At 48.6% G+C, this 71,907-nt stretch overlaps 1 long non-coding RNA gene across 1 annotated transcript; it reads right to left on the minus strand.

The window, feature by feature from the left end:
- Positions 1-34,483: 34,483 nt before the first annotated feature.
- On the minus strand, positions 34,484-41,175 carry LOC113881270. Its single transcript, XR_003507985.1, has 2 exons — positions 40,837-41,175; positions 34,484-34,650 (listed from the first exon to the last, which is right to left on the minus strand). It is a non-coding gene; the product is annotated as an uncharacterized LOC113881270 (long non-coding RNA).
- Positions 41,176-71,907: the final 30,732 nt, after the last annotated feature.

Raw genomic sequence — 71,907 nt, forward strand, 5'->3', positions numbered from 1 at the left:
AGAACAGTGTGGAGATTCCTTAAAAAACTGGAAATAGAACTGCCTTATGATCCAGCAATCCCACTGCTGGGCATACACACTGAGGAAACCAGAAGGGAAAGAGACACGTGTACCCCAATGTTCATCGCAGCACTGTTTATAATAGCCAGGACATGGAAGCAACCTAGATGTCCATCAGCAGATGAATGGATAAGAAAGCAGTGGTACATATACACAATGGAGTATTACTCAGCCATTAAAAAGAATACATTTGAATCAGTTCTAATGAGGTGGATGAAACTGGAGCCTATTATACAGAGTGAAGTAAGCCAGAAGGAAAAACACCAATACAGTATACTAACGCATATATATGGAATTTAGAAAGATGGTAACAATAACCCTGTGTACGAGACAGCAAAAGAGACACTGATGTATAGAACAGTCTTATGGACTCTGTGGGAGAGGGAGAGGGTGGGAAGATTTGGGAGAATGGCATTGAAACATGTAAAATATCATGTATGAAACAAGATGCCAGTCCAGGTTTGATGCACGATACTGGATGCTTGGGGCTCGTGCACTGGGACGACCCAGAGGGATGGTATGGGGAGGGAGGAGGGAGGAGGGTTTGGGATGGGGAACACATGTATACCTGTGGCGGATTCATTTTGATATTTGGCAAAACTAATACAATTATGTAAAGTTTAAAAATAAAATAAAATTAAAAAACAACAACAACAACAACAAAAAACGATGAGCATAGTCTGCCTCTCAGAGTTACAGTGGAGATGAAATGGCATCATGTATATAAAATTCATCACATAGTGCTTGGTGTATAATATATGTTCAGTAAATGAGAAGTGTTATTATGAATCAGTGCTTAGTGTAAGAGGCTATGATAGATAAAATCCTGGTAATGAAGATCCCAGAAGACCAGCATCTCTCTGCAGCCCTCATTGGTTTTTCAAGTGATGAATTGTACTTTTAAATATTTAAGCAGCCTTGGCTTCTCTGCATTAAAAGTTAATAAGTTCCTATTGAGCTCCTGTCAGCTGATTTTTACATCCCGTTGCTGACCCACTCAAAGTGTGGTGTCTTCTCAATTCGGTAAAGGGGCCGTGGGTGGCTTCCAAGGTGCTGCCAGAACACACCCTGACAGCCACAGTGACAGAGGAGCTGTGACTGGAGTCTCATTCCAGAGCAGGAAGGGCTTCCACACTTTGCCCACCAGGCTCCTCACTTCAGTTTTCCAGGAAATCAGCGCTTTTCATGGTAACTTGCTTCTGATCAGAGTTAATGTGGGAACTCAATATCTGGAAGGCAGGCCCTGGAGGGTGCATTAACCCTCCCCATGCTGGGAGCTCCCACAGCAGCCTTTGCGGCAGTAGGAAGGTGAGAGCAGGAGGGCAGGAACCAGGAAGAAGTGCACTGAGGTGAAACCTCCAAGTAGGTCCATTTACTCCCATTTGCTCCAGGTTATCTTTAAATGAGACAAAAATATCCCCTAATCATCTTTATCTCAGTTCAGTGCTTCTAGAGAAGAGACACTTGACATTTAAAGTGGTAGGAAAAGGGAAAAAAGTACATGTATAAGAGAAATGTATTATTCAGTGGAAAGCGCAGAATGGAGAAATGTTAGGGAACTCATATTAGGAGCCTCCTTAATGTCTTGAAATAAGGAACCAGCTTTGGAGAGAAGCCTCTCCTGCTGGGAAGTGTTTACAGGATTCCTGATACACATCCCTGTTGCAGTGAGGAGGAGACAGGCGGTTTGCTTCTGTGTCTTCATGTCTGGCATTCCCCCATTAAGCACCAAGACTGCCACATTTCCTTATAAGCCTTTTTGCCACTTCCGCCCAGCTCTCCTTTTGTCATCCATCTCCTGCCTACAAAACAGATCATTTTAGGCTGAAGAAATGTGCCCCCACCCCACTCTTCCTTTCTTCTCCATCTGTGTGTCAATTTTCCACAAATAGTGAGAATCTTATAATGAATGAATGATGCACAGAGGTGCCAGGCTGGGGTTGAGCAAAGTGCTCAGAGCATCATGTTATCCTGAGGTCGCATGCTGGGGGGATGTCAGCGCTGAGGCCAAGGAGAAAGGTCTTTGGTCCTGACCCCGAGAAAGACAAGATGCTGCATCTTGGAATGCTTTATCTCAGAGCAGGTGGCAAACCACACTAACAGCACGCGTATCAGCTGACCAGGAGCAGATAGCTCTTGGTTGGTGGAGACATATCATTTCTGGTCTGTGTCAGAAGAATAGGTCTGTGTTCTTAGAAACACAGTGTCAGGCAGTTTTAAATGTGTTGTTCTCTGCATCATAATTCTTTTCTAGGCAGAATGCCCTAGAAGTGGATCTACCAAATCAAAAACTTTGGATACACCTTGCCAGAATGCCTGGGTTTAAACCTTGACTCTGCCATTTGTAGCCTTTTAAGCATGGGAAAAAGTACTTTACTTCCCTGGGCTTCAGTTTCCTCATCTTTAAAGTGGGGATAATAATGGTATCCACCTCCTAGGATTGTCATGAGAATTAAAGCTTTCCTACTATTGTTTCTTAAATTGTTTTTATTGTTGTAATTAGAATGCCTTGAAAAAAACTTGTGCTTATTTATGTGCCCACAAGCATATTATAAGAGCATCTCCTGACTGCTTCAGAAATATAAAGAAATCAGGAGAGCTAACTTCTTGTCTGGATCTGTTTGTGACTCAATGTATGATCTTGAATGAGTTTTTTCCTTCACTCTTAGTCTGTTTTCTCACCTGTTAAAAGAGACTGTGGTCTTAGGTGACCCCTGAAGTTCCTCTCAGGCCAGAGAATTTATGAATGGCAATATCTAGAAAATAACACACTCCTTTAAACAGGAGAAACATCTCCTTAACCATCTGAATGACTCTTTCAAATAGCTCAGCAAAACTTGTTTCATGGACAAACCAAAAATTGACTTCATACCTGATTTATGATAAGTTCTGAGGTATTTACACTTGCAACATCTGTCCATTTGTGCATTTAATTAGCATTGGTTGGAAAGTATTATGTGCTAGGTAGTATGATAGGTTTGGGGATACACAAATTCATTCATTTATTATTTTACTCATTTGTTCATCCAGCTAATAGATATCTTGTACTTGCTCTGTGTCAAGCAGTACTCCAGTGACCAAAACACACAATCATGAAAAAATACAGGCAAGGGTCTCATCTTGCTGGGACACTCCAGAAGTGGGGGTAGCTAATAAATGAGTCAACAATAGCAGATTGATTTCAGACGTGATGATGTGCATGAGGAAATAAGTGCAAGAAGAGGGCCCGGGACTGTGGGCGAGTGGGGCTATATAAAAACTCAGTAGGATGAAGTGACACTTGGGTAGGGGCCTAGATGGTGGGAAGGACCTAGCCATGTGGAATTTGCAGCAGAGAACACCAGGCAGATATCAGTAAATGCATAGGCGTGGAGGTGGGTTTTTAAAACATTTTTATGCAGGATAATAAATTGGCTAGCTCTGTAATGGGAGATGGTATTGGAGAGTAATTTAAAGAGTGTATTATTGAGCATAGCCTTCTGGGGTAGAATCTCAGCCTGAGTGTTGACGAACCGTGTTGTTCCATTTACTTCTGGCCTATAGTATTTCTGTGGAAAAGTCTGCTGTTTTTGGCATCCTTATTCCTGTGTATGGTGTCTTTTTTCTTTGGCTGCTCTTTAGATGTTTATCACTGATTTTAAATAATTTGATCACAATGTGACTTGGAATAGTTTTCTTCATGCTTTTTGTGCTTCACTTTGTTGAGATTCTTGAATTTGTGCATTTGTGGATTTTTTTAAATCCAGTTTGGAAAAAATTGCTCAATATTTATTCAGATGTATTTTTCACAATCATCCCTTTTGGGGGACTCTACTGAGGCTGTTTGGGCTTCTCTGGTGGCTTAGTGGTAAAGAATCCACCTGCCAATTCAGGAGACACGATTTCAATCCCTGGATTAAGAAGATTCTCTGGAGAAGGAAATGGGAACTCACTCCAGTATTCTTGCCTGGGAAATCTCATATACAGAGGAGCCTGGTGGGCTACAATCCTTGGGGTTATAAAATAGTTGGACTGATGTAGCAACTAAACCACCACCACGAGTTTTATTTGGGCATTGAAAAATATCTTGTATGGAATAAGTTAAATATTTTTGATCTTTTTTCTTGGTTGCAGTCAAATTGCTTGAAAATACTTTGATTTTGTGAGACTTGATTTATTTATTTATTTAGTCTTTTTTTTTTTTTGCCCAGGAACAGATCAACCTTCAACCCAGGGCTAATTTACCTCAACTACTAGGTAATATCCTCTGAATACTCAGCCTCATTCCTCTGCGTTTCATGAAGTTCTATGGCTTCGGTTGGCTAGAAGTACTCCAGGTGAATTGTTCTACCGGTTGCTTTCCATTGTTTTTCTTCACCATAGTCTTGGATAGTTTTACTCACATGCTTGTGCTGATCAGCTAAAACCTCAAGGGGACCCTCTGAAGTTCTCTGTCTCTCTCTCTGTAGCTCTCTCCTCTCTTTCCTATAAATACTAGCCCTCTCAACCTATAGAGTCCTCAACTGTCTCCTCTGCCCAGGGAGACTTCCGGGCTCTGCTTGAGCCCCCTTTCCTATGCTGGGCCTGAAAACACTGTCCAGACAGGCAGGGAAACTGTAGTGCTCACCTCCTTTGTTTTCCTTATTTCAAGGATCACTTTCCTGTGCTGCCTATTCTCCATATCTGTAACCTGTCGTATCATATATTTTACCTGAATTACAAGTTATTTAAGATACGCAGGTAAGTTTAGCCCCTGTTACTCCATTGTAACGCGAAGTGGAAGTCTTCTGGATTTACCTTGAAAGTAGCAGCAATCATTTTGAGAGTTAAAATTTACTGAGACAAGCCTTTGACTGTGTGGATCACCACAAACTGTGGAAAATTCTTAAAGAGATGGGAATACCAGACCACCAGACCTGCCTCTTGAGAAATCTGTATGCAGGTCAGGAAGCAACAATTAGAACTGGACATGGAACAACAGACTGGTTCCAAATAGGGAAAGGAGTATGTCAAGGCTGTATATTGTCACCCTGCTTATTTAACTTATATGCAGAATACATCATGAGAAATGCTAGGCTGGATGAAGCACAAGCTGGAATCAAGATTGTCGGGAGAAATAGCAATAACCTCAGATATGCAGATAACACCACTGTTATGGCAGAAAGTGAAGAGGAACCGAAAAGCCTCTTGATGAAAGTGAAAGAGAAGAGTGAAAAAGTTGGCTTAAAGCTCAACATTCAGAAAACTAAGATCATGGCATCTGGTCCCATCACTTCATGGGAAATAGGTGGGGAAACAGTGGAAACAGTGACTGACTTTATTTTTGGGGGCTCCAAAATCACTGCAGATGGTGACTGCAGCCTTGAAATTAAAAGACACTTACTCCTTGGAAGAAAAGTTATGACCAACCTAGACAGCATATTAAAGCAGAGACATTACTTTGCCAACAAAGGTCCATCTAGTCAAGGCTATGGTTTTTCCAGTAGGCATGTATGAATGTGATAGTTGGACTATAAAGAAAGCTGAGCACTGAAGAATTGATGCTTTTGAACTGTGGTCTTGAGAGTGCCTTGGACTGAAAGGAGATCCAACCAGTCCATCCTAAAGGAGATCAGTCCTGGATGTTCATTAGAAGGACTGATGTTGAAGCTGAAACTCCAATACTTTGGCCACCTCATGCAAAGAGCTGACTCATTTGAAAAGACCCAGGTGCTGGGAAAGATTGAAGGTGGGAGGAGAAGGGAACGACAGAGGACGAGATGGTTGGATGGCATCACTGACTCAATGGACATGAGTTTGGGTAAACTCTGGGAGTTGGTGATGGACAGGGAGGCCTGGTGTGCTGCAGTCCATGGGGTCGCAAAGAGTTAAACACGACTGAGTGACTGAACTGAACTAACCATGGACAGAAATGTCTCACATTTTTTATTTCTTCACCATAATTCCAGGAGGCATTCAGTGGTTCTCTGCTGCATATTTCTGCCTGAGGACACTCCTGATTTTCTTCCACTATTCAGCAGTACCCTTGTTCTTCCTGTTTGCCCCTTTCCCAGTCTCTGTGTTCTTAGAGGGACTTGTAACTGACCACAACACTAAGTGTATAACCCGGAAGTGACTATCATCCCAGTGACCATAGTGACTAGTATAGAAGTAGGCACATGGATCATATCTGGCCAGTAAGAATTTGTCCCTAGGGCTTGGCAAATGGATGATGGGCAGGGAAAGGACTCCCTTTGTCCTGGGATCACTGGCTGGGTTTATATAAGCCTGGAGCTATCTTTGACATACGTGCTGCTCCCTCCACCCACACCCACTATATAGAATTTAGAAGAGGCCCATCTGCAGTGGGTGAGGATGAGCTGGATATCTGTCCTTCGTAGCTGAAGATTCCTGGCTAAAATGGATAACTGTGTAATGTGCTTATTTCATAGACCAAACATTAGGGAAACTCACGTTTAGAGAGTTTAAGAAGCCAGTCCATCATGACTCAGGAAATGGTAAAGCTGGGATTCTTACCTAGGTCTGTGTGACTTAAGAGCTCTGCCCTTTATGACTCTCTTTACTGCTTCTCAGTGTGTGTTGGAGGGTGTTGATACTGAGAAAGACAGGATCAAATGTCAAAGGCAGAGTGGAGGGTAAACAAGAAAAAATCAGCCCGAAATAGGAATACCAGGGTGTGGCTGGACTGTTCTCAAGGGAGATGATGAGGCCAGAGGAGGAGTGAGGAGCCCTGAAGTCTCTTTTCTCTGCCTGGAGCATAGTATCCTGGCTTGTGGGAGCGGATGGGAGAAATCTGGGCAGGAATTCCAGGGAGTTTGCTAAGGGCAGTCAGTGTCAGAGCCAGTGAGCTGCGGAGGTGGGGTCTTTCTAAGGCCTTCGTGCCTTGGGCTGGGTGACCGTTGGGTAACCATGGTTGTGCCTTCTTTGGTTTGTGTCTGATTTTTGCCTCACTGCCTGTGCAACAGAATCAATTAATTGAAGCACTTTCCCTGTTTTATTCCCTCAGGCTCTGTAATTGCAGAGTTTTCTAAGCTGAAGACATACCATTTACAAAGTTATGGAGACTTTTCATCACTGCTAACACCTCAGGCAATTGGTTCTCAGTTTCCCCATCTCTGTCTTGGAAATTGTGGTCCTTCTCGTCTTCCTTTAAGTTTTAGAAACTTTTTCCTTTGTTTTTATCTGTATCTGTGCCGGAGTTAAAATTATCTTTCCTCGAGTTAAAATTTATTGTGGTCTTTGGCCAATTGTTTCCTCTCTCTGGGCCTCTGTGTTCTCATCTATAAGATGGTCACAGCTGGAAGCCAGTTATTCTTTAAGGGACCAACCTGGTCATTGGTTCTGATCACCGAGTTGAAGGCGTATGAACCCTAAATAGTCCCAAAGGTCCTGCCTCTGCCCTATGGTCACATCCATGATCTCTTGCTGCTGCCCCCAACTCCGTCCATAGTGCCAGTCTCTGCCTGGGCCAAGGGGCTCCTTGGAGCTGGGTCATCCTGCCTCCAATGCTCTGCTCACAACTGGAGCTTCTTCTTCTTGACATATGTGGGCTCCCAGTGGGACAGTCCATCAGCCCCATCTAATGGCACTTTTTAGAACACAGTGCCCAACAGGGGGATGACATGTTTCTTCCCAAACCCTTCCCAACACGCTAACTGTTCTCAGCATTTTTAGCCACTTGACTTGCTTCAGTGGCAAGCCTGTTTCCTATTCTTTCCCCCAAATGTAGGTCTCATTTCGGGGAACTAATTGCCTTTCTTACCATGGGCCTCAGTCAGAGTAAACTGATTATAGACTTAAGAGAACTCCAAAGAGTTCACCAGGGCTGAGAGAGAGTATCCAAGGAAGGAAACTCTTGGAAGGGGGTCCCCTTTGTAAAGTTGGGCCCCCCTTTGCAAAGCTGGGCTTCCAGACATCAATGGAGAATATCTGCTTGCAGCCCCTGGATGGCAGAGAAGTCCACTGGGTTGTTCACCACAGTTTACAAACAAGAAAGAAGAGCCCTATGGGGTTCGGGTGAGCAGAGGTTGCTGGGCAGGCACTAGAGGGTATCCTATGTGTCTTGAGATCCTGGGAACTGGATTGCATGGTGTCTGTGTTGAGGAGATAGAAACTCGTCCTCACGATAATAGACACATATTCTGGATCTGGATTTGTGTTTTCTGCCCATAATTCCTCTTCTGTCATCATCATCTATGAACTTCAGAATGCCTTATCCATCACCATGCTTTCCTCATGGCACCACTTTTGATCAGGGAACTCACGACCCAGCAAGGAAAACACAACCATCAGCTCATGTCCACACACTTGAAAGTGGCTCAGTTCAGTTTAGTCACTCAGTTGTGTCCGACTCTGCAACCCCATGGATGGCAGCATGCCAGGCTTTCCTGTCCATCACCAACTCCTGGCGCTTGCTCAAACTCATGTCCATCGAGTTGGTGATGCCATCCAACCATCTCATCTGCTGTCATCCCCTTTTCCTCTGGCCTTCAATCTTTGCCAGCATCATGGTCTTTTCCAGTGACTCAGTTCTTTGCATCAGGTGGCCAAAGTATTGGAGTTTCAGCTTCAGCATCAGCCCTTCCAATGAATATTCAGGACTGATTTCCTTTAGGATTGACTGGTTTGATCTCCTTACAGTCCAAGGAACTCTCAAGGGTCTTCTCCAACTCCACAGTTCAAAAGCATCAATTCTTCAGCGCTCAGCCTTCTTTATAGTCCAACTCTCACATCTATATGACTACTGGAAAAATCATAGCTTTGACTAGATGGAACTTTGTTGGCAAAGTAATGTCTCTGCTTTTTAACATGCTGTCTAGGTTTGTCATAGCTTTTCTTCCAAGGAGCAAGTGTCTTTTAATATCATGGCTGCAGCCACCATCTGCAGTGATTTTTAAGCCCAAGAAAATAAAGTCTGTCACTGTTTCCACTGTTTCCCCATCTATTTGCCATGAAGTGATGGGACCAGATTCAGTGATCTTAGTTTTCTGACTGTTGAGTTTCCAGCCAAGTTTTTCACTCCCCTCTTTCACTTTCATCAAGAGGCTCTTTAGTTATTCTTTGCTTTCTGCCATAACGGTGGTGTCATCTGCATATCTGAGGTTATTGATATTTCTCCTGGCTATCTTGATTCCAGCTTGTGCTTTGTCCAGCCTGGCATTTCTCATGATGTGCTCGGAAGTGGCTGGCCTATTTGAAAGGTGGAATGGCTACTGAAGGCTCCGTTGTGGAGCCAATCAGGAGAAAATGCCCTGGAAAGGTGGGTTCTCTTAAAGGTGCAGAGTATGCTTTGAATCCAGGACCATTATCAGATGTTGGCTTCCTTGCAGCCAGGACACCTGGGTTCAGGGGACAATGGGTGGAGGTGGGGGTGGCTTCTATCACCACTTCACCTAGTAAGTCACTCACAGAGATTTTGCTCCCTGTCCTGGAAACTCTGAGCTCTTCTGGTTTGAGGAGCTTAGTCTTCAAGTGAGACAAAGGGGGACAAAGAACAACATGGTTCTGCTGAATCAGAAGATGAAACTTTAGGGACTTCTGTGGTAGCCCAGTGGTTAAGAGTTCGTCTTCCAATGCAGGGGGTGTGAGTTCAATCCCTGGTCAGGGAGCTAAGATCTCATATGCATCTCAGCCAAAAAACTGAAACCTAAAACATAATCAGTGTTGAAACAAGTTCAATTAAAGACTTTAAAGTGGTCCACGTCAAAAAATATCTTTAAAAAAAAAAGAAGATGAGATTGCACCTGGCCATTTTGGACTCCTATGCACTTAACCAATAGGCCAAGAGAAGCTTAATCTAACTATCTGGGATGCTTTATTTATTCTAGTTACCAAGAGGGACTTGGGTGGCTACTACATAATGGAGGCAAAGAGGACTGTGTCTGAACCCAAGGGATTCTGTGGATTACCTCTTAGTACTTCCATGCTCCATAGTGAAGCTTAATGGAAAATCAAAAAGGCTGAGATAAATGAAGACTCAGATCCTTCAGAGATTAATGTTTGGAACACACTACCAGGTAAGGAGTTCTGATCACCAGAGATTTTGACTGAAGGCAATGGAAGCATGAAGTGAAGTGAAGTGAAAGTCGCTCAGTCATGTCTGACTCTTTGTGATCCCATGGACTATATATAGTCCATGGAATTCTCCAGGCCAGGATACTGGAGTGGGTAGCCTTTCCCTTCTCCAGGGGGTCTTCCCAACCCAGGGATCAAACCCAGGTCTCCCGCATTGCAGGCAGATTCTTTATCATCTGAGTCACAAGGGAATCCTCCTTGTTCGTTTTATTTCTGTGTTTATTTGTATATACCAAGCATTTTCTTCCCTGCTCTCCTTCTTCCCATTTTTATTTTATATACGAGTTGCTCAAGGTTAATTTTACAACTTAGTCTTTAGTTATGTTCAGTGAAACCATAACTAAATTTCAGCAGCAATTACTATATTCAGTGATGCTGTTACACAGTGGCCGTTGGGACTATGTATCTTCCCAATGTGAGAAAGGATGAGCATTTTTTCACTTCCCAAAACATAGCTGTATTTTGTCAAGTAAGAACAGAGAGTGGTTGGTTGTATATGGAGTCCAAATGTGTGCAGAAGAATACAGAAGCTGGTGGTGCCACCAGCTATCAGTCTGTTGCTGCTTACTTCAAAGCTCACCCTTCAGTACCTGGTCTGCAGCGATGAACTGGACTCTTGAAGCATTTATTCTTTGCAGTGAGCACACTGCTGAGCTTTATCATTAGAGGGCACTGGAAGTACGCTACAGGAGGGAAGGGCCTGCTCTTCCTAGTTCTGGTTGCTGTGTTCTTGCTCCTGCTCCTGCCAATACTGCTGCTTCTGTGTAAGCCTAGCCCCAGTCCCTGGTGGAGAGGACCTGTCACCAGGTGGCTGGCAGGTCCCTGCAGGGAATGGTCCCCTACTGGGGAGTCAGTGTATGTCTCTGTTGTTGGTGGATTAGTTTCTTAGTAACAGCATTGGCAAGATCAGTCCTGATAAGGGGAGATCCATGATGCTGAGCCCATGTATAACCTCTATCCCCATGAGGTTAAACATGGCCACTGTTTACAAGTCCAATGCTGTTTTAAGGCAGTTCATTATGGAGTAGTTGGTTTTGCAGCAAAAGCTAACCTATATATGTTGGTAGGAGCCATGTTATGGGATAGCTTCTGTACTGGGCTAGGAATTCCGGGCTTTATGACAGGGCTTTAGTGCAGGTCTGAAGCCAGATGCCCAGGGTTCGAATCTGAGCTCTGTCATCAGCAACTGTAGGACATTGAACAAGTTACTTAATGTTTCTCACCCCAGTTTCTTCTTCTGCTAGCTGTGGAAAAAAACAGAATCTCTGCTTCAAGGGCTAGATTAAATGAATAAATACGTTTAAAAATCATAGGATAGTGTCCAGCCCTTCCCAAGTGTCAGGCAAAGCTGGCCCCTTTTGTCAGCCTCATGTTGGGGGATCCCACTTGCTGTCTTTGCTGACCTTGGGGCTCTGGCCCACATCAGCTGACTCACATCCCCAGGACCAGCTGAGGGGTTTGTGATTTTAACCCTGTGATGTATGCCCCTGCCAGGCCAGGCCCTGGGTCTAACCAAAACCCTGGCCGTGGCCTGCTGAGGCCCATCAAGCTGCCCCACTGTGGGACTGCTCCTTTCTTGTATACAACTGAGATGGTCTAGGTTTTAACACAAGCATTCACAGCCCTCACAGGGCTCCAGGGAGAATATGATTCCATATGTGCCGGAGCCATTTTGTTGGTTGTTTCTCTAAACACCTGGAACCTTTGGGTACGGACTGCATTTAAAATGATGTCGGAGAAATTAGAGATGACACCAGTATTTCTATGACATATTGTCTGTCTTTATGCTAATGCTATGCTAAGTCACTTCAGTCGTGTCCAACTCTGTGCGACCCCATAGACGGCAGCCCACCAGGCTCCCCCGTCTGTCTTTATGAGAAGTTAGCAAAGCATTGAGCCAACTCCAGTGTGGGGGCCTCCTGATCTGCTCTGAATCAGGGGCAAGGAGACCCTTTGGTTTTGCCTCCTCCCTCCACCCCCAGCTCAGAGCAATCCTCCGGGGGATTGTGGGCCTGAGGGTGGACTCCCCAGGGGACCTAAGAAAGTGGGGAGTCAGTGTCTCTGGGGAGTTCCAGGTGACGTAGGAACCAGGGCAGTGTGACATCCTCTTTCATCCTTATAATGAAACTAAGAGGAAAAGTGTATTACTTTTGTCACTTTAGGGATGCGGAAACTGAGGCTTAGAGAAGTGAGACAACTTGTCTAGGGGTCATGGGGCCAGGAGAAGTTCACTGTAGCAGCTCGGACTTGGGTCACCTCGGAGCAGGCCCTCTCCCTATGGTCTCATTTCACCTTCCCCGGTCCTAGGGCATTGCTGTTGCCGCTGATGCCTCACAGGTGGGGAAACAGCCTTGGGAAGGACCTGGAATTTTATCCTATGGCTCTCTGACCCCAGTGACCCTGTAACTGATGCCTTTGCATTGGTACTGAGTTACTGGGGCCCACGGCCAGACCTGTTGTGACAACAAAAAGAAAGTCTCTGCCCTTGATGGTGCAGGAGAGCCTTGGGCACAGGGGTTCCAGAGCACCTATAGAAGACCCCTCTATTCTGAACTGAAGGCCTGGGAGGCTCAGCTGGGACCTGACCCAGGTGGTGAGAGAGGGCTCATCAGGGGCTTGAGGGGAAATGTGTTTGGACACTCTTACCTGGGGGCTGCTCTCTGGGGCTCCTGTGGCGTGCAATGTCCCGATGAGTCAAGTCTCCTGATGATGACCCCACCAGCACCAAAGTGACCACGGTCATGGCCACCTCAGTCAACATTCACAGGATGGGACTCGGCGTGGAGCAGAGTTGCTTCTCTCATCTTTCTCGTTCGCAGGTCGCATCTGGAAAATGATGGAATTTGCACTGCTGCCTGCAAGAGGACTTCTGGCCAGGGGCTCTGGCTCCCCAGCCCCACCCAGCAACTCCCCAAATTGGTCCACACACAACCAACCTGTGTAAACAGGCTGGAGGTGCGGGTGGAGGGGCAGAGGGAAAACAGTGGAGAGGCGTGGCTGGGTGTGGACTCTCAGGGGCCCTTCTGGCCTGGGTGTCTCCACTCTCTGGGGTAGTTTCACTCTGCTGGTCACGTCAGCAACCCAGACCCAGGCAAGAGAGGCAGGCAGGCTCCTGGAGGCGGGCTCAGGGCCATTTGAGCAGAGAATTCTGGGGTTCCCAGGTGGCACAGTGGCAAAGATGCCGCCTGCCAATGCAGGAGATACTGGAGACACAGGTTTGATCCCCTACAGTAGGAAATGGTGACCAGCTCCAGTATTCTTGCCTGGAACAGTCCATGGACAGAAGGAGCCTAGTGAGCTACAGTCCATGGGGCCGCAAAGAGTCAGACACGACTGAATGATTAAATGCACACAGAGTGAGGTTAAAGAGGGGGTGGGGTGGGGTGGGGGTGGGGGTGGGAGGAGGTGGTGTGTCCTCTAAAGCACAGATGCCTCTCCTGACCTGAATTAAGGGTGCATGTGTGCTCAGTCACTTCAATTGTGTCTGACTCTGCGACCCCATGGACTGCAGCCGGCCAGGCTCCTCTGTCCATTGGGCTTTTCAGGCAAGAACCCCGGAAGTGAGTTGCGTGCCCTTCTCAGGGTTATCTTCCAGACCCAGAGATCAAACCCATGTCTCCTGTGTCTCCTGGATTGCCGGCAGATTCTTTACCGCTGAGCCACCGGGAAAGCCTGGTTTAAGGGTGTTTGTCATCTCCCTTCCCCAAGTCCTGTCCTAAGCTTGCAGACCTAAAGAAGCCCACCCTGGTGGGCATCCCCTGCCAGAGCTGCCCAGCCTCCATCCTCACCTCCTTCAGCTCAGCCCCCTCCCTTCCCCCTAGCGAGCCCACCTCCACTGCCCAGCCTGGGTCTGCCCCGCCCAATGCGCCCACCCACGTGGCTCTGCTCAGATGGAGCTTGATCAAATCCTCTTAAAATGAGTTTTCCCTGTGTGTCAGCCCCTCAGCTCTCACTATACCAGTTCCTGAGCATTTAATAGGAGTGGAAAGATAGGAGAAAAATGCCCAGACATATGTTAATTGAGATCAGTGCTGAGACTCTGAGAGGTCCAAAGGTTAAAGATGCAACTGCTGCTGCTTCTGTGAATGGTGCTGCTATAAACGCTGCCTGATGAAGAGTCTCCATTATCCTGGAAGTGTCTCTGTGAAGAGGGAGGGGAATCATCCCCAGCTTCCTCTGGCTTCCTGACGATTGGGCTGCAGGACAATCTCTGACCGTTGTCCACCCTGAGATCACAGGGATTCCACACAAACCAACCTGTACCGCCATTCAGAATCTGCAGCTGGGTGCAATTCAGTTCAGCCAGAGTCGATGGATTTTTCCATCTTTCCTGCTGTAAGAGCACAAATAGGGTGGAAGTGACACATGCTGAGAGGCTCTTGTGGTCCAGCTCTTCACCTGGAGTATCTCTCAGCATAGTTATAGTCACCTGGCTAGGGAGGAGGTGGAACACAGAGGGCTGCTCACTCATGCCTGGGATTGTCCACCATTTACTGGGCATCTCCAAGCTTGGGACACATCCTGGGTATGGGGAATGTGACAGTGACCTGGAAGCAGTCAGTCCTTGCGCTTAGAAGCCAAAAGGAGGGGCACATGATGGCAAGAGGGATAGGATGGGGGGCTTCCAGGCAGAATCCGGAGGGTGTAGTGAACTGAAGTTGCAGATGCAGAGCTGTTAGCCAGGTGAAGAAGAGTTGGAAGAGTGTTCCAGGCAGAGGGAGCAGCAATGCAAAGGCCTGGAAGCCAGAGAGGATCAAAAGAGCCCAGAGTACAAAAGGCAGGTTGGAGGGGACCTTTCCCAAGTTCACACAGCTGGAAAAGGGCAAAGCCAGGATCCTAACCCAGGCTGAGCTGCTGCAAGCATGGGGCTTGCCATCACCTACCTGGGTGGATGGGTCAGCCTTTGCAGCAGCTGAGAAGAGAGGTGACTCTTGAAGCCCAGGGTCCTGGAGGCAGTCAGGAAGCCTCATTCCTGGCCTTCCTTGTAAGCTACCCCAGAACCTAATGTTGCCTCTGCAAGGTCCTTGTTTGTAACTGTCTTCGTAGGCATTCTGAGGTCTCCACATGTATCACTCCACGCCCAGGGCAGGCAGGGCCCAGGAGCTCCGGTGCCTGGGAGCCCCGATGCACCCCCTTTCCTTAACCACACTGGTCTCTCAAGGCCCGCCTCCCATCTGCCTGATTTGAGGACTCCTCCTGAGCATCTAAGACTTCAGAGGCACAGGGGTCATAATTCACAGTGGAGTGGTAGAGCACTGGGCATGACTATGGCGAGAAAGGAGAATTCTCCAGGGACCCAGTGGGTGGTTTATACCAAAGGGAATCGCTTCGAGGTTTTTAGGGTAGCTGATGTTCTGCCTAATCCCAGAAGGCACCCTTTGGGAGATATGGGTTTGAATCCCAGCTCTGCAATAAACCAGATGCATGGCACTAGGCAACCTAGGTCATATCCTGCGCCTCAGTATCCCCATCTGTAAAAGGGGATAATAAACTTGCTTTCCCACCTGGTTGTTGGGACAGTTGATGGGATAATCTGTTTAAAGTGCTGAGGATAGCACCTGGCACAGAACTCTCCATCACTCAGTCCTCTGTGCTCCCACCATCCCATTCAACCTCTCCCCCCTTTATCACTGTTATCACTTTGTCTTATCCCCACCCTTTATCACTGTTCATTCATTCACTCAGTTCACGAATCATTGGTTGACACCTGCTCTGGAACACCTGGGCTGGGCATTGGGGACCAGAAGACTCGGCTCTGAGCAGACCCAGTCTGGTGCAGGGAGGTAGGACCTCACAGAGGTGGCATCACCCCCTGGTCACTCAGGCCTCTGCTCTGCTAGTCTGCTTCCTGAGGGCTTATAGGTAGAAACGATATGACACAGTTGGCAGAACCGTCAAAGCAAAGAAATGAGCAACAACAGTAAAGACAGATAGTCGCGTGAAATGTGCTGAGAAGGAATAAACCGACGAGAAACAAATGCCACGTTTGGGGGGTGGGGGCCGTAGGGGGACCTTGGTAGGGGGGATTGGAAAGAACCTGAGGAGGGAGGAGAGGGCAGGAACTTCCAGCAGAGAGAGAAGATTCCTGGCCAAGTGCCCCCCAACCTCATGAAAATTACTTCACTCCAGTGGAGGTGGGGGAGGGTGGGGCTGTTATTTTACAGGGGAAGGACTGCAGCCCCAGGAAGGAGTGGAGTAAAATGGGGCCAAGTCACACAGCCAGGAAGGTCCCACCCAGGATCCACCCACCCACGTGGGGGCAGGGAGGAGTCAGGGCCGGGGAGGAGGAAGACCTTGTGGGACTGAGTGCCAGGGTCCTGATGAACGGCCTGGGAGGCCCCTCTGACCCCCAGGGATATGACCCCAAGGGCTGCAGGAAGTGCCTCTGTGGCCAGAAATGCAGCCTGGAATCAAGGGACAGAACAGCCAGTCCGGCTAACCTGGGAGGGTCCAGCTTAGCCGTGTGTCCCTGGGCAATGCACGTGGCCTCTCTGAGCCTTGCTTTCGTGGGGTCTGTGGAGGAGCAGCGCCAGCTTGGAGCTCATCTGCATTGACTCTGTGAGGGGAGGGGAGCGCTCAGACCCATGTCAGAGCCTGTGCTCTTCCCGGTGCTAGGATCACTCTCTGGCTCCTGGAATCTAGGACATGACCAGCTCAGCATGAAACAAGAGATGTGAGAAATGTTGCACCAGAAGCTCTCAGATCTACCAGGGGGCAGGGTAATTTGTTCCTGGTAAAGCAAATGTTTTGGGTTACTGTTGGACCATTTTTAATGTTGAATCTTTTCTGGTTTCCTCACTCTCACAGCCTACTAATTTCCAGTTTTCTTCTCTGCTTCCAATTCTACTTTGAGGCCTCATTACCCCCCTCCTCTGTGGCATTTGTGAGATTTGTCCAAGAGTTCCGCGCTATTCCAGGCTCAGGGAAGCATCCTGGAGTTTCCTGTGCGGAGAGAAGATGACAGAAGGAGATGAAGACGTGACCCCACCTGCCCTCCAGAGTCTGGCTCCCATGGGACCCTGGGGTGGGGGTGGGGCCACATAGGCATCAGCATTGACAATGCATGGACACTCCCAGGGACGATGGAAGCAAAATCAAAAAGGTGACTGGCTGGCCCTGAAGATCAGGGAGGGCTTCCAGGAGGAGAAGACATCTGCGTTGAGTCTTAAAAGACAAATGCTAGGTCCGAGTATGTCAAGGGGATTCACCTCCGAGGTCATATTCATTGAAAGAAAGAAAGAATGAATAAGTGAGTGAATGAATGGATCTAATCCAGACCCTCCACTTGGTGCAGAGCTGGGTCTGGTGCCCTCCAGGCTCTGTCACAGCCTAGTGTGCCCTCTCCTCAACCCCAACAGACAGCCCTTCTGCTTTCCTGGGGGAGAAAGTCCCTAGTCCTCTTGCCACCAGAGGCTTCCGGCCACCTGACCTCTCTGATACAGACTTGTTGGGAGCCTTCTCCTGCAGCTGCAACCACCAAGCTGAGCTGTTCAGGTTCCTGGATAATGTGGAGGTGGGACCCGGATAAACGTGGTCCATTTGGGGGTGGCCCAGGGGCTTCCCTGGTGGCTCAGACGTTAAAGCGTCTGCCTATAATGCGGGATACCTGGGTTCGATCCCTGGGTCAGGAAGATCCTCTGGAGAAGGAAATGGCAACCCACTCCAGTACTCTTGCCTGGAAAATCCCATGGACAGAGGAGCCTGGTAGGCTACAGTCCATGGGGTCGCAAAGAGTCGGACACGACTGAGCGACTTCACTAACACAGGGGCCACATTCTAGCAGACCAGCCCAACATGAGTTAAGTGACTGGGTTTTTTTTTTTCATGTCAATGTGGATGCTTGTCACGCTCTCACCCCTTTGGGGAAGCCGTTCCACCCCCTTTAAACCGAGGTGTTACTCCCTCCTTCAGGTTTTACTGTCCCTCCACTTCCCTCCATCACAATGCACCTTACTGTGGCCTCAGGAGTGTTCTGGAAATACAACTATTGTCATATCAATTCCCTCTGTGGCTTTTGGACTCCACTTAAAACACAATAGGATTCTGCTATTCTTGGGACAAAACCCCAGATTCCTTAGGGGCCTTTGAGGTCCCACACAGCCTGCCTCTTGCCTCCCCCATCTCTGCCCTCTAATCACACAGGTCAGCAGCTGTCCACCCACAGGGCCTTTGCACATGCTGTTCCTTTGTCTGAATGCTCTCCCCCATCCCTGAGCTCATGTGAAACTCCTGTTCATCGTTCAGATCCTGGCTCAGCTGTTCTAGTCTGCAGAGACCGCTTGGTGACATGCTGCCAAGCCCTGTGGGACCTCTCCTGCATGTGTGGCCTTGTGCTTCTTTGTGAGATTGATTAACCTCTGTCTCCCTCTCTGGACCGTGAGCTCTGTGGGGCGGGGACTGTGGTGGCTCTGGCCCCTGCACAGCACATGTGATGCATAAATGAAGGGATATTGTCACTGTGGACCTCCCTCGGTTACTCTACTTCTTTCCCTGAGATGGGGATGATGGCCTCAGTCATCTCTATAGCCTAGTGCCATCTCGGGGTCTGCTCCTAACTGACATCATGAATACCTGTCAAAGGAAGGGAGGGCGGGAGAGGGGATTTGAGATTTAAAAGAGTCGCTGACTCACTGTCTGGGGTCCAGTCTGGAAAGCTGTCTGTGTCGAGAATGGCTGTGTCTCCCCACTACTCAGGCATCTGGCTCCCCTAATGGTCCCTGCTTCTCCAGCCCTGCCTGCACACGGACGAGACTACCCCACAGAGCAGCTGATGTGCATTATCATGCCAGGTGGTGGTGTTTGGCTTATGCAGGCTCATTATAGGGAAGTGTGCTGTGAACACAGGCTTCGGAGGCAGAACACGGGGGAAACAGGCTAATTTCTCCAATTGTGGACATAATGGGGGGATTCTCACCTTCTCAGGGTGCTGATCCCATGGGGAATTGCAAGGGAAATCACAGGGGCTGCTGGCAGTGCAATTCTAGGGTTGATGAGACATTTGGGGGAATCGGGTCTGGTGGGCCTGCTTGGCTGATGGAAAGTGGTCTAATGACCTCATCAGATACTAGTGAGACTACTGTCCTCTCAGAGCAGACGGGCAAGGTCACTGTCACCCTCGCTCCATTCAGAATCACCTGGGACAGACACGGAGTGAATGTTCCCAGGAGGTCCTGCTCCACCCCGCCCACCACCCTTATGTGGGGGCCGCCTCCAACACGGCCCAGGATGCAGCACCGCCTGCTTGGGGAGAGGTTCTGGGACATCTGCTCGAGGAAGACCTTGAAACTTCTCGTGGAGAATCCTAGCCCCAGAGGCCTAGAGAACTGGGAGCAGCAAGCTGTGAGTGGCTTCTCCCTCTCTGCATGCTCTTCTCCTCCAAATTAACATTTAGAGGCCAGCTTGGTCTCCCCATCCTCCAGGAAACCCTCCTAGATGCCTCCAGCCCATGCTGGCCTCTTCCTTTCCTAACTCTTCTCCCATGCCCCGAGGGGCAGGGTTGGGTGGAGGAAGAAGCTTGGGCCTTAGCAGCAGAAGGCTGGAGTCTGGACTTGCTCTGCCATCCTGACCTCTGTGATCATGGGCAAATCACTTAATTTCTCTGGGACCCCATCAATCCAGGTAAAACAGAGGTGTTGATAGCAAGGATGATTGTGTGCTGTTCCCTTTTGGTATTTAGGTTAGCCTCCTCTGTGGGGTGGTGAGATTCTCTATGGCAAGGACCAAGTCTGACTCTTTTCTATATTTCCTGGGTCAGCAGAAGAATACACAGATACAAATGTACTTGTCAATGCACAGTGTCCAGTGTGAGGGGTGACATTCTGGTACCCAGTTCCCCTCCTGGGACCGGACCTCAGTATTCTCTGCAGAGCACCCACTTCTTCTGGGCTTCCTGGGGCCTACCTGAATGACACTTGTTCAGGGGGCTGCTCTCTGGAAGCCTGTGGGGTCCCTTGGACTCTTGCTTCTCTGGGACATACCACACAGAACTCTGTCACCCTCTACCAGAGAGCCGCGGACACAACATGTGGAGTGCTGTCTGGGAATCAGAGATCCTTGGCTCCAGACCCTATTCTTCCTAGCTTGTGACAACTCTCTGGTCAGGTCACATTTCCTTTGGGCATCCTCTTTTTCCTCAGGCCAATAAAAATAGCAGCTGCTCAAGAGGGAAACAGCAGAATGAGAAAGACTAGAGATCTCTTCACGAAAATTAGAGATACTAAGGGAACATTTCATGCAAAGATGGGCTCAATAAAGGATAGAAATGGTATGGGCCTAACAGAAGCAGAAGATATTAAGAAGAGGTGGCAAGAATACACAGAAGAATTATACAAAAAAGATCTTCATGATCCAGATAATCACGATGGTGTGATCACTCATCTAGAGCCAGGCATCCTGGAATGCAAAGTCAAGTGGGCCTTAGAAAGCATCACTACGAATAAAGCTAGTGGAGGTGATGGAATTCCAGCTGAGCCATTTCAAATCCTGAAAGATGATGCTGTGAAAGTGCTGCACTCAATATGCCAGGAAATTTGGGAAACTCAGCAGTGGCCACAGGACTGGAAAAGGTCAGTTTTCATTCCAATCCCAAAGAAAGGCAATGCCAGAGAATGTTCAAACTACCACACAATTGCACTCATCTCACACACTAGCAAAGTCATGCTCAAAATTCTCCAAGCCAGGCTTCAACAGTACATTAACCAAGATCTTTCAGATGTTCAAGCTGGTTTTAGAAAAGGCAGAGGAACCAGAGATCAAATTGCCAACATCTCCTGGATCATAGAAAAAGCAATAGAATTCAGAAAAACTTCTGCTTCATCGAGTATGCTAAAGCTTTTGACTGTGTGGATCATAACAGACTGCAGAAAATTCTTCAAGAGATGGGAATACCAGACCATCTTATCTGCCTCCTGAGAAATCTGTATGCAGGCCAAGAAGTAACAGTTAGAAGTGGACATGTAACAGTGGACTGGTTCCAAATTGGGAAAGGAGTACATCAAGGCTGTATATTGTCACCCTGCTTACTTAACTTCTATGCAGAGTACATCATGTGAAATGCTGGGCTGGATGAAGCATAAGCTGGAATCAAGATTGCTGGGAAAAATATCAATAAACTCAGATATGCAGATGACACCACCCTTATGGCAGAAATCAAAGAGGAATTGAAGAGCCTCTTGAAGAAAGTGAAAGAGGAGAGTGAAAAAGCGGGCTTAAAACTCAACATTCAAAAAACTAAGATCATGGCATCCCGTCCCATCACTTCATGTCAAATAGGAGACAATGGAAACAGTGAGAAACTTTATTTTCTTGGGCTCCAAAATCACTGCAGCCATGAAATGAAAAGATGCTCGCTCCTTGGAAGAAAAGCTATGAGCAACCTAGACAACATGTTAAAAAGCAGAGACACTACTTTGACAACAAAGGTCCATCTAGTCAAAGCTATGGTTTTTCCAGTAGTCATGTATGGATGTGAGAGTTGGACCATAAAGACAGCTGAGTGCTGAAGAATTGATACTTGTCAACTGTGGTGTTAGAAAAGACTCTTGAGAGTCCTTTTACAGCAAGGAGATCAAACCTAAAGGAAATCAGTCCTGAATATTCATTGGAAGGACTGATACTGAAGCTGAAGCTCCAGTACTTTGGCCACCTGATGCTGATGTGAAGAACTAACTCATTAGAAAAGACCCTGATGCTGGGAAAGATTAAAGATAGGAGAAGAAGGGGACGACAGAGGATGAGATGGTAGGATGGCATCACTGACTCAATGGACATGAGTTTGAGCAAGCTCTGGAAGTTGGTGATGGACAGGGAAGCCTGGCATACTTGTCCATGGTGTCATGAAGAGTCGGACATGACTGAGCGACTGAACTGAATGTCACGTGACTGGTCAGTGGCAGATTTCAGCCGAGGATTTTAGGTCAGGTCTGGGGAGCTAAGCCCAGGTGTCTCCATTGGGCTCATTGTCTGTACTTGTGATGTGCTGAGAACATGCACTTAGTTAATGCTATTAGCCTTTTACTCCAGCATCTTCTGGCCCATGAGAGTCTAGTTCTAGGCCAATTAGCCTGGAACCCATTTCCTTCTCTCCTTGGGGTTCTGCTTCCACACAGAAATGCAGGCCACTTCCTTGAGCCCAGCCACCCTCTTCCAAATGTCAAGTGAACAGAGGTGGGGCTGCAGTGGGGAAAAGCCGATCTCTCTGATTCATGGCCCTGGCTAGGTTATTTGTAGCTCAGTGGTTCCTGAGAAAAGGGAGAGAGCTGAGGGCTTTAGGGGGCAGGAGAGATTTTTGGGTTCATTTAGGTTATTCTTCACAAATGTTTGCCTAACTCCTAGAGGAACCAAGCACTGCGTTTCCTCCCATGGTCATTAGAGATCAGGGCTCTCTAACTAGGTTAGGACTCAGTGGGTGTGGGTGATAGAAACATGATTCAGACTGGCTGAGGGGCTTCCCTGGTGGCTCAGTGGTAAAGAATCTGCCTGCCAGGGCAGGAGACGTGGGTTTGATCCCTGGTCTGAGAAGCTCTCACATGCCATGGAACAACTAGGCTCATGTGATGCAACTTTTGAGCCTGTGTTCTAGAGCCCAGAAGCTGCAACTGCTGAGCCCACATACTGCAAATACTTAAGCCCGCATGTCCTAGAGCCCATGCTCAGAAACAAGAGAAGCCACATGACGAGAAGCCTGTGCACCAGAGCTAGAGAGCAGTGCCCACTCACCACAACTAGAGGAAGCTCGTGCAAAGCAATGAAGACCCAGCATAGCCAAAAGTAAATAGATACAGTTATAAAAGAAGAAGTACATGCCACGTAGTGTGGCCAAAATTAAAAAGAAAAAAAGCTGGCTGAGACAGAAAGGGAAATGTGCTAGATGGTGAAACTTGGAAGTCTGGGGGAGTTGCTGGCTTCAGGTTTGCCTTGATCCAGGGGCACAAGCAGTAGTTCCTAGAAGCAGGCATCCTTCTAGTGCTGGGGATATTGTAGAGAGCTGAACAGTTGAGGAGCTCTGCCTTCGTGGGACTCATGTTCTATATGATTAGGACACACACGTGTTTCCTCTGTCTCTGCTTTTACACCTTTTCTTGCTGTATTTGTCTGGCTTTAGTCTCAGACAGGCTCTCCCGAAGATGGCTACAAGCAACTCAGTCTCATCCTCAACAATTTAGCAACCCCAAAGGAAAGCGGCGGCCTCTTAACCCCTTTCATCAGTCATACAGGGGCTAACTCTGAGGACCATGCTGGGTCTGAGCCCCATGCTGTGGCCAGGGGAATGAAAGTCACTGATAGGCTGGGCCTCAAACCATCGACAAAATGAAAAGGCAACCTACTGAATGAGAGAAAATATTTGCAAGTCACATATCTGATAAGTGGTTAATATCCCCAATATATAAAGAACTCTTACAACTTAATAGCAAAAACCCCCAAACAATCCAACTAAAATATGGGAAGAGGATCTGAATAGATATTTTCCCAGAGATATATAGGTGGCAAATAGATACACAAAGAGATGCTCAACATCACTAATTACAAAGGAAATGCAAATAAAAACCACAATAAGCATTGTCTCACACCTGTTGGAAAGTCTGTGGTTAAAAGGACTTCCCAGGTGGCACTAGTGGTAAAGAATCTGCCTGCCAATGCAGGAGATGCAAAAGATGCGGGTTCACTTCCTGGGTTGGGAAGATCCCCTGGAGAAGGAAATGGCAACTCACTCCAGGGTTCTCTCCGGTAAAGTCCCATGGACTTTATTATCCAGCCATAAGAAAGAATGAAATCTTGCCATTTGCAAGAACATGGATGGACCTTGAGGGCATTATGCTAGGTGAAGTAAGTCAGAAAAAGACAAATACCATATCATCTCATTTATATGGTGAACCAAAAAGAACTCACATGGGTTCATAGACACAAAAAACAGATTGGTGGCGCCAGAGGTAGGGAGTGAGGGCAGTGGGTGAGATGGGTGAGGAAGGTGAGAAGGAATAAACTTTCAGTTATAAAATACGTGACTCATGTGGATGTAATATATAGCATGGTGACCATCGTTAATGTACTGCGTATTTAAAAGATGCCGGAAGTGAAGTGAAGTCGCTCAGTCGTGTCCGACTCTTTGCGACCCATGGACTGTGGCCTACTAGGCTCCTCCCTCCATGGGATTCTCCAGGCAACAGTACTGGAGTGGGTTGCCATTTCCTTCTCCAGGGGATCTTCCCAATCCAGGGATCAAACCCGGGTCTCCCGCATTCCGGGCAGACTCTTTAACCTCTGAGCCACCAGGGAAGCCCAAGAGAGTAGATTTTAGAGTTCTCACCACAAGGAAAAGAAATTCTATAACTGTATATGGTGATGAATGTTAACAAGATGAATCGTGATGATCATTTCATATGTACAAATATCGAGTCAATATGTTATACAACTCCTGTATGTTAAAATGAATGTAATATTTTTTTAATTTATTTTATTGATGTACAGTTGATATACAAATGCTGTGTTAATCCCTACTGTACAGAAAAATGATTCAGTTATACATATATAGGTACATTTTTTCATATTCTTTTCCATTTTGGTTTATCACAGGATATCAAATATAATTCCCTGTGCTATCAGTATGAAACTAATGTAATAAGACATCAATTAGACCCTAATAAAATATTATTTCAATAGCATAAAATATGAAATACTAAGGGATAAATCTGACAGAAGATGTGAAAGACATGTACAGTTAAAATTAGGAAATATTGCTGAGGGAAACTGAAGAACTAAGTAAATGAGAAATACTGTGTTCATGGGTCAGAACTCCATATTGTTAAGATGTCAATTCTTCCTAAATTAGTCTATAGATTCCATAAAACCCTGTTTTCTTTAGTCACTTAGCATTCCTTGCTGGATGCTGGGGAACATTCTACATAGGAGTTTATTTATTTTTTCTTAATATATGCATTTTATTGAAGTATAGTTGACTTAACAGGTCAACTATACTTCAGGTGCACAGCAAGGTGATTCAGTTATACATATAAAATATATTATTTTTCAGATTATTCTCCATGATAAATTTTCCTATAAATTTTCCATTTCTCTTATATTACAAGAGATTGACTATAGTTCCCTACGTTACACAGTAAACCTTTGCTGCTTGTTGCATATCTATTTTTTAAATTAGAAATCTAGCATTCTGTTCATACTAAGTCGAACAAGTGTAATTTTATTAATGTTGGTACAAATGACCTGCAGGCACTAATAGGTGTGAAATAAAATTTATTATTCACAGAGTAAATGGCAAAAGAATTCCCCAAAGAGTAGGGCTTGGTTTGGAGTGAATAAGACCGAGAGTGGTGGTGGCGGCTTTGAATTTTTATTGAGCTGAGAGGGTGAAGCTGGAGGGGGCAGTGCCACACCCGGCCTGTGGCTTGAGTGATTTAAATTCCTCCAGGTGCCAAGGGACAGAGGGACATGCCGGGTTTCTTATCAGGACGCCCAGATGTGGATCAACAGGGAAAGAGGAGGAATGGAGTCTTGAAAGCTGTCAAAATAAATATGGCGTCTTTCTCATTATTACGAAGATATTTTTTGATAACAGCCCTTCTGACCTGTGTGAGGTGAAACCTCATTGTAGTTTTGATTTGCATTTTTCTGATAATGAGTGATGTTGAGCATCTTTTCATGGGTATTAGCCATCTGGACGTCTTCTTTGGAGAAATGTCTGTTTAGGTCTTCTGCCCACTTTTCGACTGGGTTGTTTATTTTTCTGGTCTTAGCTGAGCTGCTTGTATATTTTGCAGAGTAATCTTTTGTCAGTTGTTTCATTTGCTATTATTTTCTCCCATTCTGAGGGCTGTCTTTTTGCCTTGTTTATAATTTCCCTTGCTGTGCAAAAGCTTTTGAGTTTAATTAGGTCCCATTTGTTTATCTTTGCTTTTATTTCCATTGCTCTAGAAGGTGGGCCATAGAGGATCTTGCTGTGATTTATGTCAAAGAGTGTTCTGCCTATGTTTCCCTCTAAGAGTTTTATATTAATAGTTTCTGGTCTTACCTTTAGGTCTTTAATCCATTGTGAGTTTATCTTTGTGTGTGGTGTTAAGAAGTGTTCTACTTTCATTCTTTTACACATAGCTGTCCAGTTTTCTCAGCACCATTTATTAAAGAGACTATCTTTTCTCCATTGCATATTCTTGCCTCATCTGTCAAAGATAAGGTGCCCATAGGGGCATGGGTTTATCTCTGAGCTTTCTATCTTGGTCCTGTAGAATGGTTTCTTTTAAAAGTTAGAAACACACCTATCATACCGTGAAGCAATTCTGCTCCTAGGAATTTCCCCAAGACAAATGAAAGCACGTGTCCATATAAATACTTGTACATGAATATGTATAGCTTTGTTACAATGCCCCAAGCCAGAAACCATCCAAACATTCATCAACAGTTGAAAGAATAAGACCATGGTGGTACAATATACCCACACAATGGAATATGACTCACCTGTAAGAAGGTGTTGACTATTGATCTGTGCTCTATCACGGAGCACAGATAGGGCTTCTGTGGTTGCTCAGATGGTAAAGAACCTGCCTGCAATGCAGGAGACCTGGGTTCGATCCCTGGGTTGGGAAGATCCCTTGGAGAAGGTAAGGGTTCAATCCCTGGGTTGGGAAGATGCCCTGGAGAAGGGAAAGGCAACCCACTCCAGTATTCTTGCCTGGAAAATCCCATGGACAGAGGAGCCTGGTGCTACAGTCCATGGAGTTGCAAAGAGTTGGACACGACTGAGCAACTAACACATACACACTATCAAGGTTGCATCGCATGCACTGAGTGAAAGAAGGCAGATGTACTGAGATTCCATTTATAGAAAACTCTAGAAAACACAAGCTAATTTATAGTGACAGGAGATTGATGATTGCAGATGGGGACAGGGAGCAGAGAGAGTGATGCCTGATTGGCATGAGGAAAGTTAAGGATGATGATATGTTATTATTTTGATTGGGGCAATAGTTTTATGGGTGTATACATATGTTAAATGTGTGATATTTTACATTTTAAATATATATAGTTTTGTTGTTGTTTAGTCGCTAAATCATATCCAACTCTGTGACCCCCTGGACTGCAGCATGCCAGGCTTCCCTGTTCTTCACTATCTCCCCATAGTTTGCTCAAACTCATGTCCTTTAAGTCACTGATGCCATCCAACAATCTCATCCTCTGTCTCTCCCTTCTCCTCCTGTATAGTTTAGCGTCATACAAATTAAATATCAATAAAGCTATAAAAAATTACTTGCCAAAAAGATAATGTTGTGTTAATGACAGTATCTATGAAGCACCTGTCTGTGGCTCCAGTACACAGAAGGCTCTAAATGGGCCGGTTGTATACAGAAGGCGCTCATGGAATGGCACTCATTGCTGTGGGGAAGATGGCGTGTGTTGCTGGCAAGTCAGCCTCCCCCATCTGACCATGACCTTCTCAAGCACACTGGCAGGTCAGCCTCCCCCATCTGACCATGACCTTCTCAAGCACAGAGCATCACCAAGCTTTCTCTCTGTGCCTGGAGCCCTGCACACGGTCCGAACTCTGCTGACATCTGCTGAGTCACTGGAAACTGACATCCCAAAGGAGGGAAGGAAGGGGAGGGCACTTCATGCTCTTTGTCTCACAGCCACCAGGGCCTTGAACCTCTCTTGTTCATTGGTTCACAGCCGCACACATCTCTGTGGGACATATAATACATTTCTTGGCAGTGGAGGGGTTATTTAAAGCTCCCTTTATAACAGCTGGACCTTGATGGAAACACATCAGTGTTACCCCTGGGGCCTGAGGAGGGCAGGAATGCATGGGCAGGATCTATTCTAAGCTTTTCAGAGATGTTCAGGACGTGAAGACACTGTCTGACCTTGGCTGTGTGATGGGGTATCCTCGCGTTCACAGTGGACAGGTGTTTGTGAATGCGGCCGTGACTAGGGACACCAGCGGGGAGCCTTGTCCACGTCCTCCTCTAATCTCATCATTTCTTAGAAGTTCTCTGGGCTCACATGGCAGATACAAGAGGAAGTGCCTTTTTCAGAAGCATCAAAACCAGACCTCACTGGTGGCCATGGGGTTAAATCAGTCTATCCAGCATCGAGGATCTGATACGCGCACCATGAAACATCAGAGTTCTGGGCTCGAGTCCTGACTACCCTTGATGAATTCAGAGAGAGTGGGCTCCTATCCTTCATCTTGCTGAGCCCCACTTTCCTCACCTGTAAAATAAACATTCCAACACTCATGGGACTGCTCCTTATTGAGAAATGTCATCACAAGTGGCTGATAGAGGTTGCCCACATGGCTGGGTCACCCACATGCTGGACACAACTCCCCAGCCTCCAACTCCCTGGTCATATTCAACCCCCCACCCTCCCGTCTCAGCTGCCTGACCAGCCTACAGGTGCAGAGAGTCTGTCACTGCAGAGTCATTCCTTTCATTCCCTCAATTTAGGCTCCTCGTTGAGAAATCTCTATCAGCCTTTGGTACCAGAAACTGTGCCCTTGAAGAACACACAGGCAGTGATGGCGGGGGGTGCGGGGGAGGGGAGGGATGCACGACATGCCCGTGCTTTGTGTCTAATGCACGGAGTGCTCACAACCGCTCCAGACATAGACCTGTACCTTCTCTTCTTTCCCTACTCCTCCTCCTCACCCCATTCCTCTACCTCCTCCTCCCCATTCTTCGTCATCAGAATTTGGGACTCAGTGCTAAGAAGATGGGTTAACTGATTATTATTATTTCCCCCAGGGCAACCTTTCTGGATGGCTTTAATGTCCCTCCAGGTTGGTGGTGCCTGCGTTCCTGGCCAGTCAGACCACTGGCTCAGCCCAGGTTGAAGCTGGGAGGTCTTGGGCAGAGCAGCAGATGTACCCGGTTGGCCCCCGAGCCAGCCAGGGAAGCTGGGGGAGGGACTCTGGTGCTCTTGCCCACCTGGCATCAATCCCATGTCCTTTTCTTGATGGTGTCCTGGTTTTCCGCTGGGAGAAACAACTGACCCGCATGGCAGGAGCTCATGACACTTGGCCTTGCTTAGAGGCTCTCCTTTGCCCTGGAGGACAAGGAGGGCAGGCAAGGGGTTGGGACCAGCTCAGGCAGATCCCGCCAACACTGGGCATTGTTTCCTCTTCTAGATCCAGGAGCTGACCTGGCAGCTCTCCACCCTGAGTCTGAATTGCTCCTCTTTCCTTCCATGCTAGGGCCACCCCCAGGCATCTGATACCTTCCTTTTTGGTCTCTGTTTCTTGTATTATCTGGAGTCCAATTATTATTCTTACATTATGCTGAGTCCTGCAACAGGGGCCAGGGCAAGGAAGAGCAGCTCGTCCCTGGGTGCCCTGGCCTATCCTTGGGGCTGAGCAAATCCAGCCCCTGGACTTCAGGCTTGTAGGAAAGGGGAGTGAGGTCTGAGAAGGGGGCTCAGGCAACTTGCCTCTGATGAGGAGAGAAATGTACCAACAGTCCCTCCTCCAGCTCACCTCTAGTCATGACGCAAGGGCCCTCAGGACCTGGGCCAGGTGCCAGGATGTGCCAGTGACACAGGTGTGCCCGTTGGCAGGTGTGATGCTATTGGCTCCCCCTACCCCAGACCCTGACTCTCATGGCTGCTGAGCCCTTGTCTTGACTGTTTGATTAAAAGGGGACATTGAAGGCCACGCTGGTGTCAGCACATCATTGGAACAAGCAGCATAAGCTCGTGATGGGCTAAGCCCTGTTATAGTCTTTTTATAACCACTCACAAGCTTGGTGGCTTTGGGCAAATGACATAACCTCTCCAAGCTTTGTTCTCCTCATCTCCGCTTCCGAAGCGGAGATGATGGTGGCTCTGTTTCCTCGGGGCCTGTGGTGAGGGTCAAGTGAGTCAGTCCATAGAAAGCCCTTGGGACAGAGGTAAGCTGCTATTTACATCAGTTGCCATGACAACGATGCTGCTGGCGGTGGTGGTGATCAATCCCATTCCCACGTCCCCTTTCCTGTCATCACGGGTCGCGTCCCCAAGGCTCTGTCATCAAGGAGGGGCTTCATTCCTTCTCACTGGCTTTGTTTATCCTAAAACCCACATCTTGGAGGAGGGCCAAGTGTTTACAGCTTCGTCTTGCTCAGCAAGGCAGTTTAGTACCACTGGGAACTGAAACATCTCTGTAGTCAGGCTGGCACTGACCAGCATGAGGCTGTCGCCTCTTGCCTTCTGATCACTATAATTATGTCTCATAGTCAGAATGACGTTTTCCCCCTCCTTTCTCACCTCCCAAAGAGAGATGACTGTCAACAGGATCTATGCCCTGGGCAAGACCTCACCACTGGAGTAGGGATCATGCTAGGAGAGCATCTGATCCAACCTGTTCACAGGGAAGGGAATCCCAGGGGGAAGGAGAAGCTGGGGAAACTGAGGCCTGGAGTGGAGAGGCAACCTGTCCCAGATCACACAGGGAGTTGGTGACAGGACAGATTAGGGCTTGAATTCCTGACGCAGGACTGAAAACCCTGTCTGTCATAGTGACATGGACCCTAGCGTCTGGGGCGAGTGGGGCCAGAATTCCAAGCCTGGCACAGACAAGGGAAGGACAAGTTTGTGCCAGAGGAATGGACTTGGGTGGAAGGGATGAAATTAAGTGCTTGGGTCACGCTGGGCCCCTTGAGGTCTAGAAGGAACAGTGGCTCAGTGTCCCCCAGTTCTGACTGAGCTAGTGCACAGACTGAAAACTGGTGTCAAGGCAGCCTGGGATGAAACTGTCACAGGCTCTCAGTGAAATGAGAGAAACAGGCCAATATGGACTGCTGGTGTAAGGTTGCCAATTGTTAACACCTTCCAAATGGGTGTCACCTGATTCTAGCTTGGGAAATGCCATGCGAAGGCATTTAAAAGTCAGTGAGATTTAACATGAAACTTCCACAGAATTGGCTGGGCTTTCCTGCGAGTCTGAGTGCCATGTTAGGAGATGCAAGTGCGTGTCTGCTCTATGCACTGACCTGTGATGTAACACAGCTTCCCTGGTGGCTCAGATGATAAAGAATCTGCCTACCAGTGTAGGAGACACGGGTTCGATCCCTGGGTCGGGAAGATCCCCTGGAGGATATGGCAACCCACTCCAGTATTCTTGCCTGGAAAAATCTCATAGACAGAGGAGCCTGGTGGGCTACAGTCCATGGGGTTGCAAAGAGTTGGACACGACTAAGCATGCACGAACTAGTACTACTAGAGATGGAGAGAGCTCGGTGGAGGATGTCGGGAGGGGGTCACCTGACAGAGATAAAACCTGCAGCCTGGGGATGGAGCCAGCCCCATGCTCTACAGGGAGGGACCCTGGGAATATAAACACCCTGATCTTCCCTCCTTCCCTAATCTCCTGCTGGGGTGCCCTATTACCAGACCTGGGAGCCAGAGAGGTGCAGGGTCCCCTGGATAAGGATGCTAAGGTCAGCCCCCAGGAGAACAGAGCAAGGGGACAGATTCTCCAGATGGAGAATCTGGAGGAGGATACGGGGGACCCCAGCACAGGGGAGGTGCCTCTTCAGGGCAGTGCTTGGGGAAGACATGGCTTTGGAGCTGAGTCCTGAGGACAGGGAGGGTTGGGCCGGGAGAAGAGCTAGTGGAAGGGAGTTCCTGGCGGAGGGAACAGCAGGAGCAAAGGAATGGATGCAGGCAGGGTCCAGGTCCCACAGGCCAGGTGGTAAGGAGCTTGCATTTGATTTTAAGTTTACTGGGAGGCAGGGGTGTGCACGTGTGTGCTGTCACTTCAGTCGCGTTTGACTCTTTGCGACCCTGTGGACCGTAGATCCCCAGGCTCCTCTGTCCATGGGATTCTTCAGGCAAGAATACTGGAGTGGGTTGCCATGCCCTCATCCAGGAGATCTTCCCAACCCAGGGATTGAACCCAAGTCTGTTACATCTACCTGTATTGGTAGGCAGGTTTTTAACCGCTAATGCCACCTCGGAAGCCCAGGCAGGGGTGAGTTCTCAGCAAAAAGTGACATGACTCCTCTGAGGGGGCTGTGGCTTGGAACCAGGGAGGGGTGAAGGCAGGAGGCTGGTGGGGAACCTAGCAGATGAGAGGTCTGGACCAGGGCAGGAGAAAGAGACGAGGCCAGAGAGGAGTGTATTTTGGAGGAAGAACCTAAGAATTGGCTGGTGGGTCAGAGGTAGCGGCAAAGGACCCTGGAGTCAGGGTCCACCCAGTGGTCTCCTGCCCTCAGCACCTGTGAGTTGGCTGGAGAGAGGGGTGGAGCGGGGGATGTCTCCAGGAGCCATGGTTTGGCCTTCCTGTGCTCACCCAGTCCTGCATGGGTCCAGACAGTCTTGCCACCCCCAGACACTGCAATGCAGTTATGAGGTAGGCTCTGCTGAAGGATCCAGGAGATGACCCCAACTCAGAGAAAATACCTTCAAACACATGTGATTCCTGGCCCCCCTGCCCTGGTAGGTGGACGGTCCTGGGGACTGGGCAGCCCTGCAAATTGGATGGGTATCGGCTCTGGGTGTGTCCCACCCAGGCCAGGCAGGGGCACCGTGCCCTGATGCAAGGCTGGGTGCCAGACCAAGGCCGTCTCTCTGGGGAGACAGGGAGCCATGGCAGGTTTCTGGCCAGTCTGCCACTAGGGCAAGAGGGAGGATCAGAGCCTGCGAGATGAGAAGCTGGGGCAATGGTATGGGTGAGTGAACCCGGCCAGGACAGACCCCGGGAGAGCCTGGAGGGACGGCGGCTTCAGTGTCCGAGTGGCTGGAGCTTCCTTTACAGACTTTTCCCCCTTCCAGGCTCACCTCATCGGGGCCACAGAACCTCGGCCCGAGTCAAACTCATCCCTCACTGTGGCCAATTAATTCCAACTTGTCATAAATGTCTTAAGGTTTGCTAATCGATAGGAGCTGGGCCGCCGGCCACCGCTGAGTCTCCGAGGGGACGTACAGGGATTGAAGGCCTCTGGCCAGGCTCGTGGGTTAACACACTCCACGTGCATTGCCTGTTGGTTTGAGTTAATCACCTGGTGCCTAAGCGTGTCCTCGTAAATCTCAGGTAAGGCTCCTGTGATCCGTTCAGAGTTAACTGACAAGACTAAGCGGCCGTGCTGGGGTTTGTGACAGAGGAGGCGTCTCGGGGCTGCAGGAAGGAAGGAGGGACTGATGTGGGTGAGGGGAGGGGCACCTTACAGCCCCCAGAGGGAACCGCTCCTCCATTCGCCCCAAGGGGAGGTCCTGGCAGCCTGGAGCAGGCTCAGAGCCTCCGGCCTGCTTCCTGCTGCCGGGCTTGTGACCTCAGGGAATGACAAAACCTTGTGGGTGGGAGTTTCCCAGATAAACCGGGGTTGGGGGCGGGGGAAAGAGGGCGCAGCAGGAGCAAAGGCCCGGGGGCATCACCTGAATCTCACTGTCTTCTGGCTACAACCTGAGCATCCTCACAGCAGGACAAGGAACAGGCCCTCAGAACAGGCTGAAGTGCAGCCAGTCCCTGGGCACCCGGCTAGGAGGGTTGCTAGAAAAACTTAAATATTTCTACATCTGTTCACAGGTTCTTAGAGCAGCGGTCTGATGTGGCCAAGTCATTTACCTCCCTGTGCCTCGCTTTCCTCATCTGTGAAGTGGGGTGATGATGGTGCCCCCCCTACCCCCGGGTTGGGAGAGCAGGGAGCCTGTGTGAAGCTCTGGAGCAGTGCCCGCCCCCACAGATGTGATGAGAGGAGGATTGTGGATTGATGCTCATTACCTGCCTCAGTCCTGTGAGTTTCCTCTGACCGTCTGAACCACCGGGCAGACTGGGAGGGTCAGACCCTCGGTCCCTGAAGAAACTGAATCCAAGAGGATTGGGAAGAGGTCACGGGACTGAGCTGGTGAGCTCTGCCCTGTCTCACTTGGGAGCCCACCCCGGGCCCGAAGCCTCAGCACACAAAGGTCTCCCCCAGCCCCCTGGAGTCAGAGCCCACATCCCCCTGCTGGGCTCGCTGCAGCCCAGTCACCAGCAGTGAGAGCGGGAATGGTGCCCTGTGTTACAATCTGTGTCTGGACGGGCCCCTGGCTGGAGGAATTAACTCATGTACATACAGAAAATCTCCACAGACTTGTCTTCCAATATTTGTTCTGGAAACTGGAACACACAGATAAGGCAAGCGCCTGACATTGGAACTGCAGAATAAATTTGCATTCTCCACGCCACAAAGAGCCCCATTCACACAGCACTGGGGGAGGCGGCAGGAAGAGGGAAAACCTACTCTCGGCCAAAGGAAGGGTCTGACGGTCTTTCCTCCAGGAGCAAGTTCTCGCAGGCGAGATCTCAGCCTGTTAGCACTCAACAGCCTAAAACCCTGGAGTCTTAGACCCCTCAGCCCTTGAATTATCACTTAATAGAATCTTAAGACCAAAAAATTTCAAGTCAGAATCACAAGACTTTAGGATTTAATCATTATCCTGGCCACACCCTCAACCAGCACTGGAGTCTGCTCCATCCTACACCAAGCCTCCAGGCTTCGGATCAGCCCCATGGCCACCTCTTCAGGGCAGCCCTCCTTGATCCCTGATCATCCTGATGAGAACTTGGAGCAGGACCTGAGTGAGAAAAGGAACAAGCCATTAAAAACGGGGTGGGGGAAGATTGTGTCTGTCTGGATTGAGGCAACAGATAGTGCGAAGGTCCTGGGGTACGAATGCAGTTCATGTGTTTGCGGAATAGTGAGACTCGGCTTCTAAATGTGCGATGAGACAGGAAAAGCAGTGAGGCCAGAAGCTAGAGGAGCCTGTGACTAGACTCTGCTCTGCTCTGCCATGCTGTGCACCTCCCTGAGCCTCCATGGATCCATCAGGATAGAAGAAGAACTCCACTGCTCCCAGACCCACAAGTGGAGCCTGGTGAAGCCTGGAGGTCCTCACAAGACCAGGTGAGTGTGAAATGCCTCAGACCCCTGAAAAGGAAGGCAGAATGAGGGGATGTGATGGTCTTTCTCAAGCTGCGTGGAGCAGCACAGCAGCCCAGATGAGTGTGCCCAGAAGGCACCCCATTTGGAAGTAAACACAGCTCTGTTTGAGAGTGCAGGGGAGCGGTGCTGGAACATTTAATTCCTGTACACGCTTATGTAGAAGTAATTGCATTACCTGTTCTCCACATCTTTTAGTTGGAAAACCAAAGAATTTTAAAATGCTCAGCATGAGGCTCAGGGAAGGGAAGGCAGAAGGTAACCCCCCCAATTCCCCTCCCAACCCCCCCCCCAATCTTCTTGTGGACTCTGCCCTTTGTAGCTGCCATGGTGGGGGGTCATAGTGGGGAGCGTGCTCTGCCCCAAACTGCCCTGGAACTGGCTGAGTTACTGGTTCTGTCCGGATATGTTTCCTCAGAGGCACAATGATGAGCTTGGACCTAGATAGCCTCTGTGTGGTTTGTTGGTGTTCAGTTGCTCAGTCGTGTCCAACTCTTCGTGATCCCATGGACTGCAGCACGCCAGGCTTCCCTGTCCTTCACTATCTTCCAGAGTTTGCTCAAACTCATGTCCATCCAGTCGGTGATGCCAGCCAACCATGTCATCCTCTGTCGCCCCTTTATCCTCCTACCCTCAGTCTTTCCCAGCATCAGGGTCTTTTGCAATCAGTAGGTTCTTCATGTCAGGTGGCCAAAGTAGTGGAGCTTCAGCTTCAGCATCAGTCCTTCCAGTGAATATTCAGGGTTGCTTTCCAAACAGTCCCTAGTGGTTTATTTGGGAGGTGACCTCATTAGGCACAGGTGAGAGAGAAGAGAGAGAGGGAGGGAGAAGAGTGAGACAAAGATGCAGCCATTGAGCACAGATGCTGCTGTGGGCGGTGGGGCCATCCTGCCAGGGACCCACAGGGGAGCCAGGTGGCACACATCCTTTACTGGGTGAGAGTCACCTCTGTGAGCACAAAATCCGCCTTCCCTATAGTTGACCATGCTCCTGGGCTGAACGGGCTCCCATGGGGCAGAGAAAGCCGGGGTAGCCCAGGGAAGCTGAGAGGATTTTCAGGAACTGCCCACAGCAGCTACCGATGAGCTCAGGTGTGCCGGAGGGGCTCCGGGTCGGGGTTGCTGGGGCGCTGCTACATTTTCCAACCCCCCTGCTCGAACATTCTGGAATCTGTGCTTCTTTCCAGGCCACTCAGTTCCAGCTTCTGCCCCAGAGCTGTTCAGATCCTCAAGGGCAAGGATTTGTATCTGTCTGTTTATCGCTGCATTTCCAGCGTCTGGAACAGCGCCTGTCAATACGTATTTTGTGGAATGAATTGTCTGCGTGGTGAGCATCTTTTCTTGAGCACCCACTGGGTTCTGGCCTTGAGCTAGGCCTTAGGGACACAATATTGAATCAGGTACAGTTCGTGCCCTTAGGGGCTTGCTGTAGGGGAGGAGGACAGATGCATTATAATCATCATAATCACCATTATTTCAGTGGCAATACCATCACCACCATTTACTGAGCCTCTCCTATGCACACAGGGCTTTGCATTTGTCATTTCATTTCAGCCTCCAAAGTTCACAAAGGGTCCATATGATGATGCCGATTTCATAGGTGAGAAACTTAAAGCTCAGAGAGGTGAATGACTTGGCCGAGTTCACAGAGATGGTACCAGAGCAGAGGTGGGATTTGAACCAGGGTATTCTACCGACATACACCAAGCACAGTCACTCAAACATGAGACTTCAGGTAGATGAGGTGGGAGCTGCCCCAGTGAGGTACTCACAAAGGCCCTGAGGTCGGAGGAAGTGAGTCTGGGAAGGTGTCTGTGTATTGCACCAGTGAGGCTGTGGCTGAAAAGAAGGCACAGACCCTCCCTGCAGAGCCAGTGTCAAGGTCAGCGTGCAGTTAGGTCAGAGTGCAGGGTGGTGTAGGGGAGAGGTGGGGGGTGCTGGGTCGGGTCAGGGTCCCTGCAAGGAGACAGAGGGCTCCCCACGCAGGGCACTTTAGGGGACACCGCTGATGAGGGTATGGGCAGAGTTAGAGAAACACAGGGAAGGTGTGGGGCCCAGGCTGTCAACAACGGGAGTCTTCACTGTGCCTGAGCCTGAAGGAAGGCAGGGAGAGCTGCAAGGCGGGGAGGGTGCCCCACGGGGGTTGTGGCCTTTGGGAGAGGGTGCACCTGCTCCTCAGACACTAGGGAGGGAGACAGGGAGATAAAACACCTGACCTCCTCTGCCTCTGATCTCCTGCTGGTCCTCCCAGGGGCCAAGCTCAATCGGAAGCCAGAGGGCCCTGGTGCCCATTGGTGCCTCTGTGTGGTCAGCGTTTGGGGCCACAGGCAGGGTGGTGGTGATGTGGGGACATGCGGTCTCTTGCTGGGTGAAGACGGCAGAGATACTGAGCAAAGGGCTTAGGCTCCTGGAGATGGGAGCTTTGAATGGTTGTCAATGTCAGGCCAAAATAGTCACTTAATCATTCAAACGTTTATTGACTCTGGATCAGGCTCTGAGAGGACCCTGGGGAGTCAGAGAGATAACAGGAGATGCTTGTTTCCTGCCTCCTAGCCCTCTGCCAGTACTCACTCCCTTCCTCCTCACAGGCCCTGACAGGTAGGTGTCAGCATCACCCCATTTGAAACACTAGGGAACCTAGATGCTGCATGACAAACTCATTTGCTCCTTGTCCAACTGTAAGTGGTGACGCTGAGCTAGAACTGGAGCTCTCTGCCCCCAGTGCCCAGGCTCTGACCACCAGATCATACCACCATGTATCAGCGGGATGAGAAACATGGTCCCCATCCCCTGGGTCTCATTAGGAGAGATACCTAAACAGACTACAGCAACACCTAGAGCTGAGGACCATTCCTGAAGGTGCCCGAGGCACTCCTTCCACTCAGGACAAGAGTGCAGGATTCCTGGAGAGGGTGGCATTTCAGCTGGGGTGCTGAGGGAAGCAGAGGAGTTCACAGGGCAGTCGAGGCATGTAGAGGAGAGGGCATGTCAGGCAGTGGACACAGCATGAGCGAAGGGATGGAGGGAAGAAACAGTACCAAGTGTGCAGGGAACTGCAAGCAAGTTGGTATTGCTGGGGCATAAAGTACGAGAAAGGACGCAGGGGGACAGGAGCAGCTCATAGGTAACCCTGCTGAGTTATCTCAGTCCTGGTCTAAGACACCCTAAGGGCCAGGGTCCATGTTACTCCCCTGCTTAAGTCCCTGTACAAGACTCATAACGAGTCCAGAGATTCAGGATGGTTCTCAAGATTGCTGGTGCTCGGGTTCTGCTGTAAGCCAACTGCCTTGGTTTCCCCAGCTTGGCAGAGCAATTAACAGTGATAATGCAAGGATTTTGGAGTTTGCCAGACCTGGAGTGAACTTCTGGTTTAGCTTAGCTTTGTGATATGGGACATGTCACTCAACCTCTCAGTGCCTCACTTTCCTACCTATGAAGTAGAAATAAAATGATACAGGGTTGTCCTGAAAATTAGATGAACTAATATGTATAAGGACTTCCCGGGTTGCTCAGATGATAAAGAATCCGTCTGCAGTGAGGGAGACCTGGGTTTGATCCCTGGGTTGGGAAGATCCCTGGAGGAGGGCATGGCAACCTGCTTCAGTATTCTTGCCTGGAGAATCCCCATGGGCAGGGGAGCCTGGTGGGCTACAGTTCATGGGGTTGCAAAGAGTCGGACATGACTGAGCGACTAAGCACAGCACAGCAATACGTGTAAAGCATTTACTACAGTGCCCTGCACATAGCAGGTTCTCAATAAACCGTAGCTTTTTATTATTTTTGTTATTTTAATTATCACCTTCTAATCTTTTACCATGTATGTACTGAATTTTATAATTGTATTATAATTGAAATTGTGTTGACTTATACTTGCAATAAAGTAATTATACATTTACTCAGTTTTTTTCTATTCACTATTATATCATTAAAAATTTCTCAAAAGCATGTTATGACTGCATAGTAGACCAGCCTTCAGATGCATCAAACTTTATCATTATCCCTTAAGGTTGGATATTTAGAGGATTAGTGAAAGTGAAAGTCACTCAGTCGTGTCCAAATCTTTGTGACCCCATGGACTATACAGTCCATGGAATTCTCCCAGCCAGAATATTGGAGCCTTTCCCATCTCGGGGGATATTCCCAACCCAGGGATCAAAGCCAGGTCTCTTGCATGCAAGCAGATTCTTCATCAGCTGAGCCACAAGGGAAGCCCATTTAGAGGGTTACAGGGTTTCGGTCTTCTACATCATTAGGCTGTGATGTACATCGTTTGGCATTCAGATCAGATCAGTCGCTCAGTCTCTGACTCTTTGCGACCCCATGCATCGCAGCATGTTTGGCATTACCTTTGCCTGAATCTCTGGTCTCTTTTTCAGGATGGATTCCTAGAAGCAAAATCACCCTAAGTGTTTAATCACTTTCCTGAATGATTGCCCTGATGGACACTCCCCATAGCTGCTTTGTGTGAAAATGCTTGTCTCACTGCACACTCAACAGCCCTGAGTATTACTGTTTTTGTTGTTGTTGTTTTTAACTATTTGATTGGCCTCAACTTATACTTCATTGTGTCATCTGCGCACAGAACCATGGCCTATGGTTTTTGTTTTCTAGCAATTTGATAATCAAATCAAATTCTGAGGCTTCCAAGATCCCCTTGATAAGAACAGGCAGCAGCTTGGGGCATGTATCTCTAGGCAGGGAGTCATCGGAGCTGGTTCCATCCCACCTGCTGTGTGCAGGGCATGTCCCTTCTCCCCTGGGTCTTCATTATTTATTACCGACGTATTGCAATCACTTCCTGGATAGTCTCCCTTCCTCCAGCCCATCCAGTGCCCAGAACAGGGCCTAATGCCCAGTAGGTGTTTAGCGACTATTTGCTGAAGCCTGAATGGCCAAGTGCTTTTTAAAAAGACAAGCTGGCAGTGCAATTCCCTTGCTTACATCTTTTGTTCAGACTCTCCATCATTTGTATTTATTGCTTTGTCTTTCTTCCCTGTGTTTCATGCAGGTACACTGTGTCAAGGTGGTTAAGGACCTCCCTCTTAAGCCAGACAACTTAGTGTGAATTTTGCTTCTGGGGCTTAGTTGCTGTATGAACTTAGGGGTCTAACTTAACCTCTCTGTGTCTCAGTTTCTCTCTCTGTTAAACTGGAATAATAATGCCTGTTTCACAAGGTTGTGCTGAGAAGTAAATAAGTAAATGTATGTGTAGAGTGTTTAGAACAGCTTGCTGCTGCTGCTAAGTCGCTTCAGTTGTGTCCGACTCTGTGAGACCCCATAGACAGCAGCCCACCAGGCTCCTCCGTCCCTGGGATTCTCTAGGCAAGAACACTGGAGTGGTTGCCATTTCCTTCTCCAATGCACGAAAGTGAAAAGTGAAAGTGAAGCCACTCATTCGTGTCCGACTCTTCACGACCCCATGGACTGCAGCCTACCAGGCTCCTCCATCCGTGGGGCTTTCCAGGCAAGAGTACTGGAGTGGGGTGCCATCTCCTTCTCCATAGAACAGCTTAGGCACATACATAGACGCTCTACGTTCTTGCTATTATTCTTCCAAAGTGGATACTAGGTGCCACAAACCCACTTAAACTTGAGCTGAAGGCACCTCTTCTCTTGAAGGCCCTCACAGTTTCAGACTGACCTTCTTACTATTTCAAGTTCACAAGAAAGAGAGACCTTCTCTGTTGCCAGCAGTTAAAAAAAAAATCCTAAAATTAAATCTCACGGAACGAATTTGAGTCAGGAGAATCATCTGAACCCAGCAGTTCCTGTCTCTGGAAGGACCCCTGAGAGACCTGGCCTCCCCACCTGCCACCGCTCACCCGCAGGAGCCCGGCCTCAAGACGGCGGGCGCCTCCCTGCCCCCTGCCAGGCTGATGGATTCTCCCTTCATTTCATTGTCCTTGGAGCGATTTCCTCAGCACATCCCGAGCCGGTGTACAGCTGGGCCACATTTGTTCCCTAATGGGCACCTCAGACAAGGCTGGCCTTGGGGGACCTGGTACTTCATCACTCGCCTCCACAGACTTGCTCTAAAAGGGACAGTCACCACTGCCATGCCACCCTCAGGACACGGGCAGATTTTACATTTTACAGATGAAGTGGTGTCGGCTTGAACACTTGGAGGTTCCAGGCAACACCAGAGCCAAGAGGTACCTAAAGTGGGGCCAGGCCAGTGACAGTTCCGCTCTTGAGACCTGGTCTCCTCATCTAAAATGGGCCCCTCCCACCAGAGGCTGCTGTGAGGATGCTGTGAGGAGGACATAGTCCTGGCACGGTGCCCGGCATGCTGTTAGCAGCGTCCTTGTCACAGTGGCAGCGCCATGATCAGATGTCCCAGGGGCTGTTGGATTCCCGACAGTCCTCCTCCTCTGGAATTTTCCGAGTCAGCTCCTGCCCATGCTCAGGACCAGAGGTAGCATCAGAGAGGATATGGATTTGACTGGAGCCACATCCCCTCGACTGCGTCTGCTCTGCCCACCCCCACCCCCAGCTTTTTGCTGCCACCAGGGCTTCCAGAACATGCCCCCGAGCTCTGACTACAGTCCTTACATTGTCCTGGTCCAGGGAGACCCCATACAGGGATCAGAGGATGGGTGGGCAGAAATTCATCTGCCTGAGGATGGAGGTTCACGGGACAGGAAGTCCTCCCCTCAGGGTCCCCGGCTGGTCCTTGTGGGTTCATTAGGTGACAGTCCTTTCTCTTGCTGGGTCCCCTGCTGGGGGGTGATGCTGCCGGTTACAGACCAGGGCACTGTCCCCAAAGGGGCCTGGAAGACACCAGGGGCCTCTCAACAGGGTGTCAAATACAAGCCTATCCCCACAGACCCCCAGGAGACCCTCAACATCCAGAGGAGTCAGGGGACCTTCCGGGTATCTCAGACCACAGGGGAGGCTGAGAAAGGGGAGAAGTAGGAAGTCAGTAGGGGTGCAGAGAGGTGGTGGTTAGTGGGAGGAAGTACAGGGGTCTTAGAGGGCACACCTTGCTCATGGGCGCGGCCAGCTGGGGCTGCAAATTAACTGCAGTATTTTAGATACCGGAAATGGGGTCACAGTGTTCAGTCAGATGACCCTGGGCTGGGAGGACCCAGGCTCACTGTGAAGCTGATGTGGCTGCTCAGAGCTGGGAACTGTGGGCTTCCCTCTGCAGAAAAGCACCCCCAGCTCTCCTTACCTGGTGGGGGTGGGGGGGGTCTCTGCACCCTTGTCCCCTCTGCCTAGGGTCTCTTCTCCCCTTCTTGCTCTGTAGCTTTGGGCACCAGGCACGGCCCTTTGCACAGCTTTAATTCATCATCTGTGCACTTATGTGCTCCCTTCTTGGCGTTAGATTGTGACCCCGAATGTCAGGGCAGGGAGGGGAGCTGCCTTGGTCATGGCTGTGCCCCAGGTACAGGGCAGGCACACAGTGGGCCTTGGTAAGTTCAGTGAATGAATGGGGGCAGGAATGGCTGAATTGAACTTTGGGGAGTGATGAGGGGAGGGATTCTGAGCACTTTCCTGGGTTTGGGAACCCTAGGGAGGAGCAGGTTGGGAGTAAGTGTTGGAATGTGAGCTCTGAGGCTCCTGGACCAGGTGGGCAGGAGGGAGGCTTCTCCTTCCACTGTGAAATCCTCTGACGATGGCCTCACACCTTGCCTTGCTCTGCCCCTCTGGGAAATGGGCAGATACCCCTTCCTTAGGAGAGACAAAGCCCCTGTCTGCAAGTGGCATGCCTGTGTCTCCACCTCTGCCCTTTCTCAGTCATTCCTGCAATTTATTTGGGAACTGCTAAGGAACCTGAAAAATCCAGCTTGTCCTTAGGGTTGGAAAGGCAACAAAAGTGTGTGAATGTGTGTGTATGTATTCATTTGATAACTGGGAAAATGCAAGCCAGGCCTATAAGAGGGCCACACGAGGAAGCCAGCTTGGCATTTCTGCTGTGACATCCCCATCTCAGAGCCCCACTCCCCAGGCACACTCTCTTCTTCACATTCATAACTGTTCACTGAGTTGCTGCTGTAGACACTGGGTTGGGGCAGCTGGCACTGGGTGGTGGAGGAGCCATCTGCGACCATCACAGAGGTGATCCATCATGGCTCCTGGACATCTGGCTTAGAGGCTGTGCTAAGGAGGAGGGGATGAAAGAGGCCTCCAGATGTGAATGTGGAAGCAGAATCCGTCACAGACCCTCCCACTGGGCTGGCTGGGCTGTGCTGTAACAGCCAATCTTCTCTCTCAACCTTCTTCCATGATTGGCTCCGGAGAAACTCACCTTGAGAATTCACTTGAGGGGGTGCGGTGTGACCCTGTGCAAGTTAGAATGTCCTGGGATAAGGCAGGGCTTTAAAAAATCCAGATACTGAGGTTGGGCCCAGACCTCAGTATTGCTGAAAAGCCCCCAGGAGAGTCTGTTGTGGATTCAGACTTGGAACCAGGGAGTTCCATCAACCGCCTCATTGTACAGATGGAGAAACTGAGGCCTGAGGGCAGTGGCGCTGCAGTGGGGCTGATCTCTTCGGTTCTCCCGGCTGGCAGTCTGGGAGGGGCTGTGTGATTCCTGGGTAAGAGTGGGGCTCTGGAGTCCTGCAGTCCTGGGCTGGAGTCCCGAGTCTGCCTCTCTCCAGCTGTGTGACTTTGGGTGAAGGCCTACACCTCTCTGAGCCCCTCCTGTGTGGATGAGGACGGTCCCAGGACCTGCACGCAGGCTGTGTGAGGACGTGTTGGGTCAGTGAGGCCAAAGTGCTCACCCAGAGCTGGGCTCACAGTGGGGCCGGGACACCACCAGCGCCTGTGCCTGGGACTCTGTCACGTGACTCCATTCTCTCTCCCATCCAGGGAGGCCTGTTCTGCCCCTTCCTGGACCCCTGGGCTCCCCTGCCCCATCCTCCCATTCACTGTTCTTCTGATTTTGTCTCCAGTGCTGGTGGTTGCAGCTTCACCCCACTTCCCTCTCCTCCCTCTCCTCCCACCCCTCCTTTTTCTTCTCCCAGTTAACAAAAAAGCTTCACTTAAAAAGCCATCTGGGAGGATGGATGGTACAAAGGCACATTTTGTAGAGTAAGTTTTCAGGGAGAAGAGCCAAGAAATTGAAGGCACAGCACTTAGGATTCCGGTCTTTTTGGGCCCCGTGCTCTGACTGCTGGGGAGCTGTTCTGTATCACAGTCCACCCCCCACCGCAGCGCCCAGTGCTCTGGGCTCGTCTTCACTCGTCTTTGAGAACTCCTGCTGCCAACGTCTAGGCTGATTCCCTCCCTCAGGATGAACCCCCCTCCTCTCTATCACAGGGAGGGGCTGCAGCTGGGGGTCCTCTAACCCGAGACCCTCCGCTCCTGTGTGAGCGCTGTCCCACCTCGGGCAGCTGCTCCCCCTCCCTACTGGAGTCCCAGGTGAAGGTTATCTTCTCCTGAGGGGTCTCCCAGGGCAGATTTAGGAATAACAGGAGAGACGTGTCCACCGCCAGGATGGATGGGCAGCCCTGGGGAGGGGTAATGAGCTCCCCATCACTGGAGGTGTGCACAGAGGAAGGGTGGGCACTCAGCAGAGAGGCCTTGAGGGAGGCACACTAGCAGAGAGGCTGAGTTCATGGACTTCGGAGCAAAGAGATCGAGGCTGTGTTCAGACCCTGTTGATTACAAGGTCATTGTAATCACTGACCTTCAGCAATGACTCACACTCACTAAGCACCTGGAAAGTCAGGTGAAATACTAGTTCTCACTCCCTAGGGTTGTCATGGGGACAAAAGGGCAAAATGTGTGCAAATTACTGAGCACAGTCCCTGGCATAATTTATACTTGATAACTATTGTCAGTGATCATTATCAGAAAGTATCCAGTCCTTTGATCGAGCTAAGACCCAACTTGCCATGTTTTAAAAGCCTAACACTTTGAGATTCTGGTTCAATAATCCCTGTAAGACTTTTAGATTTTAGGACTTTGAGATCTTATGATTTTGGCATTTATGCGTATACCCAAGAAGGATAAACAGGGAATAAATTTATCCTCCCACCTGAACAACTGAAAAAAGAAACTATGGAACACTGGGACACTGGACATCAGGCAATGAAGGATAGTGGTTCCTGAGAAGAAGGGAAACCGACAAGGCGAGACCTGCGATTGCCCCAACTCTCTGCCTTAGGAGAGTTCTCAGTCAGTACAGGGCTTCCCAGGTGGCTCTGCTGCTACTGCTGCTAAGTTGCTTCAGTCGTGTCCGACTCTGTGTGACCCCATAGACGGCAGCCCACCAGGCTCCCCTGTCCCTGGGATTCTCCAGCCAAGAACACTGGAGTGGGTTGCCATTTCCTTCTCCACCCAGGTTGCTCAGTGGTTAATAATTCGCCTGACAAGCAGGAAATGCATATTTGATCCCTGGGTTGGGAAGATCCCCTGGGGAAGGAAATGGCAATCCACTCCAATATTCTTAAGAATCCCATGGACAGGGAAGCCTGGTGGGCTACAGTCTGTGGGGTCACAGAGTCAGACAAGACAGCGACTAAGCAGCAGCAACAGTCAGTCCAGGGAGGAAGAGCCCAGGTAGAGCCTAACGGAGTCTGAATTGAGGAGAGGGAAGGAGTTAAGGGAGGCAAGATAGTTGGAGTTACAGGGACACACTTCTAGAGAGGAATTGTTCAGTCGCTAAGTCGTGTCTGACTCTTTGTGACCCTGTGGACTTTAGCACGCCGGGTCTCCCTGTCCCTCACTATCTCCTGGAGTTTGCCCAAGTTCATGTTCACTGAATCGGTGATGCAATCCAACCATCTCATCCTCTGTCACCCTCTTCTCCTTTTGCCTTCAATTCTTCCCAGCATCAGGGTCTTTTCCAAAGAATTGGCTGTTTGCATCAGGTGGTTAAAGTATTGGAAAGGAAAGAGCTGCCCAAATGGACAGAACTCCAGAGTTGTGTGGAGGGTTGCCTTCAAGTATTTGATGAGGGCTGTTCAGACTCTATGCATGAGAAAAGTGGCAGGAAAAGAGCCATTTGAGAGGATTAGGGTGAACATGACTAGGAATAATGCCTGTGCTCACCAGCTGGACTGAAAAACCTCAGAATTTGTGGGGCACCGGATAGAATACTCAAAAGGGTCTTGCTTCAGTGGGAAGAATTATACCTAGATTAGATGGTACACTGGATCTGCCTAGCACATTGGAGCTAGCTTCCTAGGTCTACCATAACAAATAACCAGAAACTAGGTGGCCTGAAACAACAATCTGTTCCCTTGCAGTTCAGGAGGCTAGAAAGTTGAAATCAAATTGTCACCAGGGTTAGCTTTCTGTGGAGGCTGTGAGGGAGAATCTATCCCGTGTTTCTCTCCTGGCTTCTGGTGGTTGCTGACCGTTCCTGGTGTTCCTTCATTTATAGACGCATTACTCTAATCTCTACCTCCATCGTCACACGACATTCTTCTCTATGCATTTCCAGAACCTTATAAAGACACCAGTCATAGGATTTAGGGGCCACCCTAATCCAGTATAACTTCATGTTTACTAATTATATCTGCAAACACTGTATTTTCAAGTAAAGTCACATTCTGAGCTTTCAAGTGGACATGAGTTTTTTGGGGGTGGGACACTATTCAACTCATTACAATAAGTTAAAAACAAGACTCAGAAGGACCAACCTCTTTCCAAATAATTTAACTATGTCCCCAAACAAACGTCTAAGAGTTCTATAGGAATACAAAAATACCCAATATACACTAGCCATAAGTCATAATGTCTGGAACCCAAATAAAGATGATCAAACATAAAATGAGGCAAGAAGACAAAACTCATAATGATGAAAATAATCAATTAATTGAAACCAATCCAGAACTGACATCAATATTAGAAGTTGAAGAAAAAATGTTAAAATAATCATAAAAAGGATTTCAGATGTTTAGAAAGTAGAGATATAGAATGCATAATAAAACCCCAAATTGAATTCTAGAGATGAAAACTGCAATGCTTGAAATGTAAAATCCACTAGATAAGATTAAATTAGTCTAGATATTACAGAAGGAAAAAGTTAGACTATGAAGACATAGGATTAAAAGCTCTCCAAAAGGAAATACACAGAAAAAAAGGGATGAAAAAAAAAAAAAGAAGATTATTAATGATTTGGGGCAATTTCAAGAAACCTAATATACATACAACTGAAGTTCCCAAAGGAGAGGGAGGGGTAAAAATATTTATTTGAACTAATAGCTAAACACTTTTCCATATTTGATGAAACTCACAATCTGACAGATCCAGGTGCAAGAAATATGAAGGACACTATATCAAGACACATTATAATCCAGTTACTCAAATCCAGTGATAATGAGAATTATAATAAAAGCAGCCAGACAGTAAAGCTGTAAGATATAGAGGAATACTGATTATGATAACAGCCAATTTCTTCTCATAAGCTATGCAAATTTGAAGATGCAGAGTTATGTACCTTAATGTATTGAAAGAAAAAATTGCCAACCTAGATTTCTTTACCCTGCAAAAATACCTTCCAAAAAAAGTGAAGGCAAAATACTTTTCACATATACAAAAGCTGAAAGAATTAATCACATCACAAACCAAAAATGATTAAAAAAGGAAGAAAGAGCAAAAATGATAACTACATTGGCAAATATGTATTTCTTATTATTTAAACCTTTTAAAGAGATAATTGACTGTTAAATAATTGTAACAACATATTTATATTGTTCCAGTGCACATAGGTTTATAACATCTGTATAGGTAAAATATATGACAATTGGATTAATACTGGTAGAAATGGAAGTATACTGTTGTAAAGTTCTTATATGTGAAATGGTATGATTTTACTTGAGATCAGACTGTTACATGTTAAAGATGTGTCATATAGACCCTTAAGGCAACCAAAAAATAGCAAAATGGAGATTATAGGAAATAAGCCAACAGAGGAGATAAAATGTAATAATAATAAAAATTATTGAAAGGAAGGCAGAAAAGAGAAACAGAGAACAAAGATGAGACAAATAGATAATGAATAAAAAACTGATAGGCTTAGTTCAGTTCAGTCGCTCAGTTGTGTCCAACTCTTTGTGATTCCATGGGCTGCAGCATGCCAGGCCTCCCTGTCCATCACTAACTCCTGGAGCTTACTCAAACTCATGTCCATTGAGTCAGTGATACCATTCACCCATCTCATCCTGTGTCATCCCCTTCTCCTCCTGCCTTCAATTTTTCCCAGCATCAGGGTCTTTTCAAATGAGTCAGTTCTTAGCATCAGGTGGCCAAAGTATGTTTACCTATCAATAATCACATTAAACATGTGATTATTTGGTAGAGTGGTTTGAACTCTACCAAAAAAGAAGCAGAGATTGTCAAATTGAATTTTTGAAAAATTTCAAAAGAATCATATGCTGCCTACAAGAAACATACTTTAAATGTCCTGGTAGATGGTAAAAAAATCTGCCTGTAATGCAGGAGGCATGGGTTCAGTCCCTGAGTTGGGAGGATGCCCTGGAGAAGGAAATGGCTATCCACTCCAGTATTCTTGCCTGGAGAAGTCCATGGACAGAGGAGCCTGGTGGGCTATAGTACATATAGTCACCAAGAGTCAGACATGACTGAGAGACTAACACAAATACATAAATAGGTTAAACGAAAAAGATAGAAGATATATCATGCAAATATTAATTAAAAGGAAGTTAGAGTAGTTATATTAATATTAGACAATGTAAATTTCTGAGCAAAGACAGGCACTTCATGATGAAAAAGGGGTAGGTTCTTTCAGAGGACATGATTTGGGTGAAGGCCTGCACCTTTCTGAGCCCCTCCTGTGTGGGATGAGGACGGCCCCAGGACCTTCACACAGGCTGAGTGAGGACGTGTTGGGTCAGTGAGGCCAAAGTGCTCACCCAGAGCTGGGCTCACAGTGGGGCCGAGACACTGCCAACACCCGTGCCCGGGACTCTGTCATGTGACTCCATTCTCTGTGCTGAGGTCCCATCTGGGGAGGCCTGCTCTGCCCCTTCCTGGACCCCATGTATTTAAGCACCAGATAAAAAATGCTAAAAATACATGAAGCAAAAACTGATGGAACTTTAAAGAGAAATAGAAAGACCCACAACTACAGTCAGAGATTTCAATACTCTGTCTTAATAAGTAGCATAACAGGTAGACCAATAGTCAGGATATCTAAGATTTGAACAACACAATCAACCAGCTTGACCTAAATGACAGTTATAAAACCATTCATCTAGTAAAAGCAGAATACACAGTCTTTTCAAGTGTTATGTGGAACATTTATAAAGATAGAACCTATTCTGGGCCATAGAATTTTTAAATGCGTTCAAGTCATACATGGTACATATGCTATCTATATGGGAATTTAACAACAGAGGACACAACTCAATGACATTAGCTTTCACTGTAAAACCAGAGAACAGAGAAAGCTTAAACCTAAAGCAAGAAAAAGAAAAGAAAAACTAAAATCAGGTTGGAAATCAATAAAATAAAAATGAGAGAGAGAGGTAGAAATTCAATATAACCAGACACTCATTTTTAAAAATCAGTAGAATTGATAAACATCTAGCCTAGCTCACCAGGAGAAAAAGAAAGAAGGAACAAACTTCCAGTATTGAACTGAGAAAGGTAATATCACTACAGGTTTTACATTAAATTGATATGAAATGAATATTTATCATGACTAATTTCACATCAATAAACTCAACACCTTAGATGAAATAGACAAATCACTTAAAAGACACACACACCAAATGGACTCACAATAAATAGAGAACCTTAATAGCCTTCTATCAATAAAAGAAATTGAATTTGTGGTTAAATATCTTCCAACAGAGAAATCTCCAGACCCAAATGCCTTTACCGGAGAATTATTCATAGCATTTTGGAATGAAATAATAACAAGTACACAAATCTCTCAGAATATAGAAGAAGAGGAAATGCTTTTCAACTCATCCTATGAAGTTAGCATTTCTCTAATACCAACATCAGACCAAGATGTTACAAGAAAAAGTTAAACCAAAACAGCTACAGGTCAGTATCCCTCATGAACACTGGTACAAAAATGCTGGATGAAATTTTAACAATCAGATCCAACAATATAAAAAAGTGTATCGTGACCAACAAAGGTTTATCCCAGGAATGCAAGGTTGCTTTCACATTTGAAAGTGAAAGTAATTCACCATATTAATTAAAGCAAAAGGAAAAATTATATAATCAGAAAAGTTTGATAAAATGCAGCAATCATCTCTGATTAAAAGTTCTACCAAAGATGAAACAAGGACATGTTCTCATCCTAATAAAAGGCATCTATGAAAAAAGCCTACATCTTGCATGGAACTTAATGATAAAAATTGAATCATTGCTGTTTAAGATTGGGGGGAAAAAAAGATGTCAGGTCACATCACTTCTATTCAACATTATATTGGAGCTTCTAGTCAGTGCAACAAGACATGGAAAATTAATAAAACACTGGAGAGCATCCAGATTGGAAAAAACAAGTAAAGCTTTCTTTATCCTCAGATGACACGATTAAGTAGAGAATCTGATAGAATTTACATTCTAAAATTCATGAGTTTGGCAAGGTTACAGACTTATGAGATCATGTAGGTTATGAGATCAATATATGAAAATCAATTATATTTCTATACATTAAAAATGAACAATTGGATTAAAATACCATTTACAATTGCACCGGAAATTAAAAATTATTTGAGATAAATCTGACAAAACATGTGCAAGTCTTATACCCTGAAAACTACAAAATGTTGCTGAGAGAAATTAAAGACCTCAATAGTGAATGTGATCATGAGTTGGAAGACTCAATATTGTTAAGATGTCAATTCTCCCCAAATTGATTTATAGATTCAATGCAATCTCAACCAAAACACCAGGAGGATTTTTAATAGAAATGATCCATTGATTCTAAAATTCATGTGGAAATGCAAAAGATTTAGAATAAGCGTGGCAACCCACTCTAGTATTCTTTCCTGGAGAATTCCATGGACAGAGGAACCCGGAGGGCTACAGTCGAATGAGTTGAAGCAACTTAGCAAATGGCACACATTCACTAAATGAGACTTATATGGATGGCAAATAAGCACATGGAAGGATGTTCAATATCATTAGCCATTGCGGGCATGCGTGCTAAGTTGCTTCAGTTGTGTCTGACTCTTTGTGACTATACTGCACACAGTCATAACAATTTTATTTTTAATAGCTCAAACAACGCGAGACACTCGAGAGATCCAACAGGTAGATGGATAAGCAAATCTATATGATGGAACACCATTCAGCAATAAAAAGGAAATGAACTATGCCGTACAACAACAAGGATGAATCTCAAATACCTGTGTTGAATGAAAAGGCCAGGTTAAAAAAGAGCACATACTGTATCATGTCATTTATATAAATGCTAGAAAATAAAAGCTCATCTATTTATCTGTCTGTCTAATTGCAGGAAGCAGATCAGTGATTGCCTAGGGACAGAGTGAGTTTTGGGGATGGCAGGAAGGTGTACAAGGAAACTTTGCAGGTGATGGATATTATCTTAATTGTGGGGATAGTTTCAAGGTTGCAGATATATATCAAAATTTATCAAATCATACAGTTTAAATATGCACACTTGATTCTATCAGTTATACTTCATGTATAAAGCTTATAGTAATCTTCAGCTGCTCCAAATAGTATACTTTGAACCCCACTCTAGTCTTTCTCCCCAACCCCCAGACCCCACATCACTGCTTATTCTGGGCTGTCTGATAATTGGGAGCATTTGTTTCTGTCCCTCCCCTGTTCACATTTTCTGTCTTTACTCTCAACAGCCCTTGCTATTCCACTGGGGTCCCTTTTCCTAAATTCAGCCTGACTTATTGTACCTTCTCCCAGACATATTAGACCCTCAGGGTTCCTGAACTGTGCCCTGCACTGCCCGTCTCATGCCTCCATACTGAACCCCATCTCTGCCTATTGAAATCCTACCCCATGGTTAAGGCCAAGGTCAAAGGAAGACCTTCTACGTAACTTTCTTCAACTTCCAAATGAAATGAATATTCCTCACCTCTGTTTCCAGAGCATTTTAGGTCACTACTGCAGCTACTATCCCTGGTGGCTCAGATGGTAAAGCATCTGCCTGCAATGCAGGAGATCTGGGTTTGATCCCTGGGTCAGGAAGATCCCCTGGAGAAGGCAATGGCAACCCACTCCAGTACTCTTGCCTGGAGAATCCCATGGATGGAGGAGCCTGGTGGGGTACAGTCCATGGGGTCGCAAAGAGTCAGACATAACTGAGCTACTTCACTTTCACAGCTACTATCACAGTCTGACTTATTATTCTTGGGCAGAAACAGCCCTTGGCCCCAAGGTCCTTCTGAGACCCCTCCACACTCCCCAAGGAAGGAGGATGTGTAGATCTGATTGGTCAGAGGTGGGACACTGTCTGGGCCACTCTCACAAGTGGGCGGGGTCAGTGCCTGGGAGGTGATGACACTGGACCAACTCTCTCCTTCCACCCCTCATCTCCCCCTGCCTGCAGCCAGGAGGCAGTCAGCTCTGCAGACCCAGTCAGGGTGAGGCCGGTGCAGGATGAAGCAGGAGGTCTTGTGCAAGCCTTCCTTTGAATTCCAGGCTGGGTCTAGGGAAGAAAGCTGAGGGGCATCCCCATGAAGTCTTAATTTCAGATATGCGATCAATCAAAATATCCAACGTCCAACATGCAACTAAAATATTTTCAAGGCTGAAAAAGCTCTTTTGTGGACAAACTTTTCTCTGGGCTGAAAATTGCCACCTTTTTTGCTCTCCATTCCTTATCCCTCGCCCTGGTTCTGGGCACTCAGAGCAGGGCTAGACAGTCTAGAGGATCATAAGGTAACTTGGGTTCTATTTCATTTTTTATTATGTGGTTGTGTGTGTGTGTAAGAGTGTGTGTGTGTGTGTGCATGTATGTGTGTTTGTGTGTGCATGCACACTTTGAATAGGAAAATGTAACCAGGAGGTGAGTAGACATTGTACCCATTTCACAGATGCAGAAACTGAGGCTCAAGGGAGGGGAGAGCTTTGTCCACATCTGCACAATGAGACTGATGTTGGGGCCTTGCCCAGGTCTGTCTGATGCTGTTATCTCCCTGCTGTTCTGCCCACACTATGCCAGGTTAGTCTGGGGAAGCAATTTGCCCTCCCCTGGCTCCCCAGGACAGATGGGTTTGCTTGGGGAGAAGGTACATCCTTCAGGTCAAACACAGAGGGTCAGGTTGTCCACACACTTGATCTTCACTGGAAGGCTCTACAGAGTGAGGGGGTCTTGTCCCAGCCATCTAGGAAGCACTTAGGACCTCAATACTCTTGGATTGAACCCCCGGGGAGTCCAAATCTCTGCCCGATTTCCAAGGATCCCCAGTGGCTTTTGTAGCTGTAGGTCCAGCTCTGTCTCTGTCCCGCATTCGGTTGCAATGCCTCTTCTAGATGGGGCCAGGCTGCTCCATGCAATGGCTGCAGACCTTCTGATGATGGAGTTGGGAGGAGACAATCAGGCCCCCTCCATCATGTCAATCAGTGTTAGCAGTAGCCCCAGATTGATCAGGCCACACCCGTGCTTAAAATCCTTTAATATCACCTGAAGAAACTTGAATAAACTCAGTTCTGCTGACCAAAGCCATGAGCCATGCAGGGTCTGGCTGCTGCCTCCTCCCCGTCCTCAGGCTCTCTTCTTACTCAAGCAGTCTGCCCCAGTGCCCTTCCTTTGTCCCTCTGGCACCTTCTTTCCCACCCCAGGGCCTTTGCCCATGCAGTTCTGCTCCATAGATCACTCTGCCCTCCGCCCTTCAAGTAATCAGCTTCTTCAGGTCTCAACTTAAATGTCAGCCCCCGAGTTAGCCCCTCAGTATCCTCCCATGTTGCCTCCAGTACACGGCATGCTTGGCTTCATCTAGATACACTTGTCTGTGTGACTGTTGCCTCATCCTTCAAGAACTGTGAGCCCCAGGAGGGTGGGCACTTGGTCTGACTTGTTTATTGCTCCTTCCTGCACCCAGCATGTGCCTGTTACAAGTAGGTGCTCAGCCAGGGACCTTAATAAATAAGTGGAACCGTGAGAACAAGAAAGGAGTAAAGGATGAAAATGCCCTTGTTCCTTTGAATAGAGCAGGAATAAAGAAATGACTCAGAGTGTTTTCAATTATTTTGTTTGTTGGGGAGATTTGTTTTTAATTTAATTTTTATTAACTCATGCTGAGTTATCAGACTGGTGATTATAGTTCTGTCTCTGGTTTTTGCATCCCTGGTTCTGGCCTTTGAGGAGAGGAACCATCTCATATTTAAGCAGTAGGAGAGCTGAAGTGCTGTCCGTGAAGCAGGCCTGTGTTTGGGTGTAAAGTTTAATTATCCACAGTGCTAATTAGACCAGGGAAGCCAAACCTGATCTCAGGGCAGAGCTGCAGTGGTCTCCCACTACAAGCCAAGGATGCTGAGCCTTACCTGCCATGCTGCGTTCCACCCGAAGCCCTCTACCCACATCTCCCCAGTCTCTAAGACATTCCCTGGAAAGTAGAACAGCGGCTGATACCTAGAGGTAGCCAATTTTGCCCCCAAGTCCTTCTTGAGGGAATTCAGAGGAGTCAGAGACTTCCTGTATCATCTCCTATATAGAAGGTGATGCGGAGTGCAATACAAGTTGTGGGGACAATTGTGGTATCTCTACAGATTGTCAGCCCCATCCACTTTCCTGGTGGAAATGAGTTATGTCCATACATAGAAAGAGTGAAACTGGCTCCCAGCCCTGCTGCCCTGTGGCCACCCTCTAAGCAATGAAGCTCTGTGAAGCAAGGGGCCATGGATGGCTTAGGAGCATGAGCTGCTACCAAGCAGAGCAAGCAGGGGGCTGGAAGTCCAAATCCTGAGAAGGAGACTCCTCAGTTCTGAGTTTCCAGGATGTCCTGGTGTCTGTGCATGCTTAGTCCCTTCGGTCATGTCTGACTCTTTGCAACCCCATGGGCTATAGCCTGCCAGGTTCCTCTGTCCATGGGCTTCTCCAGGCAAGAATACTGGAGCAGGTTGCTGTGCTCTCCTCTGGAGGATCTTCCTGACCCTGGAATCGAACCTGTATCTCATCTCTTTTGTCTTCTATTTGGCAGGTGGGTTCTTCGCAATTAGCACCATCTGGGAAGCCCCACCTGGTGTCCTCTGAGACCCAAAAATGAGAATGCTGAGTGAGGAGCAGTGGGAGGAAAGAGATCTGAGATCAAGGATGGGGACCATGAGAGGTGTTTCCTGCTTCTCTGCCTTCTCCTCGAGTCATTGGTTGTCATCATCAGCACTGTTGTCTCTGCCATCATCATCACCACCACGGTGATGGTTCATTTTATGTGTCAACTTGGCTGGGCCATAGTGCCCAGATATTTGGTCAAATGCTAGTCTAGAAGATTTTAGATGAGATTTACATTTAATCAGGAGATTTTGAGTAAAGCAGATCACCCTTCCTCCCATGCCCCGCCCCCCAACGTGATGGATCTCAGCCAATTAGTTGGAGGTCTTAAGAGAAACAAGAGTGAGCTTCTGCAAAATAGAAGGAATCCTGCCAGCAGACGGGCCTTCAGACTTGACCAGCGACATAGGCTCTTCCCCAGGTCTCCAGTCTGCCAGTATGTCTGCCACAACTGTGTGAGCCAAATCCTTAAAAGCTTTCTCTCTTTACCCTCACTCATTCACGCACACGCACGTGCACACACACACACACGCACACACACACACACACACCCCTTACTGGTTCTGTATCTCTGGAGAACCCTGACTTAATACAACCATCAAGACCATCCCGCCATCATCATCACTATCTTCGTCTCCACCATCATCACCATCCCCATCTCCATCATTGTCACAGCTGCCCTTATTGAGTCCCGTCTGCACCAGCCCCTGTATCAACTGCTTCTTGTTAAGACCTCATGACCTGCCCTGCCCAGCACCCCAAGAGGCAGGTGTTATTATTCTCCCCCTCACAGAGGAGAAAATGCAGTTCAAGGAGGTGAGATGGGGGACCCAGAGCTGAGCCCAGGCCTCCACACTCCAGCATCGTGCCTTCTCTTCCAGAACCTCCCTCTGGGGGTACCCAGAGGTGAACCACCCAACAAGCCCCAATTCAGGAGGAGTGTTGGACACTGGGACTCAGATGGTGGGTGGGCAGCCATGTGCCTGGCCCAGCCCAGAACACATTCTTCAGTGGGGGAGGGAGAGTGAACAAGGCCCCGGCCTCTTTGAGAGCAGCTCAGAGTCTCTGCCTCCATCAGGCCCTGCCTCTGGCTTGACCTCCTGCTTCCTTCCTTGTCAGATGCACCCCCACCCCTCCACCCAGCCAGGTTTGACTCCTGCTGAGGCGCCCACCCCAACCTTCCCCTGACTTCCACTCAGACACACCCCTGCAGCCACCTTCAGGGTCTTCTCCTCTGTCACCCCAGATGACACCCCCATCTCAGGGGGTGTGAAGAGGGTGGCAGCCCCCTCCTCAGGCTCTTTTAGCCAGTGTGAAGGGGGTGCTGCTTCTGCTTCTATCAAAGGCAATGGCCCCCTTAATAGAGGTCCTTGTTTGTACGCTCTCTTGCTTCTCCCACTGAATGGCTTCTACTGCTTTAAGCATATAAAAACAGACATGGCTGAGACAGGGCAGAGAAAATCAATACGCAATAAAAGTTAATATGAGAACCAATGTGTTGTCTCAATCACAGATGGAATGAGAAAGTGTCTGAGGACTGAGATGGGCCAGTGACACACTTAAGGGCCAGTGAGCCTGGGGGAAACACAGCCTTAGGGGTGTGGGTGAGGGGTGGAGTGTGTAGGGGTGTGGGTGGGGGGTGGAGGTGTGTGTGGTTAAGGTTTGGGGTGGAGATAGGTGTGGGGGGGATGGGGGTGGGTATGTATATAGAGGGGTGGAGAGTGGGCTCACTGCCCTCTGGGTTCAGGGTCTCCTTAGGAGCCCCTCACAAACCAAGGCAGTGATGGAAGGAGCTTGACTAGAAGCCCACGCGCCCCCAGCACCTGTCTCAGTGCGCTCACTCATCTGGTCAGCAGGCATCCACTGAGCACCTGCCCCGCACCAGGCCCCACAGCACGATGGTCAGGAGCGTGAGCTCTGGGGTCTGACTCCTGGGCTCGCATCTCCTCTCTGCCACTTGCCGACTGTGTGTCCCAGGGCAAGTGACTCAGCCTCTCTGTAACTCAGTTTTCTCATTTGTAAACGAAAAGAGGGATGTTAGTATTAGTACTTATCTTACAGAAATGTGATAAGAATTGAGAGAGATGATTCATGCAAACAGCTCAGATCCATGTCCGTGCATGGTGAGGTCTTGATACATTTAGCAATTTTTCCTATTGCACCAGGCTCTGCATTGACCTGGGCACCATCAGTCTTCCCCCTCATGGAGAACACCTGTGAGGTAGGGACCGTCAACTCCTCTCTAACAGGTGAATAAACTGCAATTTCAGAAACTTGGAAAGGTTGGATAGGTTAACTGTCTTACTCAGGGCCACAGCTCATCAGTGTCAGAGAAGGGACTCGAGTCCAAGCCTGTCTGTATCAGTTACAATTGTGTTTGACTTCACGTAATGGAAACTCTGTCTAATAGTGGCTCAAGAAAACAGTGGTTTTTTTTTTTTTACCTGAAAAGAGGTCTAGATGTGGGTGACCACTGGCCCTGGTTCAGGTGTTCATGATGCCATGCAAGACTCAGGTTTTTTCTGCTCTGCCTTCTTTAGTATATGAGGCTTCTTGTCCTTGGGTTGGTAGCCTCATAGTCATGAAATGGCTGCTGTAGCTCCAGCCAGACATCATGTCTGGATAGCAGGCAGCAGAAATAATTTGGGCACAGCAAAAGAATTGTATCAGCTGAGTCTGTCTCTTGTATTTAGAAAAATAAATCTTTGCTAGAAGCCTCATGCAAGATAGATTTGCTTGTATTTCATTAGGTGGAACGTAGCAACTCCTAGAATAATCACTGGCCAAGGAGATGAAATTACCTCTGGTTTAGGCCACTAAAAACCACTCCCAAGAGGTGAGTTGGGAATACCTTTTCTGGTAACAGGGGATCCCCACCATTGATGGCCACAGCCTGAACAGACGAGGGTATTGGTGAGTGACGAATGGGGTCAGACACACAGTCTGACCACTGGGACACATGGCACCTCTGTGGTCTGCAGCCTGAAGTTTCTACCCCTCCATCAATGTCACCAAAGCCCCAGATTGGTCAGGCCTAAAACCGATTCTCGGGCTGCAGAGGTGAGACGTGCCCCATCCTTAGTTTGCTCCGAGTCATTTGGGGGGTTGTTGTTGTTCAGTCGCTCAGACATGTCTGACATTTTGTGACCCCGTGGACTACAGCATGGCAGGCTCCCCTGTCTTTCACCATCTTCCGGATCTTGCTCAGAGTCTTGTCCATTGAGTTGGCGATGCCATCCAACCATCTCATCCTCTGTCATCCCCTTCTCCTCCTGCCTTCAATCTTTCCCAGGATCAGGGTATATTCCAGTGAGTTGGTCTCTTCGCAGTAGGTGGCCAAAGTATTGGAGCTTGGGCCTCAGCATCAGTCCCTCCAGTGAATATTCAGGACTGATTTCCTTTAGAATTGACTGGTTTGATCTCCTTACAGTCCAAGGGACTCTCAAGAGTCTTCTCCAACACTGAAAAGGGAACCCTCTTACACTGCTGGTGGGAATGCAAACTAGTACAGCCACTATGGAGAACAGTGTGGAGATTCCTTAAAAAACTGGAAATAGAACTGCCTTATGACCCAGCAATCCCACTGCTGGGCATACACACTGAGGAAACCAGAAGGGAAAGAGACACGTGTACCCCAATGTTCATCGCAGCACTATTTATAATAGCCAGGACATGGAAGCAACCTAGATGTCCATCAGCAGATGAATGGATAAGAAAGCAGTGGTACATATACACAATGGAGTATTACTCAGCCATTAAAAAGAATACATTTGAATCAGTTCTAATGAGGTGGATGAAACTGGAGCCTATTATACAGAGTGAAGTAAGCCAGAAGGAAAAACACCAATACAGTATACTAACGCATATATATGGAATTTAGAAAGATGGTAACAATAACCCTGTGTACGAGACAGCAAAAGAGACACTGATCTATAGAACAGTCTTATGGACTCTATGGGAGAGGGAGAGGGCGGGAAGATTTGGGAGAATGGCATTGAAACATGTAAAATATCATGTATGAAACGAGATGCCAGTCCAGGTTCGATGCACGATACTGGATGCTTGGGGCTAGTGCACTGGGATGACCCAGAGGGATGGTATGGGGAGGGAGGAGGGAGGAGGGTTTGGGATGGGGAACACATGTATACCTGTGGCGGATTCATTTTGATATTTGGCAAAACTAATACAATTATGTAAAGTTTAAAAATAAAATTAAAAAAAAAAAAAGGAGTCTTCTCCAACACCACAGTTCAAAAGCATCAATTCTTCGATGCTTAGCTTCCTTTATAGTCCAACTCTCATCCAAGATGGACAATTGGGTTGTTCCATTCTGGGAGGTCAGTTGCATGAAGACAGGCATGTGGGGCTGGGGGAGCTCGGGGAAGGCCTCCCTGGGAAGGGCCATCTCTGCAGAGACCTGGAGGCCCTGGGGAAATTGCCAGTGAAGGGGGGCTCTCAGGGCAGAGGGACAAGCTTGTGCAAAGTTCCAGGAGAGATAAGTGAGAGACACGTGTTAGCAGGATGTCAAGTGGGTCCCTTGGCCCAGGCAGATAATGGGGGTTTGGAGTGACCAAGGATTGAGAAGATGGAGGAGGTAGTGGGGGCTGGATCCCAAGGGACCTCAGGAGCCACGTGAAGGGATTTGACCTTGACCCTGAGTGCAGTGCGAGCCCTGGGGAACAGGAAGCCCTGCAGAAATCTAGTGGGGTGTGCATTTTAGAAAGATCCTGAGGCTGCTGTCTGGAGGGTGGGTTGTGATGGGGAGGGGTGGTGAGGAGGGTGGCCTGCAGGGGAGAAAATGAAGTAATCAGTAGGGGTTTTGTGCTAATACTTCATTACTTAAGGGTCCTAAATGCTTTGAAGAATCTGCCTGCAATGCAGGAGACCTGGGTTCGATCCCTTGGTTGGGAAGATCCCCGGGAGAATGGAATGGCTACCCACTCTAGTATTCTTGCCTGGAGAATTCCATGGACCGAGGATCCTGGCCTGCTACAGTCCATAGGGTGGCAAAAAGTCGAACACGATTGAGTGACTAATACTTTCACTTTCTCTGTGGGCGTTTAACACAGATTTACAGGGACAGTTTAGGTTCATACAACTAGTTATGATGCATTAAGTAACCAATTCCAGTTGGTTCTCATAGGTAATGTTCTTGAGGCATAAAAAGAGACCACTGTGAACTTGAATTTCCCTCATGTTAAGCCCTGAAGGGAGTGTGGGGGGCGTCACTCATCTCATGCAAATGGAGCATCCCCTTGGGGACAGTGGAGTTGCCCCCAGGTCGTTATTTAATCAGATCCAGACTCTGGTGCTGAAGATGCCACTGGGCGGTGGGCAGGTCTGGAGCAGCTGGAGAGCAGACCCCTGGGGCAACGGGCCTGGTGGAAGAACCCAGGACAGGAGTCTGGAGCCCAGGTTCTGGTCTGAGGCTTGGTGCTGCCTGGCCGGTGACTTTGGGGTGCTTGCTCCATCTCTGCACACTTTAGACTCCAGAGCTCAGAACCAGGAGGCTGAGGGCTGGTGGCCTGGACTCCCTGCCGGCTCTGACGTTTGGCGGATCTGGTCCCCCTGAGTGCTTGGGGATGATGACCACTCAGTTCCCGTCAGCTGACGAATGCGATGGCTGTGACTTTGTGATTCATCTTGCTGTCACACACATGCACACACACACCTTGTGGTCCTGGGGTCTTTGCTTTCATGATTCTGAAAGGGCCACAGTTCCTGGTGACCCTTTAAGGCCTCGCCTCCCTCCAAGTGGGGTTCAGCCCAAGCTGCAGTGAAGTTTGGACAGAAGAGAAACACAGGCAGCAAGACTCAGGCCTGCGCTGGAGGATCCAGTGGTCCTGGAGGAGCCAGTGGTCCTGGACAAGAGATGCCAGAGCCACGGTGGACGCCAAGACCTGGGGGGAAGAGGTCTTGGGGTCGCCCGCTCAAACTTCCTTGATTTCCAGTGGGGACTCTGCACAAAGTCATGCAGCCTCCAGGTGACACGTGAGAGAGCAGGAGCTGTCGCCACCCAGGAGAGGAGTGACTCTTAGAATGGCCTAAGGGTGTCGGTCTGGCTCCTGCCAGCGTCTCCCTCTCCCAATCCTTGGCTGCCTGCACCTCCACCCCATTCCCTGGTGTTCCCTGTGGCTTCCTCCCATGGTGTTGATACCTGATTGTGCCCAAGAGTCCTGGGAAAGGCGAGTGCAGGACAGCCAGGCCCTGGAGTCTGAGAAGGAAGGCTCATAGAACGGGCTTGGCCTGAGTAGCTGGCAGGTCAGATGTGCCAGGGAACTGACAGCCCCTGGCAGCAGCTCTCAACCAGCGACTCTCTAGGGTCGGGGTGTAAATGCCTCAGCTCCCTCGCCCTTCAGTTGGGATTGTCCTTAAGCTGTGTCTGACCATCTGCCAGGGGCCTCCGGGGACAAACACCAGGAACCTGCCATGACAGCTGGTTTAACTCCTGTCTTCCCCGTCTGAATTCCTTGTGTCTCTAGAAGAGCTGCCTCACCTCCCCTTTAAATACTTGCCCCATATCCTCCTCTCAAGTGCTGCTTCTGGGGGACCCAATCTAGGACAGCAAAAACCAGACGAGGAACATAAGCACATGATGATAAAGGCTGCAGAAGGCAGGGCGAGGGCTCAGGGGGCAGACGGGAGGGAGGGCTGTGTTTGAGACAGCGTTCTGGGTGGGCTCTCCTGAGTGTCGTATTGGAGTTGAGACCAGAACCAAGTGAGAAACTGAGACAGTGGGGATGCCGGGGCAGGGTGGGGGTGCTCTGGGCTGAAGGGAGAGTGAGGGATGGCCGTGGTGTGTCTGAGGAGGAGCCAGGGGCCTGGCAACTGGGACAGGTGGGCAGGGGAGAAGGTGACAGGTGGGAGCCAGTACTGCTGGGCTCGTAGGCAGTGCCAGGGACCTGGGAGTCTAGTCCTGGCCTGTGGAATGTAAGGGACTTGGGGGCATCCTCACCCAGAGGTGGGCTGCCTGGAGGAGAGTCCAGTCCCTACAACTGTGTCTCTGTCTCTGCCCCTCGGCTTCTCAGGCATCCTCTGAGACTAGGTTTCCTCTGCTGAAAATGGAGGTAATACACCCCTGGCAGAGCTGTCATGAGAGTGAGAGGGGGGTGCAGCACAGTGTCCCTGATCCCAGGCAGCACCCGTGGGCACTGATGGCACAGGACTTGAGAGGTAGTGGAAGGGTCAAGTTCCTCAGACATTCATGTACAGGTGATACCCACATGCCGAGGAAATGTCATTGCTCACACATGCTGCAGGAGCAAAGGACAAGGGATCAGGGCTCAGCTGGAAATGAGTGCAAGTCCTACCTGCTCCTGGGACCACCCACTCAGTCCCCCGGGCCTCAGTTTCTCATTTGTAATGTAGCAGTATCATAGTTCCTCCTCGGAGGTATCACATGGAGAATTACATAAGATCACACACAGAAAGTAGGTAAAGCTACTTCTTGACATTTACCATGTGTAGCTCCTGGACAGCAGGGCTGTGTTCGCTCGTGCATTGTCCCTCCTAGAGCATTGCCTGGCCAAATCACGTGCCCAGTGTTCCCAGCTGAGCCTGGGGGCCCCCTCCGGGCAAGGACAGAGCTGTGTTTGAGTATCTCTGTTCAGTTCAGTTCAGTCACTCAGTCATGTCCAACTCTTTGGGTCCCCATGGACTGCAGCACACCAGGCCTTCCTGTCCATCACCAACTCTTGGGGTTTACTCAAACTCATGTCCATTGAGTTGGTGATGCCATCCAACCATCTCATCCTCTGTCGTCCCCTTCTCCTCCTACCTTCAATCTTTCCCAGCACCAGGGTCTTTTCAAATGAGTGAGTTCTCTGCATCAGGTGGGCAAAGTATTGGAGTTTCAGCTTCAACTTCCAATGAATATTCAGAGTATCTCTGTACTTCCTCCAATTTCCAATCTTGCTCTTTCTGTGATTCTAATTATCCCTCCAACCTACTAGAGATGACCCGTGAACCACTATAATCTTCATCTTGGGCCATCTGTCTTCCCAGGCTGCTCCATATTCTGACCACTGGGAAGATCTTCCTTCCTCGCTGTTTTTCAGGGATACTCCTGTATGGGCCTGAAAAACGGCAAAAGTCCCCTTCCACACATGTGCAAGATATCTGGTACAACCATCTAGCAATCAGAACTTTGTTGCTCTCTGCCATTTGACTGGTCATCGGGAGCCTCATGTGGGGTCGTCAGCGTGGGTGAAGGGAACTGGAGCAGTGAAGGAGCAGGTCCTGGGAGAGTAGGGACCATTTGCACCGGCAACCTACTTATGCTTTCCAGGTCTGCTGGAGCATGAATTTGACACCATTTCCATTTGGTAATGACTTACTGCCGTGCATGTCCAACTTCATGGCTCAGCGGATCAGATAACGCCTGTCTCACGATGGGATGCAAGCATCTTCTGGTCACCCGGTGCTCTGTGGAGGCTGTCTTTGGAAGAGTGCGAAGATTTACTCCAATACCCTGAGGGTCTGGGCTGCTGGGCCAGGCTCGGTAGCTACTCCGTCTGTCACAGACAATTTGGGGAATCATTAGAGGCTTGATCACAAGGTCTTAGTCACATAGCAGTCTCGACTTTCTACAGGGTCCTTTTTGCCTTGGACCCTACTCGAAGACAGTAAAAATGTTTGGAGCAGCACATGCTGCAGGTGTGGGATGTTGCTTCCAAGATCCAGAAAATTCCACCAAATATGTGTCTTTCTTGGTGAAAGGCAGTATGAGGAGAAGCAAGTTGTCTGTCCCTAGAGAGGCAGTATTCAAACATGCTCCACAGTATGGACCCAGGAACCTCAGGTAGGGGTCAGGCCTCTGAACCGATGATGCGAAGTCCCACCATCTGCTTTGTGTGTGTGTTAGTCACTCAGTTATGTGTGACTCTTTGCATCCCCATGGACTGTAGCCCACCAGGCTCCTCTGTCCATGGGATTCTCCAGGCAAGAATACTGGAGTGGGTTGCCATTTCCTTCTCCATCTGCTATGTGTACGTCTTACTAAAGCTTCTAGGGTGCTGTCCACTCTCTGCCCAGTGGGTTTGATCTGCATGGTGTCATCAATCAGGCAAGTCAGCACAGTATCGCATGACAGGCTGAGTCATTGAGTCTAGTCTAGATCCATCCTTCTAGTCTAGCTCCATCCTAGCAGGAGAGCAGGTACAGCCCTGAGGCAAGACAGAGTATCCTGCCGTCCCTGCTGAATTAAAGCAAACGCCTTCTGGTAGTGGCCAGAACACCAGCTATATAAGGTGCCAGGAGGTAAGCGATTTTCTCCTTTAGGAGAGATACCACATCTGGAATAGCAGGTGCATTTGGAATAAGTTCATAATAGTTCATAACTCTTCGCCAAGATCTATATGCCTTCTGCACGGAACACACAGGCAAGTCAATGGAAGAGGTAAAGAGCAGGACAGGAGTTCCCAACTCAATATCTTTTAGCGTTATGGGGTCTCCAAGAAAGGGGAGATTACTTTTCCTAAACAAGAGCAGCATCTGCCATAAATGGCAAAGGAAGCTTGGGGAGAGCTGGCGGTTCAAGGTTCTTAGATTCATCTGAGTTCTCCTTCCAGTTCTCAGGATTCCTGTCTTTTTCAGTCAATGCCTTACTGATTTCACACATGGGATTTGCCAAGGCTATGAGTCAAGTTCAACTTCTATTGTAGTTTCTCATCAGCAGGACTGGATAGCAATGTGCTTTGGATTGGATTTGGGACCTGGTTTTCAGCTGTGTCTTGCCTGTGATTATAAGAGGTAGGATGTTTCCTTAGGGCCTTCCTAAATCTCTGGTTCTCTGAGGATATTTTGATCTGGGAGTTTAAAGTACTGAGTTGTCATTTTCTTTCCAGAACAGTTAGAGGTAGCCATCACACCCCATATTCTTGTCACTGAAACCAATGCTTATGGTCAAGTGCAGGGGCCACTTGGTCTACCCAAGTCTTGCCTTCAACTGACATTGCATCTCAGGCAAACCTAAGGTTCATTTAGGAAAATGGAAACTCCAAGAGCAATTGCACAGAGAGGAGGGTCCTCTGTCATGGAAGGGTTGACAGGTGAAGGCACAGAAAGAGAAGGAAAGGGAAACCCGGGCTTAGGAAGTCAGGATCAGCTGCCAGCCAGGGCTGGGGGAACCCCAGGAGAAGAACTGCCCCTGCTGCTGCTCCTGGTGGAGACAGGACCACTGTGACTGCTGCTGGAGTCACTGAAGTCCTTAAGAGCTGCTGGCCACCGACACGACAGAGGGAGAGATGAACAGGGTCTCTCGCCTCCGACTTCCCGGGCTTCTCCTGGCACTTCCCATTTTGTCTGAAGCTCACTAGGCCCAGTGTTCCAGAGAAGCTGGGAAATGCCACTTGCAGGCATCCAGCTTCAAACAGATGGTGATCATTAAGGGGAGACCAAAGAGGTGAATGGATGAATGACCGGCACAGTGGCCCAGGACTTGACTTTTATACCAAGCAATCCATTCACAAGTAGCTCTGTCACTTCCTAGCTGTGTGATGCTGAGAAAGACAGGTAACCTCTGGACACTCAGTTTCCCCATGAATAAAAGGGAATCATCACGACTGAGGCTTGGATTAAGTCAAGTATCAAAGTGTCCTTCGAAATGTCTGCTGTTCAGTGGGCACTTGCTGGGCAGTTCTTACTTCACCCTTAACTCACTCTCTGACCTTGAATGGGCATGTGGGTGTTTCAGGGCTATGTTTTCTCATCCGTAAAAAGAAAGGGTTTGGACTGAGGTTCGACTGATGTGCTATGGAACATCCCTTAAATGAAACCGACAGGTTGGGATGGGCAGGAGGGGCTGGGGAGGCTCTGCTTGTGTCTGAGTGCTGTGAGCTGTGCGCTCCACTGGAGAATGTGCTCGAGTGCCAGACAGCTCACACTTCAACCGTCTTAATGCTCCCAGTATTTCCTGCTAATCTCGCCCCCGGCAATGCTGACCTGGTCTCTATTCTCTTTGACGCATCCCGTTTCAGCCCTACTTAGTTGACAGAAAAATTGCCAAGGGCAGCCCTGTGCACCACAGTTGAAGGGGAAAAGGGAACTTCAAGTTAAACCCATGATGAAGATTAGATTTGAAGCTCCAGGGCCTTCCTAAGCGCCCGAGCTTTGAGAATCGTCCTGTTCTGCCTGCAATGATCAGTTTAAACCTTTTGGAACTCAGGTGTGTGGGGGGGAGGAGGTGTGGCAGAAGTGGGGTCCACAGGAAGCACTAGCTTGGTGATTAGCAGTGAAGAGCCTTTTGAGTTTTTGTTCTGCCACCTACTAGCCTACTAGCATTACTTAGGTTCTTTACGACTGACTTTCCTTCTTTGTAAAGTGGGATTAATAATGTCTACTGTAACTGACACGATGTTTTGTCACCTTGTCATTGTCTGCCCTCTCTGTGTTTAGTGACCCTTTCTTTAGGAAACTAAGCCTCTTGCACTCCCCAGGCCATGGGCCATGAGATTCAGACAGGATTACTAATGACAGTCTCCAACCTACCTCCTGTCCTTAGAGATAGCTAATGCCCCAGCCAGACCAATTCTAGTATCCCAACTTCTGGAAACAGTGACTGGTCCGAAGCATGGGCCTGTGACCCAAATGAGGCCAATCAGAATCCTTGCTAGGATTTGATATCTGGCCCCCAGGGGGAACTAGCTCCTTCCTCTCTATGGAGTTCCGGAGGGGGTGATGCAAGCTTGGAGCTGTTGATGGTTATGTCTCCTTCCTTCCTTCCCCTCTCCATGAAGAATTCCAGCAGTGAAGGGAGAGAAAGGTCCATCCAACTCCCATCACAGACAGAGAGAAGGACAATTAAGACATGTTAGTAGGAAAAAAGAGATCCAGTGTTCTTATAAAAGCCCCTGGATCCAGCCACGCCTGAAGCAAGTCCATCTCTGTTCATCCCAGTTCTGTGGGACACAACTGCCTCTTTAGTTTGAGCCCTTTGGATTTCATCTCTGACAAAAGAGTCTTAGTGAACAGATTTACTTATCTGTAATATGTTTGGGATTAAATAAGATAGCTGAAGTAAAGGGACTCAGGAGAGTGCTTCGGGACACCAGCTTTTATAACTGCCCTCGTCAGATTCCTGTGTCTCTCTCTGGAGCACAAGATTATAACTGCACTGGCCATGTGTCAGCCTGGCCTCCCTGGTGTCCTGCTGCTGACACCATGCATCCTCATCAGAGTGGTCCCAGCAGTTCCATGCCAGGATGCACAGCCCCCCTCAAATCCTGGATGGTGCCCGGGCTGACAGCTGTGGTCAGAACCAACCAACCGGGGTCTTTCAGCTCCTCCTCGTGCCTCAAATGGACGAAGCTCAGAGAGTGAGTTATGGTCCTTCGGGACTAACTCACTTGTTCTTCAGAAGGCCCAGAGAGGGCAAGAGACTTGGCCAGGGTCACACAGTAAGGCAGGGGCACAGTCATTAAGGTTCTTGGTTTCATGGAGTCTCTTCCCCTGGCCCAAGACAGAATTTATCAATTTTCCCACTCATTCATCCTTTTGTTCATTAATTTGTTCAGTTATAACCAAGCTTCCCCTGAGATGGTGATGACAGAGGAGGTCCTGGCGTCCAAGGCTGGTCCTCTGAGCCCCGCTGTTTTCTGTGTCAGTTAGGTCACATCTCCCTGTCTCTGAGCTGTGTTGGGAAAAGTGAAAGTGAAAGTCACTCAGTCATGTCCTTCTCTTTGCCACCCCATGGACCATAGCCCCCCATGGTCCTCTGTCCATGGAATTCTCCAGGCAAGAATACTGGAGTGGATTGTCATTCCCTTCTCCAGGGGATCTTCCCAACCCAAGGATTGAACCCAGGTATCCCGCATTTCAGGGAGATTCTTTACCAGCCGAGCCACTAGAGAAGCCTAAGAATACTGGAGTTGATAGCCTATCCCTTCTCTAGGGGATCTTCCCAACCCAGGAATCGAACGGGGATCTCCTGCATTGCAGACAGATTCTTTACCAGTTGAGCTACCAGGGAGGCCCTGTGTTGGGAAAGGCATGTTTATGGCCATAACCATGCCATCCATGTCTGTGACTCCAGCGCCCACCTCAGCTGTCGGTAAGTGACAGTGAATCAGAAACCCAGACAGGAACAGATTTTGGAGGAGGGCCATGGGGTTTGGTGTCAGGATGCCTGAACCTCAGTTCCCCTACCTGTCAGGTGGAAACAATAACCCCCACCCTGGGGAATCATGAAGTGAAGGGGCCCAGCAGGAGTTACTGCAGGTGATCCTTGGCTTGTAGCTCCCTGATCTAGATGCCTTGGGGCCGGCCTTTCTCCCTCCCTCTGGAGAGAGCTTCTTGGGAGCAGCAGTGTCTGCTGGGCTCAGCATTGACTCCTCTCTCAAGGTCTAGAGCACAGGAGGTGCTCAGGAAAAGGTGTGACGAACAGAGAAGGTAGGCGAGTTTGCCAGTGATTGTTTGTCCAAGCCTCCACCGTGGTGCTGCCTGGGTCCCTGCTTCCAGGACGCCTCCTCAAACCACCCCTGTAACCACAGTGGGCTTGCTACTCTTCCTCTCTCGGGTGCCCTCACTTAATTGGGAGATCTTCACATTTATTCATTCACCTGTTGCAAAAAATGTTTATTGTGGACTTACTACATGCCAAGCTCTGTTCAAGGCACTGCTTACAAGTTCTGAACAAAAAGTGATCCAATTCCTGCCCTTCCTGGTGGCACTTCCAGCCTAGAGGGGCAGATGGATGACAAGGGGAGAGACTGTCCCTCGATACCGGGAGGGATATGAAAGGGAAGGGGGGCACCTGGCAGGTCGGGGAGGAGCTGGAGAGTGAAGGGGACTCCATTTATCACCCCCCACCATGACCCCCTGCGCCTTGCACAAGCTATGTTGAGAGACCCCGGTGGTGGGAAGCAGAGTCCTGAGGGGAGTGGGAGTGACGGCAGTGGAGCTAGGAAGACAGCAGCAGCCCCACCGTTGGAACCTGGGTGAGGGTGGGCAGGGCCTGGGTGCAAGAATGAGGAAGCCATGTCCTAGGCAAAACCCTGGCAGTGACCAGGCTGGCAGCCAGGTTAGCTCAGCTTTCTTAGGAACTAGACTCATCCTTGCCCCTGCCCCTCAGTGTCCATCCAGGGTGTCCATAGTCTGCAAAGAACACAGAGGGCAGGACCTTGGGGAGTGTACACATCATTCTTTTTCATCTGTTCCTTGCCTGTTCTGGTCTTTCTGGGAGGAGGCAGCCATGACATTCTTCCCTGGGTCTGAGGCATCTAAACAGAGGGTGGTGAGCAGGGAAGTGGCTGAACGAGAGAAGAGTTGACCTGGGGGGTGGATGGGGACTCTCCCTGGCCCTGCCAGCAGGAAAAAACTCAGGTCCCAGTCCCCAACAGATCCTGTCCCGCTGGCACCTCTGAGTCCCTCACACCTGCAGCCCTGGTACAGAACTTGAGACTTTCAGTGATCTGGGCTCAGTCTCCAGGCCCAGGGAGTAGCCTGCAGGCCCAGGTCCCGGCCCATGGGCTCGATATTCTGCTGCAGGATATTAGTTAATGAGTCACGCTGTGGGGCTTGTTGGCCTGGCCACCCTACCATCCCAGTACACCTTGAGAAAAGGTCCAGGGTGCAGACAAGCCTGAGTCCAAGTGCCAGTCAAACTGGCAGAGTCATGAGCCCCCCTGGTGACAGTGACAGAGGCAAATGGGGCAGGAAAAAGAGCAGGCACAGGCTTGGGGGGTACACCCTGGCTTAGCCACTTACTCTGTGACTTTGAGACAAGAAATTTCACCTCTGTGAGTCTCCATTTCCCATGTGGGGAATAGCTCAGCTTCTTCTCTCCCAGGCTTGTTCTGAGGATGATGTTGAATGTTTACTCTGAATTCATTCATGCTGAGACTACAGACTCCCTTTGCCTGTGATACCTTCTGCACTGTTCATCTAATGAACTTCTATTCATCCTTCAAAACCCAACCAAACTATCCCATCCCCTCCTCTAATGACATCTGTTATTTCAGCTTTCAGCATCCATTCCTCTCATGGTGACAGTACCTTGGTATCTCCTGGGGAGTCACCTCCCAGCCCACCGTGAGTCATGAGGTTCTGGAGAAGGTGAGTGAGCTGTGGTCTCAGGGAGGGCACAGCCACTCAGAGGTTCCAGATGGAGGCAGAGATGGAACAGGGAGCAGAGACCCAGACTCCCTCTCCTTCTGCCCTCGGGACTCCTTTGGGGCCTCTCAGTGGTCCAAACCCATGAAAATCCATCTGTGAAGAAACCTTGGTATAGTCCACCCCTCCCAGCACAGAATAGGACAGAGCAGGAGGAAATGCGTCAGCGGGCAGGAGCGGGGAAGGAGGAGCGGCAGCCGCGGAGTATTCCTGAAAGTGTTAACAGTGTTACCTTGGGGTGCATTTTAAAGGTTTTAGACTCTATGTTTTGACCTTATTTTTGTAACAAGAACAGACCATTTAAAAACAATAAACTCACTTCTTTTAAGTGACCAGAAGTGGGGAGCCATACAGAAACCTCACAGTGCCTCCACACTCAGGAGCAGAATGTGGGTGAGGAACAGGTGAACTTGACCCTGTGACCCTCACTGGGAAACCGGGTCTCAGAGGCTCGTTGAGGCTCAGCAGTGCACTGGTGCTGGGGTGACAAGTGGGCTGGACGCCTCTGACCTGCTGTGTGACCTGAGGGAGTCTCGGCCCCTGCCCCATGCTATGCAGGCGGTTCTCCTCTGGCCTCTAAGGACCTTTCCCCTTCCTGCGCACAGGAGTCCTCCAAGGGGTAGGAGAGTGTGGATCCCACCAGGAGCCCCGGGTTTTCCTGTGAACACAGACTGATGACTCTGAACCTGTTTATTGTGAGAAAGAGCGGACACGTGGCCCGGGAAGTGCTTGGGGTGCTTCTAGGATGATTAAAACCCAGTGATGAAGACTCATACTCAGAGTTTTCTGGGACGAGCAATAAAACTGAGGGTCAGGTGCTGGGGCAGCCTGTCTGGGAAGGCAAGGGGAGCACCTGGGGCTGCAAGGAGGAGCCTGGCAGCTGGAGGTGGTGCAGAGGCCAGGGCCAGGGTTGGGGCAGCGCCCCCACTGTCCTTACTGGGAGGTGTGACCTTGGACCAGCTTCTCTGCCTCAGTTTCTCCACCTATAAAATGAAGGAGTCAAACAGAATCCCTGTGTTCCTGACCTGCTCTGTGTCCACACTGAGTGGAGAAACTGGCAACAGGTCAAACCGCAGGCAGAGGTCTCCATCATCATTATCATCATCACCACCATCCTCACCATCATCACCACCACCATCGTTTTCAGCACCATTACCATCATCACCACCATCACCGTTATTATTACCTTTACCTTCATCATTACCATCATCGTCTTCATTATCATCACCTTCTTCATCACCATCATCACTAGGAAGAGTTAGCTGGTGAATACTTCCCATATACTAGACAGTGTGAAGAGATTGGCTTGCTTCTTCTCACTGACTATTCACTATTATCGTACCCAATTTATAGCTGAGGAAACAGGCTCAGAGAAACCAAACAACCCAAGATCATGGAACCACTAAGGAGCCAGTTGGCAGGGACTGAAATTAGGACTGAATGACTCCAGAACATGAGGCTTTAACCATGCAGGCATCAGCCCCTGTCTGCTGTGTGAAGCCAGATCTCAGCAGACTCTTACGTCGCTCAGTCGTGTCCGACTCTCTGCAACCCCATGGACGTCCACGGAATTTTCTAGGCCAGAATACTGGAGTGGGTAGCCTTTCCCTTCTCCAGGGGATCTCTCCAACCCAGGGATCGAACTCAGGTC

Source organism: Bos indicus x Bos taurus, chromosome 2, assembly GCF_003369695.1.
Source record: "Bos indicus x Bos taurus breed Angus x Brahman F1 hybrid chromosome 2, Bos_hybrid_MaternalHap_v2.0, whole genome shotgun sequence".
Taxonomy (NCBI): Eukaryota; Metazoa; Chordata; class Mammalia; order Artiodactyla; family Bovidae; genus Bos; species Bos indicus x Bos taurus.